The sequence below is a fragment of the Sciurus vulgaris genome (assembly GCF_902686455.1).
Source record: "Sciurus vulgaris genome assembly, chromosome: 9".
NCBI lineage: Eukaryota > Metazoa > Chordata > Mammalia > Rodentia > Sciuridae > Sciurus > Sciurus vulgaris.
Window position 1 is genome coordinate 89,787,588 of NC_136469.1, and position 72,089 is coordinate 89,859,676.

Genomic DNA, 72,089 nt, shown 5'->3' on the forward strand with positions numbered 1-72,089 from the left:
ACACATATAGAAAAGGAATGCGCAATCTTTCCAATGACATAATATGAAAAATGTTCCCAAACCTAAAGAATGGAATAGAATATCAAATACAAGAGGATAACAGGACCCTAAATGTAAAAAATTACAGCAGACTTTAATAAAGACACATTATAATGAAAATGACTAAATTCAGAATAAGGATAAAATCTTAAAGACTTTGAGAGAATAAAATGCAAATTATATATAGGCAAAAACCCATTCAGATCTCAACTGATTTCTCAAACCATACCCTCCAATCTAGGAGGTCATGGAACCACATATTTCAAGTTCTGCAAGAAAGTGGATGCCAACCAAGAATTTATATCCAGCAAAATTGTTTCACATTTGAAGATGAAATAAAAATTGACCATGATAAACAAATGTTAAAAGAATTCACAATTAGAAGGCCTGCATTACAGGACATTCTCAACAAAACAAACCTGTCAAAATAGTTAAACACAAGTAAAGAGAACTAAGGACATTTCTGTTTCCTGTATTATTTGTAGATAACCTTCCAACATAAAAAAGTTGTGAAAACTACTTTATCTCAGAAATGAAAATTCATAATGTCACCAACAGTGATATGATTGTGGTCCTGAATTTCTGTGGATTGGAAAGGAATTGAGTGTGTCCCTTGTAATTTTGGGTGCTAGAAGCTCAGTGTGTCAGTGTAGAGTTGGTGGGATATTTAAGAAGTGGGGACTAGTGATAGGTTCTTGAACACATTATATAATAGAGTTCTGGAGGAACCCAGGTTACTTTATGTGACAGCAAATCATTGTAAGACGAAGTCTGGCCCCTGAGCCTCTCTTGCTCCCTGTCTTCCATGTGATTGATCTTTCCTTTATTCATGGGCCTCTTTCATGATGCCATCCACTATTGGGTGATGTATCCAAAAGGCCCTCATCAGATGATGAATCTGTGGGCCTTAGAACTGATCTTGGGTTCTACCTCCCAAAATGTAAGCTAAAGAAACAGATTTCTTTTTTTTTTTTTTTTTTTTTTTTTTTTTATCTTATTTGGCCCAGTGGGCCCAGGTATTTTTTTGTATCAATAGAAAACAGAATATGACATAACATTTAGAAGACTAGGTTTTACTTTTGTTATGATATCAAATCAACTTTTGTATTTCATTTCTAAAATATCTATCTCGTCCTTTAAGTCACATTGACTTAAACATCCTTAAATCTATTGCATATGCTCTTCATTTTCAGAGACTAAAATTTTGTTTATTCTGTTTGCATCTTGCAAATTAATTACTAGACATATTTATCACCTTTTCTGTCTTTTAGAAAATGAGTTCAAAATGGAAGCTAAATTAGAAAATGGTTCTGAAGCCAGAATTAAGGACAGGTGCGCTCACTTCTTGGGACTTTTAGAACATCAGCCATGGCCCCCTTCTTCCTGCGGGGAGAAGTCTGTATCATTACCTTTAAATAAAACCTGCTTAATATGCTTGCCTTGGCGTGCTTCTCTAGTGTTCAATCTTCAACATTAGAAGGAGCAGAACTCGTCACCAGTAAATGGCGGTATCAGTTCTACAAATGAAAAGAATGAATATGTTCATTGTACATACTTAGGAAATTATGTCCACTGAATCTTTTCTTTATAATAATATTGTTGAATTCTAATTTGTGAGAGCAATATAGCAACTACATTCTTTAGGTCATAATGATACAGAAAATTCATTTTTAAAAAATATATTGAGTAGCATGTATCCCAGGAATATGGCCCCAATTAATCTGAATTTGCACAGAAATGGTTACTTTTGTACTCTTCAACATTCATTAAGTTACACATTGGTACTATTTATGTTTACCAGCAAATACCTGTGGGGGAATTGTCTATTTTGATATTTAATTCACTCAGTCACTTGCTTACAATTTTATGTTTATTCTATTTTATGTTAATGTAGTGCAACTTTAGTGAATGCATTACAATGGACTTTTAAAATATTGTTCTACTCTTAGTTTTCTGGACATCTTGTGTTTGTAATTTAATCTATCATCTGGATGGTGAGAGACATATATGCCCATGAAATGAGGCCACAAAGATAGGAACCAGTCACCAAAAAACTTGCCAGGGAGGGCCTCTAGGACAAGCTCAGCTCCTGCCAACCTCACTCACATGAATACCATCAAGGCCAGCCTAGACGTGGCCCATCTTGCCTAAATCAGAACCTTGAGCTAAATAGAAACTTGTTTAAAGACAATAAAATGGGGTGGTTTGTGGTGCTCAGGTCATAGCTCAGTAGTAGTTTGCCTGCCTAGCACATGTGAGGCCCTGTGTTCAATCCTCAGTGACACATAAAAATAAATAGAATAAAGTTATTGTAGAAAAAGATTCTTAAAATAAAAAAAAAGAGTTGGATAGTTTGTGATGCAAGAACATCCCTGAGTCGCTCCATATGACATTCTTAGAACTCAGCTTTCTTTTCTGCTCTACATAATCACCTTATTTTCTACCCTTCTGTATCCATTGGTTTCCTACAAATGTGTGACAATTGGTCCTATGCACTAAAAGGGGAAATAAAATCCTCCCATGACTCATGGTAATCTGCTGAGATATTTTGATCCACATATTTCAGTTTAATGGCACAGTGCTATATTTTTTTTCTGTCATTTTTTTGTTGATCTTAGAGTCATGTAATTTTTCAGAATAGCATTATTAATCATGTAATATTTTTTGGTCTCTGACCTGTTTCTCAGATTCCATGCCAGTCAGTCAGTCTGTGGATAATAACTCATGATGGAAACTTCAGCTTAATATGAAAATCTGTGATGACTTCAACCTCTATAGAACATCTTCTTCTTAACATATGGACCATTGTTACTACTTTTCACAATATGTTAGCAAACTAGTATTAGTAATTCAATTTTAGTGTGTGATGGAAATTGAGAGAAATAATGTAACACTCTCATTGACAAACATCAGATTGCAGAATATGTGAATGCAAGTCTATTTACATCCAAAGTCCATGTAACTCATGTTAATAAAATAACAAAGTGTCTCAGTGGTTTAAGGATTAATTCAAGCCTGAGCTATCTGCTTTTTAAAAAGAATCAACAAAAAGCAAAAATATAATTTTTTATAAAGGCACGTAAAACTGATTTTCCTTTTTAGAATAAAAAAGTTATCTTTTTGGAAAATGGAATAATAGACAAATTTACATTAATCATTTTTTTAAAGAGGAAATATCTATATAGTGGCAACTCTTGGTAAATCCTCATTAAAACAGAGAAAGACAAATGACTGCATGTTTAGAGTTGTTGTGCCCAGCGGCTCGAGACACCACAAAGACCACCAGAGACCATGATCAATACAAGCAACAAAGAGTCATTTATTAGCAAGCTCAAGCCTGGTCCTCCGCACACTAGGTAACCAGTGATGCTAAGAGGCCCGAGCCCTTGTTCAGCAGGCTTTTATAATGAAAGGCAAACAGTTTTACAGTGTTCTTTTGAATTGGTTAACATATAAAATCGTATACAATGTTATTTTAAGTTCTGGGTCACCCTGACCTCCGAGAGGAGGGTTATCTTTAAGGTTGCTTTTGTGCCAGCAAAGTTTGCTTTTGGGTCAGCCCCCTAGCCTTTACAGATAAGAGACGGAAATTCTTTGCAGCTTTTATGAGGGGTTGAGGGCAATTTGGGAAGAGCCTTGTATTTGTATTTACACAGGTGCGGGCTCTTTCTATCTTTACATTCCCCCCTTTCCAAGAACACTAAGAGAGCCAATCTTGGGTCTCTATAGTTTTAACCCTTGCTGCTTTACGGGCTGATATTGGGTCCTTACCACCATTAGCTGTACCGTATTTATTCTATCTTTAACAAAAGCAATTAACTTATTGAACATACAACGTCCTATAGTTAAAGCTAGTAGCAACAATATTAGGGGTCCCACTATAGCGGACACCAGAGTAGTTAACCAAGGGGAAAAATTGAACCAGGATTCAAACCAGCTCTGACTAGCTTCCTGTTCTTTCTTTCTGTTTGTTAGTCCTTCTCTGACTTTGCCCATACTATCCTTGATTATCCCAGAGTGATCTATATAAAAGCAACATTCTTCTCCCAGGGCTGCACATAGACCTCCTTGCTTATAGTCTTTAAAGGCAGGTAAATTTGGTAATCAATGAGCTTTGGAGATCCTTAACATTTTATTCTCCAAGGGGCAGTCTCCAACTTCCAGAGGCAGATGGGTTTCATGGCCTTCATTTCCTCGATTTGACCCGATCCCCTACTTCTACCCTAACTACCTGTTCTTAATTCTGGCTTCATCCCCCCCTTTTGCTATAGGAACTCCTTGCTGCTGTAGGGAAAGGGGCGTCGATCATTCTGGCTGCTTCGAAGCTGAAAGGGGGAAGTGTGGGGCAAGCAGTTTGGAGTTCCCTTTTAAAAATCAGGTCAATGGAGGGGTCCAAGGTAGAAGTCTGGCTGGGGAAGTGCAGGTTGTAAAGTCATCTGGGGGTGAGTGCTTCTATGAGAGAAGAACAAAAAGACATGAGTACTGAAATGAGATTAGTACAAAGTAAAGATTGCAGCATCTGAAACATGCCACTGAGTATCATGAAAATGACGGAAGTCAATCTCTCACCAGGAGGTGGAAGAACTGAGAAATTGTTCCCATACCTAGGTCTAACAAAGGCTGGAGAGGACATGGCCTTTCTTTGGGAACTTTAACATTGTCCAGGTTATCAGGAATGTAAACACAACATTTAACGCTTAATGTCATAGATGTCCCCAGAAAATACAGTTAAGCTACTTAATGTCATCTGATTCTTGTAAAATATCCCTTTATTGGTATAACCTGTGTTTAGTAGAGATCTCTATAATTCTGTTACTTAGGCCTAGATAATCATAGGAGCAAACATAGATTAAGTCTACCTGTGTAGCTTAGGAAGGTCTTAAACTAACTAAAAACTTCTGACTCTGGAAGTTTCTCTTGATAGTTATCAGGCACATTTGCTGAAGAATCTTTCTTTCATTTGTAGCTTCCAGTCTTCATTCTAGTGGGCTAATACAAGTGTACATCTTAAGTTACATTTAACTATTATTTCTTTTAAATGCCCAAGAATGGCTATAGTTTGGTTTTGACTGTTTTGCTGGGTGTCTAAGATCAATCTGGTCAAATTGACCTGGTCCCTGTCTTGTTAAAAAGTCAGCTGAGTTCCCACAGAGGCCATTCATAGAGAACTTAAGAGCAGCTTCTTAGCTCCACCAGTGCCATTGGTTAGGCAGGGTCTCTTGATGAGGTGGCTTCCTTTGGAAGCATGAAGGGATGTCTCCCATTTTCCATGACCCTCCTCTGCAGGAGATGCACTGAGTGATTTTTCATCCTCTAGTCTCAAAAATCTCCTTGATCAGGAGGTTGTGTGACCCAGAGTTGCAGTGCTCCTTTAGAGAAGTCCTCTTATTCCCTAGGTTCAGGCTGACTTTGAGGGCACGATACTGTTTTTTTTTTTTTTTTTTCTTGGCCTCTGTATTTAATTCCAATTTCTAAGTTTGATCTTAATCATCCAGCAAGCTAGTCTCACCAGTCATAAACTAAGAGTACTGGGCTTTAACTTTAATGTCCATAACTTTACAGTTATTTACCCTTTGATCTAACTGGAGTCTGTATTAGTACTGGAAGTTACCACTATCTGTTCTATAGGTGATGGCTTATTATCACAAGTTACCTAGGTTGTATGTTCTGGAGCAGCTACTTCTGCAAAACAGTAACAGGCAACAGTTTTACAAAGTGAAATTAGCAAGAGTAAAAACATATTCAGCTTGTATAATAGCTATCTTGAATTTTGACTGAGAACCACATTATATCCCCTATTTGAGATCATAGTAATTTTACAACAAAAACCAATCTTTTGACTATAACTTTAAATAAGCTGTAGTCTGACTTATTTTGGAGTCACTCTAACATGCAGTAAGGTGGGAGGCAGAGCCTTATCTCAGGTAAGGCATGGCTCTTTACAGATCTTAAGTGTTCTAATTTTGATGTTGATCTTTGCTTCTTCCTTAAATATCATTAAGTAGTTTACATATACTGTTTCCTGAGTCTGTATAAACTTTATAATTAACACAATTTAACATTGTATCTAAAACATGAATCAAAGAAAGGCTGAGAAAGCTTTTAACTTTCCTTTTGTGTGGCAAAATGCTTTCACCTACGATATGAACCTTTAAACAAATTAGTCTGTCACTAACACTTAGATATACATTTACATTTCAATTTTTATCTCAGTGAAATAAGTAACCAATTTTACATATATCTTATTGATAATAGGTCCCATAATAGAACATTAAATGATAAAATAAATCCCCAATAAAATGTACTCCTTAAGTTTAAGATTACCATTACAGACAAGTTTATTCTGGAGAATGGCAGCACTTGATAAATTCCCTGCTTTAAAAACTTGTATACCTGGAAAATATGAACACATTTATCATACAACTGGTGACCATTTCACAATTATCTTGACACTTTTATCTTACCAAATTTAGTTTTTAAAGAAAAATGTAGACTCTGTAACATAGTACAATACTCTAACAGTTGTTTAACCATAACTGTATACACCCCAATTTTTAAGACTAATTGTTCTAAATAATAAAACTTAGTAGACACAAAGTTAAGAGTAAATTAGTGTTTCTAAGAAATCCTTGTCATTTTACCATGTCATTTTACCATATCGATTAAACTTTGGTTTATATCAGAACATTAGTATTTCACCTTAGGAAAAACTTTAAATAGCTTTAGCTGTCTCACATACATACAACCAACTTAGTTACAGGCAAACTTGTTGAAACCTGCCTTTTACTTACAAACAGACTTTCTTAGCACTTACTTAGACCTTCGTATAGTTCATCACATAAACACTTTCTTACCCAGAAACATTTCCTTTTCCCTTTTACTAAATATATTTCCATACCCAGAACCTTTTATTTTCTCTTTCCTTTCTGTCAACACCTTTTTGTTCACATTTTGAAACAACTCTCATGAAATTTCTCAATTTAGATAAATTACTCCATTTTAACAAGATAAAATACTTTGTTGTTTATAGTACTGTAACTGAAACACAGTGAGAGGGGTGATGGTAACTCTAAATCCAAATCTAAGAGCTTCTTGGAGCTTTGCAGAACTGGAGGGGGAGCAGGGGGAAGTGGTAAGGGAGCAGATGGAATGCTCACCGTCCAGGTTGTACCTGTTAGGACATAACTCTTAATAACCTTGTTTTTAGTAATGACACAAAGCAATTTTAAACACTTTTTAATTTATTAACCTATGAAAACACCAATAATGTTTGAGTATGTTAGTCCATGGAATTTAAGGACTTAAGAGTACTTAATGTTATTTAACAATTAGCATTTTAACTTTACAAATTAATCAGATGTCACTAGCAAACACATTTGAGTAGTCCCATACATGTTAAATTTAATTCACTTATTCTGCAAAAAAAAAAAAAAGATATCAGACAAGTGTCCTGAACAGTATTTGCTGTCTCTTTCCTGTTGAAGAAAAGTCCTAGAAACAATTGATATTAGACATTGTTTAACATCAACATTTCATTAGTTTGACCACCTAGAGACGTGCAAATTATTTCTAAAGACATTTCACTTTTATTAGTTTACCCAATTTAAATTGAACCCTTTTAAATCACATGAATAAAAGTATTTGGATCCATTTTTTAAAATTTTAATTTTAGGAGCGCTCAGTTTTGATACAGACAAAACATGATATCAGACAGCACAACATACAAATAACACAAAAATCAAAGGCCTTGTAACTTTATCTCCATTGCAATGTAACAGATGTTTAAAAATAACTCTAGAGTTGGATAAAAATAGAACTGATCAAAAAAAAAAATCATTAACCTAGGTATGTAGGATCAAAATTATGAGCTCAGAAATACAGCATTAAAGAAAAACAAAACAAAACAAAAATCCTAGAAAATGAGTTAGTTTTGTGTACCATCCCAGGAGTTTAAAATGACACTATTTTTTTCCCCCCTCAGGTTACTCCCACATCTCCTGCTGAGACTGCTACAGTGTACATTCCAATGCAGGCTTCAGCAAGGCCAGGCAGGGGGAGGGAGGGATTGCCCAGGACTTTTTAACCGCCCCCCCTTTTTTTTTTCTGGTTGAGAAATCAGGTTAGGTTTGAATGCAGAAAATCACAAAACATTATTTCCCACTACTTTTGAGGAATGTAGCTGCTGAGCTCTCTGCCTAGGGGGATTGGAGTAAACAAATATCTTAGGAACAAGGAGAAGGACTATAAAGTACCCTGCAATGAGTATCCCTAAGCCTAAGATCGGACTAATACAATAAAGAATTTAATATGAGACAAGAGTAAAGACCGTATGGTACAATACACAAACAGACAGACATATAGCGCGCTAGATCAAAGTTGGCCAGTTGGTATTTTGTCAACAAAAACAAAAATTTCCGATTGTGACACAGAATCGCCCAGATGCAACACAAAGGTTGCCCAGATGCAGCACAAAGGCTGCCCAGTTGGGTCGAGGGGACGTGTCCCGAGATCCTGCTGGGGTCCTATAGTGCGTCCGCCAGCACTTTACCAGCCCAGAACCAGAACCTGCAGGCAATCCAGACAGAAATACGGCAATGCCTTACTCACCGGCCAATGATGTCACTTATGACTCTATGATCAGGTATCTGTGTGGGCTTGGGGTATCCCGGGCGAGCCCCCATATGTTGTGCCCAGTGGCTCGAGACACCACAAAGACCACCAGAGACCATGATCAATGCAAGCAACAAAGAGTCATTTATTAGCAAGCTCAAGCCTGGTCCTCCACGCACTCGGTAACCTGTGATGCTAAGAGGCCCGAGCACTTGTTCAACAGGCTTTTATAATGAAAGGCAAACAGTTTTACAGTGTTCTTTTTAATTGGTTAACATATGAAATTGTATACAATGTTATTTTAAGTTGTGGGTCACCCTGACCTCTGAGAGGAGGGTTATCTTTAAGGTTGCTTTTGTGCCAGCAAAGTTTGCTTTTGGGTCAGCCACCTAGCCTTTACAGATAAGATAAGAGACAGAAATTCTTTGCAGTTTTTATGAGGGGTTGAGGGCAATTTGGGAAGAGCCTTGTATTTGTATTTACACAGGTGCGGGCTCTTTCTCTTTACAGAGTCTCTTAAATGTATCAACTTCTCAGGCTGAATTTGGGCTATAAGTTTTTTTAAGATAATTCAAAGAACCTATTTAAAGTCACATTTAAATCTAAGGACTAAATTTAAGTAAATAATTTCAAGGCTTTTCTTTTCTAATTTTCACTGTGCTTGTATATTAAAGATCAAGAGAGTAGTATTTTATGGAGATAATTCCTTTGTGATCATGAAATAAGTTTTCTTTTGCTGAATTATCCACACTGTTATACTTCTTATTCTCACATAATTTGTTCCTAATATCAATATTATATGCATAAGATGATATTACATATTGTGTTATATACCATATATGTTACATATAGAAGTGCTAGTAGTTCATGTAGTTTCACTGCTATATGATTTCCAGTCTACTAAATACCACATGGTTCATTTATTTCTTCTCCTTTTAATGGCATCTGAATTCTTTCCAAGTTTTACATTAATATTTTGTGTCCTTGTAACCTAATTATTTTCTATGTAATTCATTGCGCATCTGTAATGGTTGTTCTTTAGTTGAATGGGTAAGTTAGAGATGATATGAATGTTCAGGTTTAAGAAACAATGCTTAAGTTAGAGATGATATGAATGTTCAGGTTTAAGAAACAATGCTAACCCAGGTACAGTGATACACGCATATAATCACAGCTACACGGAGCAATGAAATAGGAGTGTCACACCTGTCTCTTGCTTTTGCTGACACTAAGATATTAAGAATTGTTTCATTGTGAATAGTACTTGCTCATTTAATTCACAATTTTATCTGTGAGAAATCTTAGAAGCTAGCATCTATGTTCTGGTGCTGCTGCTTCCTCCTTTTCCTCTTTTTTTTTTTCTTTCTTTATTAAACTCAGTGGTGTGCTACCATTAAGTTATATACCTAGTCTTTTTAATTTATTTTTTTGCTGTTGTTTTTAGAGAAGATCTCATTAAGTTGCTGAGGTTGGTTTCGGACTTGAGATCCTCCTGCCTTAGACTCCTGGGGTTGCATATGTGCATCACCATGCCCAGCCACATAATCTTTTTGTTGTTGTTCTTTTTAGTTATACATGACAGTACAGTATAATTTGACTTATTTATATAAACATGGAGTACATCTTCTTCTAATTAACATCCCAATCTTGTAGTACATGATGTAGAGTTTGACTGAGGTGTATTCATATGTGTACATAGGAAACTTATGTCAGAATCATTCCTTTTCTTTCTTGAATTTGAATTGAATGAAAATCTCCCTGAGGGTTATCTGTGCTAACCAATCACAGGGAGGATATTGTTCCACACAGTGCCAACTCTACACAGGAATTTTCCTTGTTGTAAACCTGGGTGTATTGAAATTCACTTGCAAAGGTGAGGGTGGAATTTTGGAGTCCAGCATCAGTGAATGTATATGTGGAGTAAGTAGCTGGGATAAGACTTTAGACTTTCAAATTTCTGCTCTCCTCAAGCACCCTGTGTATCTTTGCAAGAATAGCTGAATTTCTCATGAAAGCTTGTGCTTCAGAACTCCTGATTTACTTGTTTATGAGAGACTACTGATTTTAATTTTCTCGTGAAATCAAAAATAAATTTTATGAGATCCATGTATATTTTATATAATTTTTAAATGTTTTAGTTTGCCATTAGAGAAAATATTACCATCCTTTTAAATTTCTTTTATATTACCAGAGTTAGATGTTAGTTTTCTTGGATAATAAAATAATCAATAGGCATTTCTCAAATAAAATATATACTTGAATGTAATATTTGTATGTTACATACCATTTCTCTCTTTGTCTTTGTTTAAAGTATTCTATAGCACATCATGAACTTTGTCATAGTGTCTACATAAATTCATTTTTTTCTCCTAATTGCTTCTAGGTTTTCTTGTATGAAAGGACTTTTACCTACTAGGATTACAATATTACTTTTATGGCCCATGTATTTGGTGTTATTTATGATTGTTTTCCTTGCTTTTTATCAGCTAGCACCAGAAAGTCTGCAAATCCTAGTCATGCAATATAATAATTTTTTTTAATTTTCAATGCTAGTTTTACTTTTGTGTCTTCTAAATAAACCTATTGTGGGTCAAGAGATTTGAAATTTCAATGATTTGTCTATTTTACCAAATATTATATCTGAATTTACCCTTGATATATTAGTATCAACCTTATGGAGTGCCCATACATCAGTAATTTTCCTATAAAATAATACTTTTCAGACTCTTAAAGTTTAACTAAAGCATTATTTCATCATTTCCTTCTTTCTGCCAAACTATTTCCCTCAGGTGCTAAGGTCCATCTCTCTTATGTTTGTAGTTAGTGTTGTTTAACTGACTCCATCATGAAATAAAGTGTGAACTCCTTTTTAAGTGGAACTATATTGTGCTCTCTACGTCCTGACAAAGTACAAAAACTGACATATACCAAGTGCTGAACAATGTTAAAGGTATGATATTATAAAGAGGGGAAAAACTGAAATCACTTTGAATATGAATAGATAACTGGAAATGAAACCTGTATTTCTAATCTTTACTTCTCTCCTGAGATTCAAGTATTTATAGGTCAAATATATGTATATCTACAAACATGACTAATAACTTACACCTGACAGGCCAAAAAGTTTTCCCATAGTCATTCCTACCTTTGTGTTTCATGTCTCTATTGAGTCATTGTTCTCTGGTTCCTTGAACTATAAAATAAGCCATTTTTTAGCTTTTCACACAGAGGTTGAACCCCTTTCACTTGTCAATATTTAGTAAACTCATTCTATGCTTCCCATCTGTAAACCAACATCAGAGTTAAAAATTGAAACCAGAGAATAGCATCAAGTGTCTCTGAAGTCACCTAAATTTTCCTTTTCCACACTGTTCCCTTGTTACCCTGTGCTCCACACATAGTGAACTTAGGTGATCACAATTCTACAATTTCTACATTATCATTCTTTATCTTGAGTTCTTCCTCTCCTCCTGAGTAGCTCTCTTTTGCCAACTTTGCTTCTAGGCACACCTGCTAAGACTGCTCCACTTCCAGAAGGTTTTCTGATTTCCTTCTTCTAAAATTGAGGCATCTTTCCCTTGAGTCCTGAAACAGTATAATACTGTTTGATAATTAGTAACTACCTCCTTTCATTATATTATGTGTATTCTGCATACTAGTATGTAACCAATTTTAAGGCAAGACCTATAACCTATATTTATGTTTCCCCATATTATCAATTATCATTTTCCATAAGATACACCATACAATTTACTGAACTTCCTTAAATGCATTCTTTTATTGTACTTTGAATTATTAATCTAAAGATATTCAAATTTTTGCTATTTTAAGATATTTAATGCAGATTTATTTGAATACTAAAACAAATTCTACACAAATATTTAAAAGGATCTTATCATTTAACAAATGTCATATAAGTGCTGCACCCAGATAATAAGATTGACAAAGTTCTGTATACATGGATCCTTTCCTACTTTCAGAAGTTAATATTTGACTTTCTTCTTACCAGGGTTCTTACTTAACCCAGTGAACACTCCACCACTAAAGATCAGTGCAGAGCGACACTGACATGATGTTTGAGAAATGGGTTTTGACAATTCTTCTGCTGCAGTTCTGCTGTGTCAGCTGTGGATTCTGTGGGAAGGACCTTGTGCGGCCCTGTGAAATGAGCCACTGGTTCAACCTGAAGATCATTCTTGAGGAACTCCTGCAGAGGGGACATGAAGTGACAATTTTGATTTCTTCATAGAATTACTTGTTTGACTATCTCAACACTTTTGCATTAGATTTTGAGTGATCTTTGTGTCAGGGAAGCGATAGGATGCAGAGAAAATAATAAATGAGTTTCTCAATGTAGCTGTGAATATTATGCCATCATTGTCACTCTGGCAATCAGCAAATTTATTTCAAAACTTCTTTCCTGATGTAACTGAACATTTTGAAGAAATCTGTCAGAAAGCAGTCTATAATGAGTCCCTCATGGAGAAGCTCCGGGAAACCAAGTATGATGTCATGGTTATAGACCCCATGGTTCCCTGTGGGGAGCTGGTAGCTGAGTTGCTTGGGATCCCTTTTGTGAACACAATAAGGCTGTCCATGGGCAACACTGTGGAGAGAGATACTGTGGGCATCTTCCTGTTCTGCCTTCCTACGTGCCTGTTTCCATGGGAGGACTAACAGACAGAATGACCTTTCTGGAAAGGGTTAAAAATGTGATGTTAACTTTGTTCTTTGACATCGTGCTCCAGCAATATGACTCTCAGTTTTGGAATCAATTTTACGGTGAGGCATTAGGTAAGGGACTCTGCTTCTCATGGCACACTAGTATCCAAAGACCCATAGGAAGTCAAAGAAAAGCCTGCGGAAATGTAAGGAGTACACTTTTCAAATCATTGATTTCCACATAAAACTCTGTAAATGATAACAATGAATGGTGTGTTAAACTCATTATAAGACAAGAATTCTGTTGCCATGATTGACCCTTTTCTTTCTTTCTGGTTGACCCTTTTCTTTCTTTCTGGTTGACCTTTTTCTTTCTTTCTTTCTTTCTTTCTTTCTTTCTTTCTTTCTTTCTTTCTTTCTTTCTTTCTTTCTTTCTTTCTTTCTTTCTTTCTTTCTCTCTTTCTCTCCTTCCTTCCTTCCTTCCTTCCTTCCGTCCTTCCTTCCTTCCTTCCTTCCTTCCTTCCTTCCTTCCTTCCTTCCTTCCTTCCTTCTTTCTTTCTTTCTTTCTTTCTTTCTTTCTTTCTTTCTTTCTTTCTTTCTTTTTTGCGGGGGAAGTGCTATTGGGACTGAACCCAGGGGTGTCTTATCACAGAGGTACAACCCCCTTCCTTCTCATTTTATTTTTAAATGTGTGTTGATCATCTTGCTAAATTGTTGAGGCTGTCCTTGAACTTGTGATCCTCCTGCCTCCCAGGGGATTAAATGTTATGCACTACCACCCTGAATGGTTACTCCTTCCTTATAATTATCAGACTGTTTTTTAAGACACCTTGAAACTTAATAGATTCTTATCAAAATAAGAAGTGAAAACCATATAAAAATCACTGTTAGTCCAAGGGAATAAATCTTTTCTTTTCCAGATATATTTATAGTATAAAAATACTTCCAAGTCATTGAACTTCACTTTGATATTCACCATCTTATTAGTTAAAAGGCAAAAAAAAAAAAAAGAAAAAAAAAAGAAAAATTGCAGTGTAAGACATAATAAGAAAACCTTGCAATATACAAGTAATAAACTGAAATGTGAGCTCATTTAAGAATGGAATTTAATCAGAATTTTGACTTTATCTGAATTTTGCTTCCTCAATTTTTGAGAATAGCTTCTTATTACTCTCAAATTCATACTATTCTCCACTTGGACCATTGTACTTACCATTTCTGTGCATCTCATAAATCAGATAGGAAAATTCAGTATGTCCTCTGAACGGCTTCACCATTGCTGGTCATAATGAAAAATGTTCTAGGGTGTTTTATACTTCAGGGAGTATAAAACAGAGAGTTGAAAACTTAAATAAAATACTCTAAAAGAGTTTATTTCTCAAGACATAACAAATGTAATTGATTTTTCACTTCACTGGTAATATTTATTGAACTTATTTTTAGTTGCTTACCTGTTTTCTAATGATTGATGTTCCTTTCTAATTTTCTTCTGAACCCATCAACTGAAGGCTTGCATTTCAACTGTGTTTGAGAACCATGAGGAAATACAAGCTTCCACACAAAAGATGATAATGGGTATTAAAACATAATAGCTAATTAAACTCCACAATTGTGTTAATTTGCTAGGGCTGCTAAACTAAGGACCAGAGACTGGTGACTTAATAATGTACTTTTATCCAGTTCTGGAGGCTACGAGTCTGATATCAAGGGCTGCAAGGGTGTCTTTTTCTTGGGGCTTCTCCCCTCTTGCAGATTCCTATCTTCCTGTGTCTGCACAAGGCCTTGCCTCTTCCATCTCTGTGCCTTGATGTGTTTTCCTTTTACAGAGGGATACCAGTCATATTGGATTAGGGCCTCACCCTTTAATTCACTTAACCTTCATCACCTCTAAAGACTACTTTTACTAAGAGTCAGGTTTCTCCAAGGGAATTTGAGAAAACACTACTGAGTCCATCACACTGATTTTCTTTTTCATATATACGTTGATTGGTGCTTTTTATTTATACAGAATGGTGGGTTTCATTGTGGCATATTTGTGTATACTTAAAAGTGTAATTTGATCAAGTTTACTCTCCAATACCTCCCCCACCTGCTCCTCTTCCTTCTCCTGGATCCCTTCCTCTATCTGTTGGTCTCTCTTCTACTCTCATGGCATTCCCTCCTCTTTTCCTTTTATTTTTCACTCCACCTTCTACATGTCAGAGAAAACAAATAATGCTTTCCTCTCTGAGTCTGACATAATTCACTCAGAATTATGGTTGGCAGTTCTACCCATTTTCCTTCAAATGACATAGTAAGTGTTTGGTTGATTCCATAATCAATTATGTTACAACTCAGCAATCATTTATACAAACTGTCAGAAATTAATCAAAGTTTAAATTAAAAAATATTTAAATAAATTTTCACTACTTAAGCATACTATTATTTATATTTTGTCAGATATTTCAAATTTTGAACTCTCAAATTCTAATGAATTGTTTGTGTTTTCTTTTGGATTTGCTACATAACAAACATCATTAGATAAATGATCACTTAGATCTTTGTTCACATGATTGTTTTCTTATGTAACTGCAGTAGTGTGGAAAGTTCTTGGATTGATATGTCCTTATATATCATTGAGTTTCTCTCATCCTGATCAGAATGCTTACAATATTTCAACACAAAAAGCTACATTTAATGTAACTTTTTAAAAGTTTTGTGCCTGATACTGTAAGAGATAAATTTACATTCATAATTACTAATAAGTTTCAACTTTCTGAATAATATTACTTTTATTTCTACAAATGGTCATAAGATTTTGCTCTCTACTTATGGGTAAAGTGGATAACAGTTTTAAAAAACATAAACTATCAATTCATTTTTAGAGAAAATTTTACTTTTCCTTATCTTCCATTAAAATATTACTGTATTCAGGTAACTAATCATCATGGGGTTATAGCAACTAAATTTTAGGTAGGGTTGATTTTTAGTATGGTAGTAATATGATTCCTATTTATAATAATGTCCTTTTCTAAATCACTTCAGTGATTTTGTTTTTCTTTGTTTGACTTTACTATTTCTCTTTTTAAGGTAAATGTATTTTTGTTATTAATTATAATAAATGCTATAACTGTTGCACATCCTATGTTTTTTTAAATATTTATTTATTTATTTATCTTATTTTTTATTTTTTTCATTGTGCTGGGGCTTGAACCCAGGGACTTCTGCATGTGAGGCAAGCATTCTATGAATTGAGCTATATTCCAAGCCCCCATTTATTTTAATCTATATAATTTTAATATGTTTTCTGAATAACTTATGATTTCTTTGTTGACAAAGGCTCTTTGAAAAGTGGTTGTAAATTTCTAAGTGTAAAGCAGGCTATGATTCAGTTCATGTGAAAGTAAACTTCTGTAGCAAAATATTTAAACCCCATATTGACATACTTCCATCCAATTATTTTTTAGGAGCGTTATTTTGTCAGAGTTGTTCTTAGTGTAAATGAGCTCACAGATTCAACTGTGTCAGTTTGCTGGCTCTGCTTGTGACTTTCTAGGGCTATTTCAGTTTCTGAACAATCAGTAATATTCTTTCTCAATCATGGTGGACTTTTAAATTTTACCAAAAATTTTATTAATGTTTGTCTTATGGGGTTCATTTCATGGAAAAATGAAAGATTAAAAAATTTAAGGTCACCCAGTTATAAGCATACAAGAAATTGGGAGGAGTAAACAGAAAGAAAATCCATGAAATAATTTTAGAATTAAAATGAATTCACATAGACAAAAGTTTCCTGTTAGAGATAACACTAGGTTAAAAATATCTAGGTATACTTTGGTCAAAAAATCTCTATCTAAAATACTAAAGTTTATAAAAATATAAATAAGTTGACAGAAAAATTTATTGCATATATAACTGTGAATTAATATGAGACTACATTATTAAAATAATTGATTTGTAGTACTTTCTTGGAAATTCATTATTATACTAATATTTTGATGTGTTTCTGATAATTAGAACATAACTGAATGAAAAATCTAATGTAAATTCCATGTCTTTCACATGAAACATTTTATACATTTTATTCTCTGAGTTATTTGTCATATTTTATTTTCACAACAGCTTTAAGTTTTCTATTTTTGATTTTTTCTATTACCAGTTATGTTATAGAGACTTTGGAACTGGTTCAAGTTCTCTCTATTGTTTCAAGGTATCTTTCTATTTGTGGGACTGTCAAACATTTCAGTCCATTACTTTAGAATGTACTGAGCACATAGCTCATTACGAATATATGTGCCTATTAAGTTAAAATGAACCACTTTTTCATTTCATGTTCTCAGTGTATACCCAGTTCTTTGATTACCTCATAAAACTATTTAGTTAGCTATCATTTGTATGCCAATGACCCCAAAATTTGCATTTTGGAGTAGACTGTCTCCCTTGTAATGCTCACCTCTAACTTCAACTGTCTATCACCATTTGGATGTTTAGTTGTATTTCAAAAATTAGCTGACACCAAACATGTTTTGGAAGTCTTCCCCATTTTATTCAATTAAACTCAGTTCCTCTAGTGACTCAGGTGAAAAATAACTGGGATCATTGTACATGCAACTCTTTTTGTCACAGTACATAAATATTCTGATTGGAGATACTATCATTTCTGTTCTCAAAATGTTTGTAGGATGACAGCATCATATCATCCATTGTTAATATTCTGGTTTATGCTACTCTGATATGTCACCTACCAGGAAACAATTGACTCTACAGTGTGAGGTGCAGTAAAAAAAATATACTACAAAACACCATAAATGCACGGAAATTATTTCTCCCTCATGTAACCTTCTGTATGAAGAAAGTAAATTCTAGTCACTAATTCATCCAGGAATCCAGAACTAATTATGTAATTGTTCTTACATGCATTGTGTTATTGTTCTTGCTCAAATAATTGGATTAGGTCATTTGTAGACTGGCCTGAAGGAAAATGAACTGAAATGGAGAATATACTTTTTACTCTTTAAAAAAATGCTCCAGACATTGTGCATATGAATTTTCTCACATGCCATTGGAAATAAGCTAATATCTAGATAGCCTAGAAGTCATCTGTACATGTCAGTCTAACTAACAGGTCACCTCAGAAACTGATAGCTGTCACTCTGGAAAGTTTTCTCTTGTCTACATCAATTACAGTAAGGTATGTAGCAATAAATTCAAGTTACCTCTAGGAGTTCTTTGAATTAAAAAGCATCTGTTTAGACTCACATATGATTTTAAAAAAATAGATGCAATCGATAACAATAATCACTTGGCAGCTCATTGTATAATTTATTAATTTTATATTACATAATTATCCAAAGTTTATCACTATTTATGTAAATAATATAATTATCAGAAAAGTAATGATGGTAAATTTTAATTCAATACTTTTATTCATAGTACTTAAGTATAACTTTTATAATGTCTTATGAAATTATTGGCCCAATTTGTGTACCTTTGTTTTCATTTTTCTTTGACTTTATGTGTGTAATTATGAATCACTGCTTTAAAAATTCAATTTTATCGAAACAATTAAGTCTTCCTAAAAATTTTGTCTGGAATTTGTGAACACAGACTTCACTTAGGGAATTAGTGATCAAGCCAGAATGAAGAACACAAGAAATAAACCACCCAGCGTTTGAAGTGCTAGGGATCAAACCCAGTCCCTTGTACAGCTAGGCTCTATCATTGAGGTACATCCCCAGCACAAAATAAGATACCTGTAAGGGATAAATACTTTGATGTGAAAGAAGTGGGAAAAAGTTCTGTTCCAATCTCTGGAAATTTCAATCTGAGAATATTTGGGACATCTTTCTTCATGATCAAATTAAAACGTTGGCTATGTGCCTTCACACATATCTTCAAACACTACTAAGTAATGCCTATTCAAAGAGACTTTTATCCCAGGCTCAATAGTTATTAATTACATGATAATTCTTACTAAGAAAATATTCTCATTTGAGTTTTTCTTTTCTCTCTGGCCAAACACATTTTTTTATGTGTAGAAAAGATTGACTTTATTTACAAATACTCATCCTTTTTCACAAAACTCCTAAACTTAATACTAGAATCTGCCTATTTCTAAAACCACCATATAAGTAAACACTAGTATAAGTATGTGATACTAATGTTATATGTCTATGTATCCCACATTTAAGGGGTGTGTATTGGGTGTGAATTAATCAGGAACTGTTTACTGAAAATATAATAACAAATCAATTTAAGTAATAGGATTTGATTCATAACAGAAGAAAGATTGAATTAGGTGTCGGTCCTTCAATGATATGTTTGAATGAGAATGCAGAAGCTGTAAGACAGAGATGTATTCCTGGATAAAAACTGAGACATTGTTGAGAGGTGACTTGAGTGAGGCTAATGTGCTGGAGTTAATCTATGTTCTATACTTAATTAGAGAGAAAAAAATAGTAATAACTTTCACAATCGTTGTAGTTAAATTTTTGTTTCCTTTAAAGTTATGAATCTATACTTGCATATCATCTCTTGTTCAGGGCCTCCAATCACTTTCTTGATTTTTTTTTTCTTCTCTCCCTTCCTTCTCTTCTCTCTCCTGTACCCCTTCTTTCCTTTCTTCCTACTTTCCTTTGTTCTTTCTTCCCTTTAACATAAACTTTGTAATTATTCTAGAGGTCTTAATTCTATTCCTTAATAGTTTATAAGTTATTCTGTGGTGCATTATTTGTTTTTTCTCAGCAAATATGTGTATTAACTTTCTCCACCATAATCTTTATTTTCTCCAGGAAGACCTACTACATTATGTGAGACTATGGGCAAAACTGAAATTTGGCTAATTCGGACATATTGGGATTTTGAATTTCCTCGTCCATACTTACCCAATTTTGAGTTTGTTGGAGGATTGCACTGCAAACCTGCCAAACCTTTACCTGAGGTAGGTCTATGATAATGAACATTGTCCCATTTTTCTTTAAAGTTAACAGCCCCAATAAACACATATGTTGATGAATCTCTTCAGTCTGTCATCTCCAATTATTTTCTTTATGGTAGGGGTCTTTTTTGACTTATATTAGGTCTTATGAAATTATTTGAGGATTTAGCCAAAAATAAAATAATTCCAGTGGTATACTAAAAATACCTGTACCTTTAGTGTGGATACTGAGCTCACACACAGGATGTAGAACTATGGTAATCACCAAGAAGACCACTTTGGTATTCCCAATGAATGAGGAAAGTCATTGCCAGGGACATTTTCAAAATGGTTGATAGAGAAGGATACCTTCATGAGAATTTCTTCTGAATTGCACAGGATTTTTGAATAAGAAGATCTATTAAGGGAAGATATGGAATAATGCAGCATTTCTAGATTTTAATCCTGGGTGTTACTGCATGATGGTAACCTTTAGTTTCAGAGGAAACAATTGGTGAAAAAAGTTCATGAAGTTTATGATGAGTTCAGTTTTTGGCCACCAGGGATTTTCATGTGATTTCTGAGAATTCTTTGTGTAGTACAAGGTCTCAGTGTAGGTAGAAAACATTAAAAATAGATTGACTGTCATCAACGTACAGAAACAGTAATAAAACTGAATGATTGCAGGGCAATGTCTGTAATCCCAGCAGCTCAGGAGGCTGAGTCAGGAGAATGACAAATTGAAGACAGTCTCAGCCTAAGGCCCTCACTTCTGCCCTACTGCCAACACAATACTGGACCTTCTCAGGCCTGAGCCTTCACTCCATGAGTTACTGGGAACAGCTAGCTGAACCCCCATCTCTCCCTCCTTCTTGGTCATGCAAAACAGTCCTTGGGCTGTGGCAGCACTTGGTCACTCAGACACCTCAGCAACCAGGCAAGAGGGAGCACAGAATCTCAGTTCCTGAGCAGTGGCTGCCCCAAGTGTTTCCTCCCAGCTACACCAAGGAGCCTCAGCCCTGACCCTGGAAGATGTGGGAGGCAGCCTGGGGCCATATGGAATTCCCTTAAAGAAAAGTATTGTGAAGAAGCATTGAGAGAAGACAAGTTTTCTCAAACACTGTGCCTGAGAAGATGGATACAAGAGAAAATTTCATGTCAAAATTACTTAACAATAATTAAAATACAAAATATGTCCCTGCCAGTGTATGTGAAATCATACCAGAGATGAGATCCAATTTCGAGGAGGGGGCCAACCCTGCTCATGTCCCTTAGAGATGTTCTCTGGGAGGAAAGAGGGATACATGGTCATTTTTCCTCCCATTTACATGGTGAAGCTCGCATGTACCTTCTGACTGCCAGCATTCCTCGTGTGGTCAAAATAAAGCCAATCATTATTTAGAGAGAGAGAGAGAGAGACTCAATGATATCATTATTTTCTATAAGCATGATCAGTATTTGTTTTTTGAGTGAAAAATAAAACTGTATACCAAATTCCAAAGTTTTCAGTGAATAAATTTGCAATGCCAGAAATATTGGACAGAAATAAGTTTTAAGAAAGGAAAGAATCTATTAAATCACTTTGGTAAGACAATTGTTAATTATTAATAGTGGTGAATGAGGAGACAAAAATTTTTTTTATCTGGTTTATACCCCATGACTATAATCTCCTCAGTATGCTGAAGGTCAAATGGAGAACCCAGGGGAGTTCCTGATTTCTGTTTAACATAAATAAAGCATACTTAAGTTTAAAATTTTATTTCAATATTATAATGTGCTTCACTTAGCAGACAAGTTTATGGATGCAGAGAAGCTTTGCTGATTACTGCCAGTACAGGAGTTAACAAAATAATAACTAAATAAGCATACTAAGAGAGAGATAACCCACCCATGATCACTAGATAATACCCTACCATACTATTCATCTTTTTTTCCCTCCCCTTTCACAAGTATAATTACACACAAAAAAAACTTAGACATAGTTAGCAATAGTTTGCAAGAAGAAGTGATAGGAACTCAATTCCAAACTCAGATTACCTATTGATACAGACTTTAAGGTGTATCACTACCAATCACAGCTTTTATACATGATGAATAAATTATGCTAGTCACTAGATAAATAGAATAAAGAAGTAGTGGACATGTAAAGATAGAAAGAGCCTGCACCTATGTAAAGACAAATACGAGGCTCTTCCCAAATTGCCCTCAACTCCTCATAAAAGCTGCAAAGAATTTTCGTCTCTTATCTTACCTGTAAAGGCCAGGTGGCTGACCCAAAAGCAAACTTTGCTGGCACAAAAGCAAACTTAAAGATAATAATAACCCTCCTGTCGGAGGTCAGGGTGACCCACAACTTAAAATGACATGCTTTGTATACAATTTTATATGTTAGCCAATCAAAAAGAACACTGTAAAACTGTTTGCCTTTCATTATAAAAAGCCTGCTGAACCAGGGCTCGGGGCCTCTTAGCCTCACCGGTTACTGAGCGTGCGGAGAACCAGGCTAGAGCTTGCTAATAAATGACTCTTTGTTGCTTGCATTGATCGTGGTCTCTGGTGGTCTTTGTGGGGTCTCGAGCCGCTGGGCACAACAGACATACTTAAATTAAAAATACAAATCAGCATGGTGGTGTGTGTGTGTATGTGTGTTTGTGCACTTTGGTTTGCTGGATAAAGACTTATTTATGAGAAAACATTTATTAGGACCTCAGAAACTCTCCTGACATTAAGCAAGCTGGAAATTACAGTGCACTTCCACTCAACACATTGTCCCTCCCCTCAATATTTACTAGCCATGAACTGAGAAATAGAGTGATACCAGAATGACCACAAATAGTTGCAAATATAGAACTTACCTTTAGAAGGTGGCATTCACATAGATTATTATGTAAAAGTTTCCAGTCCTGGACTTTGCAGTTCACAATTTGCAAATCTGTAACTAGGGACTCAGGGAATTTCATTTGTGTTGGAATTTGTACTTTACTACCACTCTAAGTCTCAAATTAAATGTACCATCTTATAAACGTTATTAGTATTATAGCAGGCAATGAACTGTGGTATCTATTTCTAAAATATTTCACTATATACCACATTTTTGAGAAATTTCTTCTTAGCCCTATTAATCAGGAAAGTGGATTCTTCTGAAAAATTATCTTGAAAGCTAGTCTCACAGGAAGGTACATTTATGGATGTAACAGGCATATTGATAAATTTAAAAGTCTAGGTATGGATCCTTTCTTGAGCTTCCTGCCGTGAAATATATTTATAAGTTTGTAGACAACTCTGTTGGTTGGGAAAATGATACCTTGAGAGTAACAGTTCCACCAACCATGAGAAGAGCAGCCATCATTGCCTGTTTGTTTCTGTGGTGATTTGATTCATATTATACTTGCAATCACTTATGATATATTTTAGCCTTAAGTTTCAGGGACATACTTCCTTTCAAATAGATAGGTAGTTATGGGTAGAAGAAAAGTCTAATAATTTCTCTGACATTACTTTTTACTTTTTCTACTTAAAAGTATAGACGAACATGTTTTTCCTTATGATGCTGCACTTGTTAATAGAAAGAATGTTTGTCTACAGGAAATGGAAGACTTCAACCAGAGCTCAGGTGAAGATGGTGTTCTTGTGTTTTCTCTGGGGTTTTTGATCAAAAACCTCACAGAAGAAAAGGCCAATTTCATTGCCTCAGCCCTTGCACAGCTTCCATAGAAGGTTGGTACAATCTGAAACCCTGGTCCTCAGCATCTTACTAATGGGGCAGAGAGTATACCTAATCCCATTCTTTCCAGATGGACATTGGTACTCATAAACATTAAGCATAACTGACACCAGTATTAAGTAAACATTTATATAACAATGAAATCTTCTACTTAGGTACATTTGATCACTTGCCTACAAGCTTTTCTTTGGGAATTCACTTGGTAATCATTGATTTTTAATAGAATAGAAGTGCAAATATTTGTCCATTTGTAACATTTTGGCTTGCATGGACTACTCTCAGTTCTGAAATATGTTAGCTCCATGGTCCAGGAAAAGAGAACAATTATACACAGAGTAGAGAAAAATCATGCTAAAAATGTACCTCAAATTTCTGAGTTTTTGAAAACTCTTATCAAAGTGTAATTGCTTTACAAGTAGAAGATTAGATTAACTTATTCTTTCCAAACTCAGTATTCTACAGTTAAAAACAAAAACATAATATATTGTCAAGCAATATGCATTTGTAATTTGTTAATCAATTAACCTTGATTTTTATAATTAGAAGTCTGTATTCTATTCTCTAATATTCCTGTTCTTTAACCACCTGGTACTCCTTACATTTATAGTTAAATTACATAGGATGGTACAAAGGTACCTATGCTAATTAGGCATGATAGAACTTCTGCTTTTTATTTCTAAACTCATCTCTTAAAATTTGCCTTAACCCCCAGGATTAAAGTATATATAAAAATGATTAAAATCCTAATTTAAACACTTTATTGAAAAGGGGAATGTAAGAAAATTCTCATCTAATCCCCATTCAAAATATTAAAGAAATAAGACATTGCTGGGGGGTGGGGGAGAGAGAGGAAAAGAAAAGAAAGAAGAAAGTAGAGAAGAAGAACGGAAGGAGGAAGGGAGGAAGGAAAGCTGGTAAGAAAATACCATCATTAAAAATAAAGACTAAAAACCTAACGGTAACTACATTTTGGAAAAAAAAATTACATTGGCAACATGAGAGAAGAATGAAATAAACAGGTTTGCACAGAATTTGCGTTTCTCTTATTGTTTTTAACCTCCATGTTCTGATTTTTTAGACTAGTCCTATTTATTTTGTTTCTTTATTTAAAGAATCACTTCCAATAATTTTAAAGTGATAAACCTCAAAATACGTATACTATTCTTAATAGACTTTGAGTAGAAGCCTTTACAGATAGACATGAGCAGTCCTTATGTATACCTTAATGTTTACAAGCTTCAAACTCTTTCTCTATGCTCGCTCTCAGCTGGCACCTACAATATGCAGGAACCTGATTCCTTAATAAGCCTACAGACTTAACACAGCCTCACTTGTGTACTTGCAATATTATAGCATTGTCTTTCACAGGTCTTATGGAGATACAAAGGAAAGAAGCCAGCCACACTAGGAGCCAATACTCGGATTTTTGATTGGCTACCTCAGAATGACCTTCTTGGTAAGACTGTGGAAAAAGAAAGGCTATACAATTGGGTAACAGAAAAGTTAACTAATTGTTTGTGACAGTTTGTTGTCACAAAACACTTTTTTAAATAACTGAAAATGCATTTAATATTTGTAATAATCCAATATTTCCACATTTAACTTCTAGTTTTAAAGCAGATGTAATTAAACAATTGGCCATTAATTTCATAGACTCTTGCTGCCCCTAGTTCTGTTAAGACTCTCCTCACATTTCAAGATTCAGTCCCAGCTCTGATAACATCTCCTAAGTATTGCCTTCCCAGAAGATTAAGGAGTTTATTCTCTTTCTAGGATCACAGTTTTCTAGGGTAGCATTGTGTAACCTGGTTAGCTTTTCAAAAAAAAAAAAAAAAATGTTGCCTTCTTCAGTGACATATGTACCGTAACTTGTGGTCCCTCCATCTTGCAAATTTTGACAATATATTAGCTTGAAATTCACTCATGCTTCTCACTCTATCCCCAAACTAGGTCATCCTAAAACCAAAGCTTTTATCACTCATGGTGGAACTAATGGAATCTATGAAGCTATTTATCATGGGATCCCTATGGTGGGAATCCCCATGTTTGCTGATCAACCTGATAACATCGCTCACATGAAGGCCAAGGGAGCAGCTGAGGAGGTGAACTTCAACACAATGACAAGTGCGGATTTGCTCAGTGCGTTGAGAACAGTCATTTATCAGCCTTCGTGAGTACTGCTACTTTTAAAGTCTTCTCTGCCAGTGATTGTGTTAACGGTAATCCTAGGAAAGTTCCACTACCTCATCACTTTGTAAAAGGTTTAATTTCAAATAATATAGTTTTACTAATGTAAAACCATTTATTTCATTCCCAACTGGTAAAATGATTTCCTGAAATGAAAATAAAACAAGAACAACAGCAACAAAACCTGACTTCAAAAAATCTACCAATGTTTTCCAAAATAAGCACCATAAAATAGAAGTACTTACATTGTTTTTCTGGGTTATCTGTGTAATTTCATGAATAAATATTTAAATATCATAAACCATTTATTAATTACATAATAGAAGCAATAATGTTCCCAATATTAAACATTCAAAATAACTACCAATAGTCAGTTTTAAAGTGTTTTTAAACACTGCTCTTACGTAATAGTTATTTCTGAATTATTTATAATCTTCAGGACGTTAAGGACATCATAATATATGGAATAGCTAGGGGTTATGAATTTCAATAATTCTTAGTATGATTATTTTTTCCCTGTAAATGTTGATCTTGATATCTAATCGATTACATTCTTACTAGGATGTTATTGACTGATAATTTGGTTCATTTTATTACACATGAAAGTAGATAGTTTTATGATTCTTTTTACCTGTAATGTATACCATGTCCATTGAGTTTTATTCTTGACTTTCAAATTATTGATGCAAGAAAACAGAATTATTAATACTCATAGAAATTTCCAGGTAAATACTAACAGTTGCCTATTTTAAATATATTTACACAAACCTTCAACCTAATGCTACCTCTGAGATTATCTGAAAATACATGGGTGGTATGGTGTAGGGAATAAGTATGGATTTTTGGTATTCCACTGTCTTATTCCAGAAAACAATTTAGAAGCATAAAAAGTTACATTGTAATATATAAATTATAGTAATTTTAATTATTCAAAATATTTTATCATAGTTATAAAACAGCACATTTAAATATGAAATAATACATTTATGAACACAGTCCTTGATTATTCTCTTATTTATTTAAAAATACCATTTAACTGCATTCATATGTATACATTTATGTATAAAATCTATGTATAATCCAAATTTATACTCACTGTGTAAAAAGTGAAATTCTTAAAAAAAATTTTGATTTGCAGGAAAAGATTTTGATAGCAACTACACTTTGCCTAAAATGCAATAGAATTACCATGTGAAACTATTATCTTGACCTTACCCATAGTTCAATGCAGGTGAATGGCAGCATGACTCTTCTTCATTGTACACAAAGAGTGTTTATTGGTAATCTCACACTGCTGGATCTAGTGTATGGTAGTCACTTGTGAATGATGAGTACACTCCCTTTCCCTGATCCTGAAAATGTCTTGTCAGCACCAAAATATACCATCACAAACCACATACTTTCTCTCATCCCCATGAAGTCAGTCTGGAGCTTTTACTCATGACTTAAACCAATGTGAAATCAATTAATTCTGGCCAGGCTACTAGGAAACTTCAAATGAAGACATACCTTACCTTTCAAATACATAGACTTCTAACCAGTTGTGTTTGAGAAATGATTAGAGCTTTTTTTAACAATGACACTTGCTATTACAGTGCCCTGTTGATTAGGGAATCTGTTTCTAGGGAGTCATATTTATTACTTTCAAGAACTCAATGCACTTATATATGCTGCTTTATAAATTTCCCTAGTGTTTTCCTTTGGTCCTGACATGGCCAATAAAACATTGTCATTTTCATCACAAATATGCAAATGTGTGCAAAGGAGTAATCACCACACTGCAAAGATCTCAACACTGTAAAATGAGTTCTAAATGTTTATGAGCAGTTCCCTGTATTTATCATTTGAACTAGTTAGATGTTAGTGGCCATGAGTTTTAAATGATATTATCTAATAATATTGGGTCAATCACATCTTGATCTTAAAATCCTCACATAAAATCAATATTTTCATTGAAAATTTAGACTGTAGATTCAACAATATTTCATTTCTTTCTAGGTCTACATTTCTATTTCTAGCAACCACACTGTGTTAAGAGTCTATCACATCTACTCTTTTATGACTCTTAAAACCCTGGGCGACTGACTAAGTTCATGCAAGACAAACTTTTTCTCAACATGTCTATGGGTTTTGACTTGTATAACACATTGTAAAATATTTGGCTCGTGTAACATTGAATTTATCTTCAGTAAAAAACGAAAATGAAAACATATTTTCATGCATTTGATTTTTAGTTATAAAGAGAATGCCATGAGGTTATCAAGAATTCACCATGATCAGCCTATAAAGCCCCTGGACAGAGCAGTCTTCTGGATCGAGTTTGTCATGCGCCACAAAGGAGCCAAGCACCTCAGGCCAGCCTCCCATGACCTCACCTGGTTCCAGTACCACTCTTTAGATGTGATTGGGTTCTTGCTGGCCTGTGTGGCAACTGTTATATTCACGGTCACAAAATGTTGTTTGTTTTCTTGTCAAAAGATTGGTAAGACAGGAAAGAAGAAAAAGAGGGAATAGATGAAGAAAAAGAGGGAACAGACTTTTCTAAGCTTGGCAAAGTCCTGAATGGGGAAATCCTATTAACTCCATCCTTCAAGAGATGACTGACAACCCATCTGCATGCTGTGTTCAGATATCCCAATCTGGCTTGGAGGAGTAGTTCAGTAGTTCAGTTGATTGCGTGCTTGCCTCGGATGCAGTGGGTTCAATCCACAGTTCCACAAAAAAAAAAAAAAAAAAAAAAAAAAACGAAACAAAACAAACCAAAATCCCAGTCCTTTGACTTGGTCTAGGGAAAAGCCCAGAGTTCAATGGGATCATAAACTAGTGAGTGTGTTCCATTCTTTCTTTCCCAGGTGGCTTTAACATTTTCCTCTCACTTTACTGACACACGAGCACTACTAAGCCTGCATATGTCCTTCTCATAAGATAATTTAAAAATGTTACATCAAATTATTTGCTGACTAATAATATACTGAATCCTGGGACAGGAACAAAGTGTAAATGGAATTTGATGGAAATAGTGAAATCAGTAGTCAAATTCACCAGTTCCCATAGACCCACAAACCAAGAACTACCATAGAAAATTAGTTAACAAATTTATTTTTAAATTAAATAAAATAACAATTCTTCTGCTTTTTTATTGTTATAGTGATTACAGCATGGGAATTTATACCTGATGGTCCATCACAGTAGGTCTACAAAATTTTCATTGAACACATTTAGATAACCATTTTCTTTCTCCTGCTTTTCTTCAGCAAATATTTTAGTGTGTTTTCTACCGGAAGGATTTAGGTACTGTTTCCAGAAAAGGAAGATATCAATTTTTTTTTTTCAGAATCAGCAGTAATGTGAAGAGATTACTTTTAGAGAAAATAATCAGGACCACAGAACAAAATTAATTATGTTATGAAAATTGAAGTGATAGAACTATTGATAAGAATTAATTAGTTTTAAATCATTAATATTCATAAATTATGATGTCTTTTTATAATCATTTGATTTTCTGTCAGAAAATACTTGCTTTCAATTTGAGATAATTGCCTCCAGTCTCTATCTTCTATAAGTTTAAATTCATCTATTAATGGTTGTGCTAAAGATATATGAGCCTATCTGCTTGAAGAAGAATATGGTATAATAAATATTTGTCAAGAAAAAACAGTGACTAAGGGCAAATAATCTTATTTGGTTCTCGTGGATGCTCCGCGAGTGTTCTCCAAGAGGAGCCATCTCTTCAGCTCCAAATAATGTTATTTGAATCATCGTTGCATTAAATTAACAAATATATAAGATTGTACTTTCTTTAACTTTTAGAAAATTAATGGCATATGTAGTTTCTTTTCATTTCAGTATGGGACATATAAATTGACATGAATGACATTCATCTGCTTAGTGAAAATTTTTAAATTCTTATTCATTTTTATGTGATATGTTGAAAATGACTTCATTTTTAAAAGTAACTATACGACTTATATATATTCATGAATATATACAAATTAATATTTTTTGAAGGCTGTAAATGCATTTGTTAAATTTGAACAACTTTTAAAAATGGTAGTTCATATTGATTTGTTTTGAGCTTTACCTATTTATTTTAATTAAGAGTTTTTATGTTGACTCTATGATCAGGTTGTCTTCTGCAGCTGGAATTCCTCCAGGCAGCAGGAGACTAATTATTTTGCAGGTTGACCCCTACTGAGACTCAGGCCCCCTTTGTTCCCTGAGACTGACCACATGGGATACAAGACTCACTGATATTCAAGAGTTCCAGCTCACTGGATTTTTCTCCCCCTGTTTTTTGATATCCTGCTGGTCTCTTCCTTTGCCTAAGTATCATCAGAAAGAAGTTTTTAGCTGGCAGAACTTCCTGGGTAACTACATGTATGTATGTCAGTGTAACTACAGTATGCTTTTAGATTTAAAAAAAAAAAAAAAAAACAGTTTGGGACAGGACTTCCTTTAATGTCATTCCTAAAACTATTCAGATGGGGAAAACTCTGGATATCATTAAACAGATGCCTTGGCACATCAATACAGTGCTTCTGCATAGCTCTTTAAAGGATATCATCTGGCTCCTTCTCTAGTGTTTAAGGTTGACTGACAGGATGAACCAAACTTAATTCCAAATCAATATCATAACATATTACTTGACATTTCTCTAAACTTTCCATTGTACTTTACTATTTTGATTTCCTAAATTTTTTTCTAAATATTTATACATTCAGAATGCATTTCAACTCATTGTACACAAATGGAGAATAACTTCTCACTTCTCAGACTCTACATGACACAATATCACACAATTCATGCAATGATACCTGAATATAGGTTAATAATATCCAACTTATTCCACAATCCTTCCCATTCAAACAGCCCCTCCCCTCGTCTCACTCCCCTCTGCCCAATGCAAAATTCCTCCATTCTTCCCTACCCTCCCCCATTATGGTTCAGCATTCATACATCACAGAAAATATTTCCCCCTTGATTGTTTGGGAATTGAATTTATTCACATAGCATGATATTCTCCAAATCCATTCATTTACCTGCAAATGCCATAATTTCATTCTTCTTTAAGGCTGAGTAATATTCCACAGTGTATACACACCACAGTTTCTTTATCCATTCATCTGTTGAAGTGTGTCTACATTTGTTCCATAGTTTAAGTATTATGAATTGAGCTGCTCTAAACATTGAAGTGACTGCATCACTGTAGTACACTGATTTTAAGTCCTTTGGGTATAAACTGAGGAGTGGAATAGTTGTGTCAAATGGTGGTTCCATTCCCAGTTTACTGAGAAATCCCCATACTGCTTTCCAGACTGGTTGCACCAATTTGCCGTCCCACCAGCAATGTATGAGTGTACATTTTCCCCACATCCTCACCAATACGTACTGTTGCTTGTATTCTTGATAATCACCATTCTGACAGAAATGAGATGAAATCTTGTAGTAGTTTTGATATGCATTTCTCTAAGCTAGAGATGTTGAACATTTTTTCCTATATTTGCTGATCAGTCACCAAAGACATACATTGTAGAAAAGATGGCCTCTTCAACAAATGATGCTGAGTAACAAGAAATTCATATGTAGCAAAACGAAATTCAACTCCTGTTTCTCACCCTGAACTTAACTTAAAGTGGAGCAAGGACCTAGGAATTAGACCAGAGACCCTGAACCTAATAGAAGAAAAAGTAGGTCCAAACTTTCATCATGTCAGCTAAGGAGCTGTCTTCCTTAACAAGAGTGCTAAAGCCTAAGAAACAAAATCAAGAATCAAGAAACAAGAATGGGAAGAATTCAAACAAAATATCTAAGTTATCAGCAAAGGAAATTAGAGTATGAAATGAGAACCTGTGAAATGGGATAAAATCTTCACCACACACATACCAGGTAGTTCACAAATCTCCAGGAGATATACATCTTTCTATCTATCTATCTATCTATCTATCTATCTATCTATCTATCTATCTATCTTCCTCTTAATGTAACTTAAGATGTACACTTGTGACAGCCCCAGCAGGAGTAACAAATACTTGAGGCTATAAAAGTGGGATTATTAGACAGGTGAATCTGGTCACTATCAAAAGAGAGTATGAGTTAAAAGGATTTTTTGTAGCCAATTCAATCCCATTAAACTCCAAATATGTAATCTTGATCAGTGTTTGCTAGTATGATTATATAGCCCTAAGGGACAGAAATAAAGGTATCTGTACTAAACACAGAGATTACGCCAATAGAAAAGCATTTTACAAAAATCAGATGATATTAGATATTTAAGATCTAATATGGGGGCATTTGTGACATAAATCTAAGTGCCGTATTTACACTCGTGATAACTCTGGCAATGTAACTAAGATCTTTAAATAGAGATCATGTAGAGATCGTGTCCAAATAGAGATCATGTTGTCACTGGCCTTTTCATAGGAATAAAATCTTAGCTTTTGCACCTCCTGGTGAAGAAACTGCTGGTCTCTGTCATCATTATCATATTCCCTAACATGTTTCAGACACTATGGCATTTATTTTGTATTAAACACAACCCAGTACTCATGACTTCTTATTTCTTTCCTGGAGCACCTGCCTGTCAGATGACTTTACAACCTGTTCGTTCTGAACCAGACTTTTGCCACAGATCCCCTCCACCTACCGAAACACTCATAAAGGAAAACTATAACTGCTTGCCCTCATCATCCCTTCCCAAGCAGGAGCAGCTAGAGCCGTTCATGTCTTTCCCCTTACAGCAGTAAGTGTTCCCTTAAGCCAAGGAGGGAATAAGTCAGAGATCGAGGACAATAGTCAGCATAGATAATAAATGATTGTGTGGAATAATGGTGACTAATTATCAAAGGAAAGGAAATGGTATGCTAACATATCTCACTGCTCAGCTGGCTGCAAATACCTTTGGTGGGCGAAAGGATCTCACTTTCTCAAACAAATAATTTAGCCCTTGGAGCTATTCCTTCCTGCCTTTGGGCATATAGGCAAGTAAGGAAGAGGAGGTTTAAAGGTTAACTGGAGTCCAGCTATAAGGGCTAAATGGAGAGCAAATAAAGAGGCCAGCACACAGGGCAGTAAAGAGGAAGAAGTAGTGGATTCTGTGGGAAAGCCAGATAATAGTTTATTATCTATTCCAGAGTCATATCGAGTTACACTAGGTTACATAGTGCACTTATCTTTGCACATGTGCATATCACATAACTTGCTTCCTTCTGGGAGTCCACTAGTGACAAGGTTATTATAATAAGATAATGTCCCTGGCCTTAAGGACAAAGGAGATGCAGAGCATTTATAAACCATTGAAACAACAGCACCTCTTGTGTCCTGAGGAGTTTGCTGGACTTGAAGGACTTTCGCTCCTCTGTACATTGACTGCCCTGAAATTCCTACAATGAGGTGGCTTACTTTGTCATATCTCAGGTGTTTAATCTTCAGTACTGGAGAGCCAAGACCCAATACTGATTTTCAAGACTGGTATGAGTAGCAGTTGTTGGGTGACTAGATGAGGTTTACCTGGGAAAGGGATCATGCTGACACAATAATAAATAAGACAGGAAAGCATTTTTTTTTTCAAACAATTACCATAAAAACAATCAGTATTATGAACTTGCCTCTGAAATCCATGAAAATGACAACATGTGATTCACATGCTACTTATTTATAAGAGGAGGACAATTAAGGCTTTAGAAACATTATCAGAGTTGTTAGAAACACATCCATAATTTTAGTTTTTATAATGTGTCCTACAGGAGATGACCTGTTATCTCTAATTAGCTCAGGTTTTTATATAAGAAATTGCACTTCTATAATGCACCAACAGGCAACAATTATAAAGTTTAAAAGGAAAATAAAAAAGTGTAATTAAGCAGACCAATAACATTTATTTTGTATAATAGCAATGAACCAAGAAACATAATCTCTAAAATCCCAAACTTTACTTCATTATATATTATATTCCCTATTTATTTTAACGTCATAGTAAAGTTTATAAAAACATTTTTTGAACTTCACTCTGAATGAATTTAAGTAGTTATTCTAAGATGAAATAAGATGAGAATTAGTGTTCATAGGTAAGATGGCTTCTTGAAAATCTTAAGTAACTTGTTTTATTTCTGAAGTTGAACTTTACCTCTTTTTAAAATATTATTTTACAAAGTTGTCATATATTGTTTCCTAATGTTAGTTAACACAATTCAACATCACATCTGAATCATGAATGAAACAAGATAAGAGAGATTTTAATCCCTTTTTGTGGGAAAGAGGAAAAATGTCTTCCTATTTCACAATGTTAACCATTAAATAAATCAGTCTTTTCTTATTACCTTCAAAAAATACATTTAAGTTCCATTCCATTGTACAGAAAAATACAAAATGTTATATAGAACTTACTGATGACAGGTTGTTTTTATTCAATTATGAAACATTAATTGATATAAGTAAATTCCCAACTAAATGTGTTAATGTTGTATAAGTCTGAAAGAGACTCTTGTCCTGAAAACATTAGTTTGTAGTATGCCGCTTGGTAAAGTGTTCTTCTAAATCATGTATTTTAGAGATTTATATTTATATTTGGAGGACATCAATGCACCCAGTATACAAAGAATCTAGTAACAGCACCACAATTTCACTGATGTTCTTATATTAGTCAAGTTTAGTTTAAAAAAAAAAATTAGAATCCATAGTGTATTGTGATGCACTACAATAATAGTAGTTGTTCAATCAGAGTTGCACAAACTCTAATTCCTTCATAATTAGTTTCCCTTAATAAAAAAATTAATAGTCAAAGATTTATCTAGATATATAATTGTAGATCAATGTTTAAGAAACCCTTGTTGCTCAACACATAGAGGATTAAATTTTGGTTTATATCAGTACATTAATATTTGACCTTAGAAAACAAAGTATTTCCTGATTGTGCTAATTATAACCAACTTAATTACACACAAATTTTTGAGTTTCTTTTTGAGTTGTGAAACATTGTGCTACTTACTTACACATTCTATACCTTTTTTATGAATTTTCTCACATGCCATTGGAAATAAGCTAATATCTAGATAGCCTAGAAGTCATCTGTACATGTCAGTCTAACTAACAGGTCACCTCAGAAACTGATAGCTGTCACTCTGGAAAGTTTTCTCTTGTCTACATCAATTACAGTAAGGTATGTAGCAATAAATTCAAGTTACCTCTAGGAGTTCTTTGAATTAAAAGGCATCTCTTTAGACTCACATATGATATAAGTTTACCATACCTACTCTTTTATGACTCTTAAAACCCTGGGCAACTGGCTAAGTTCATGCAAGATAAAATTTCCCTCAACATGTCTATGAATTTTGGCTTCTATACACATTGTAAACCATTTGGCTTGTATAACTTTGAACTTATCTTCAGTAAAAAACAAAAATAACACTAATTTTCATGTATTTGTCTTTTAGTTATAAAGAGAATGCCATGAGGTTATCAAGAATTCACCACGATCAGCCTATAAAGCCCCTCGACAGAACAGTCTTCCAGATACTTGATCTTTTGTCATGCGCCACAAAGGAGCCAAGCACCTAAGGCCAGCCACCCATGACCTCACCTGGTTCCAGTTCCACTCTTTAGATGTGATTGGGTTCTTGCTGGCCTGTGTGGCAACTGTTATATTCATGGTCACATAATGTTCTTTTTTTTCTTCTCAAAAAATTGGTAAGACAGGAAAGAAGAAAAAGAGGGAATAGACCAAGAAAAAGAGGGAAAAGACCTTTCTAAATTTGGCAAAGTCCTGAATGGGGAAATTCTAATAACTCTGGGAACCAAGATCTTATTGAAAACCCATCTGCATGCTGTGTTCAGATATCCCAATCTGGGCTGGGGCAGTAGCTCAGTTGATCAAGTGCTTGTCTAGCATGCACTGGGTCAATCCCCAAAGCCAATAACAAACAAACAAACAAACAAAACAAAAAAAAAAAAACAAAAAAACTCTTCCATTGACTTGGTCTAGAGAAAAGCCTACACAGAGTTCAACGTGTTCATTAACACGAGTGTGCCCCATTCTTCCTTCTCCAGGTGGCTTTACCATTTTCCTTTCACTTTCCTGACACAGAGGCACTGCTAAGTCTATATATGTTCTTTTCATAAGGAAATTTAAAGGCTTTAAATTCAAATTACATGCTGATTAACAACATGATCCTGGGACAGGCACAAAGTGTAAATGGAATTTATGGATGTAGGGAAATCAGGAGTAAAATTCACAAGTCCCCATAGACCACACAAATCTAAGAACCACCATAGAAAATTGGTTAACAATTTTAATTTAAGTTAAAAAAAAGTAAACAACTCTTGCTTCTCCATTGTTACAGTGATTATAGCATGAATTTATAACTGTTGGTATATCACAGTAAGTCTACAAAATTTTCATTGAACACACTTAGATAAACATTGTCTTTTTCTTGCTTTTCTTCAACAAATATTCTTGTGTGTTCTCTACTGGAAGGATTTAGGTACTGTCTCTGGAAAGGAAGACATCATTTTTTTTTCAGAATCACCAATATGTTAAAGGTGAAGAGATCATTTTTAGAGAAAATAATCAGGAACACAGAACAAAATTAGTAATTTTTTGAAATTTTTAAGTGACAGTAACTATTGGTAAGTATGAATGTGTTATGTTTTAAATTATTAATATTCATAACTTATGATAACTTTATAATCATTTAATTTTCTGTCAGAATATACTGGCTTAAAATATGAGATAATTGATTCTAGTCTTCATCCTCTATGAGTTTAAATTCATTTGTTACTTGTTGTGCTAAAGATATATGAGCCTATCAGCTTGAACAAGAATATGGTATAACAAATATTTATGAAGGAAAAATAGTAATTATAGGCAAATTACACTATTTGAATCACCTTTGCATTATTCTATCAAATATATTAAAATCATTCTTTGTTTAACTTTTATATACTTAATGGCAGGTCCAGTTTGTTTTCATTTCAGTATCTGATATATAAATTGACATAAATGACATTCATTGGCTTAGTAAAATTTTTTAAATTCTTATTCATTTTTATGTGATAAGTTGAAAATGACTCAATTTTTAAAAGTAACTCTGTGCCTTGTACATCTTCATAAATATATATATTACAGAAAATGCAAATTAAACTTTTTGTGAAGGCTCAAAATGCATTTGATAAATTTGAACAACCTTTTAAAAAGGTAGTTCATATTGATGTGCTTTGAGTTTCACCACTTTACTGTATTTTATGTAAGAGATTTTATATTAAGTCCATGATCAGGTTGTCTTCTGCAGTTGGAATTCCTCCAAGGGGCAGTAGACTACTCTGTGGGTTGAGCCCTGTTGAGGCTCAGGCCTCATTTTGTTCCCCGAGACTGATCACCATGTCATACAAGACTCACTGCTACTCAAGAGTTCCAACTCATTGGATTTTTCTCCCCCTGCTTTCTGATATCCTGCTGGTCTGTTCCTTTGCCTAAATATCATCAGAAAGAAGTTTTAGCTGGCAGATTCCAGGGTAACTGCAGTATATCCGTGTAACTACAGTATTTATCTAGAGTAAAAAAAAAAAGTTTGGGAATGGGCTTCTTTTAATGTCATTCCTAAAACTATTCAGATATGGAAATTCTAGACACCATTAAACAGAGGCCTTGGCACATCAATACAATGCTTCTGCATAGCTCTTTTGTACCCCTTGGAGCTGCAGTAGAGGCCAAAATTGATAATTTAACTTATTTTGTTCAGATACATTCCATGTACATGAATAGGGTATCCTTTGGCCACTTCTCCAGTGCTTAAGGTTAACTGGCAGGATGAGCCAAACTTCATCAATTCCAAATCAATATGATAACATGTTTCTTGACATTTCTCACAACTTTCCATTGTACTTTACTATTGAACATCAGAGAATTGAGTTTTATCCAAATAATGTGCTGAATACTAGACAGAATTTTGCCTGCACTCAACGTGTTTCTGCAACTTAGTTGGACCAGTCACCACATATACAAGATAGCATTGCTTTCTATAACTAAATTTGGAAAAAAGAAACTCAGAATAATAACAGAACACTCATATCTTCCAATGTAAGTAATCACAACCCTAATCCTGGGTTGAATTATTTCTTCCCTGAAAATTGCAACCCCCAAACTTTCTGACTCCAGATTATAATAATAAATGACAAAATTTTCTGAGAAAAAGAGGAAAGCCTACTTCTTAGAAGCCCTACTCTCCTTTATAACTTCTTGACTTCTAGACTTAGGCACTCAAACTAAAATTAAAAGATATCATATATAAGGTATGATTTAAAACATAATATATCCTTCAATATATCTCTTCAAATACCTAAGATATGGTTTCCTAATTAAAATCTTAAACAGCTGTCCATTAAGTAATGAGAACATGATTAAAATCTGAAATTTTGTGGGACATTAGACCTTGTTGTATTTCCTTTCCTATTAATATATTACCCGATTATGTTGAACATGAAGACTGTTGCCATGATTTTCACTGGGACTTCTTTATGCCCACCAAATTTCATTGCTGAAATGCTACAGTGATTAAAAGTTCTTCTGATGCATCCTGTAGGGTAGAAGGCAAGCAGGCAATCTGTTACCTGTAGCTATCAAGAACTTTAGAGAGTAATGCATTTTTGGAAAGCAGTTGGGCAGATAATTGCTATGAACAGATAAAGCACATGGCAGCATCAGGGGCCAGACTGATTTTAGTGAGAAAACTTATGCTGAATATTAATGCATTGTCTCCATTCCAGTCACCACTGCTCTTTTGCACATGAGTTTTAATCCAAATTCTGGAGTGTCAGGAGAAAAAGATTGCCATGTGACAGGTCATTAGCTCACCTTATTATTGATACAGTTCTCTGAATTTCATGCCTTCTGGCGGGAAGTGCCATGGAATGTGAACATCCTATATACCTATGCCAAATCCAAGAGATATTGACGTAATCCTAGCTTAGACTTTCTTACCTTTAATCTTCCATTTTAAATCAAGTTTTGACTAGTCAACCCATTAGTCACTGCCCTGACTGCAGATTTGTAATACAAGCCATTATTGCCTCCTCTCCTGAACCCAAATATTATCTAGATGTGGTGCTTCATATTCTGTAATTGGAAAGATTTTGTTTCACAATTAACTCTCAGTGACATTGCTGAATGGGATATTATCAAAGACCACTTCCTGCTGCTCTGTGAATATAATGCAAGCCTACATAAACTTTTCCTGGATATTTTCTCTGCTTTTAATAAAAACTTACTCCATGGGTCTAAGATGGTAGATAACTGCAATTTATCTTAAAATATTAATAGGTTCCATGAAAGTCTAAATCAGCTCAGAAAATTTACTTATTTCTCTAAAACTGCTCAGGCCAATTCATATATATATTAACCTTTTAATAAGAGAATGCTGTTAATGTTCATTTATATTTCTATTTTTATTAGAACTTAATGAACACGAGAAGTAGCACAGTTATGGTCAAGTTTCCAGTCTCATTCAAAACTTAATAACAAGCCAATGACTACTTTTGCTATGTAGCGTAGGGATCAGGAGAGAGTGTAAAGGACCCCTTGGGCAAAAGATTTTATGTGAGTCCAGGGCATCAGCATTTCAGATATCTCACCTAAGTGAAATTCTGTGGTGTTTGTTTTCCTCTAATTGGCTTATCTCACCAAGCAGAACACCCTGCAACTCATCCATACTGTTTCATAGAACAAGTTGTCATTCATTTTTAAAGTCGAATAGTATTTTATTTTAGATATATACCCTAGTTTCCTTTGTCTTTCATTCATCAGTGGACATTTGGCTTACTGTCTTGTCTTGACTATTGTGAATATACTTGAATGAATATGGGAGTGCAAATAATACCTATGATATCCTGATTTCAGTTTTTCAGATAAATAATCAGAATATGATTGCTAGATAACACATGGTAATTCTATTTTTAAACATTTGAAGAACTTCCATAATGTTTACATGGTGGCTCTATCATTTTATATTTCCACCAGCAATGAAAAGTTTGCCAGTTTATCTATATCGTCATTAATAATTTTATTATTTTTGAAAGCTTGGTAATTATAAGCAGCAAAAATAGGTTTATATTTCAATTGTTGGAGAGTTTATTGAATAAACAAAACAAGAAAATTATTTCTAGATTTTCACCTGTACAGTATACACATCATTGACATTTCTACTTTTTAAAATTTTCACACCCAATGACAGTACTTTCTTAGCAGCTAATATCAATAATGCAAAATGCACATCATTTCCATTCATTCCTTCAACTTTTCATCTGCATGCCCAGAAGTATCAACTCCTTCGTGTTCTCTTCCGAACTGTTTTTTGCATCCATTGCCAATTTTCAAGTGGATATTCACCTTATTGCTATTTTCCAATAATCTTCTCTACAGTCCTCAACATGTATGATATTTTAAATCTTAAATCATTTGTATCTCTGTTCAGTTTCAAACCCTTCAGTCACATTGTCTACCTCAGTATCTTGAGTCTAAAAGCACCTTTTTCATGATAAAATTCTGGTTAACCTAGCCATTCTGACCCTCACTCTCTCTCTCTGGCATGCTATGCTCATGATATGTGGACCCCTGTTCTAGAAGGCAGAAAAAAACAGCTAACTCTCAGAGTCTTTTTATATTATGTATATTTTCTCTGACATGCCTTTTCCAGCTAATCCTTCATATTTCATCTTGAATTTCATTTTACTTAAAATAGTCCTTTCTTACCCCATATAATTCCCTCCCCAAATTTATCTACTCCATATGTCTTGCTTATTTTTTTCTCAGAAATGCATAAATCAATAAAATTTTAAACATGGAAAACAAAGACTAATTTATTTTGATAGTCAGTGCATCCTCTTTTCCAGGCTGGGAGTCCTTGAGGGTGGATATGTCTTGAATTTTCAGACCACAGATCACCCCACTCTCTCTTCTCTCATGTATGTGAGGAAGGGTAGGAATGAGCAGCACAGGGGCTAATTGTTAGCAACTTCTCCTGCTGGTAAGTGTGATCCTTGCAGTTAGTTGTTATCAACCCATTGCCTTTTCTTTGATAACCAGTCCTGATCTTCTCAATCCCCATCTTTCATTACCTACACTGACCGACCGCCAGTCCTTCTGCCCCCACCTCAGTTTGTTTGTAGACGAATGTGACATATCCAGACTCTCAGTCCAGGTGGGGCTGGAGGCAGATAGCTTTTTGGCAAAGAAAGCATGTGGAGAGTCAGTAAAGTGAATCATTTCCTAGAATTATTCTGTTAACCTTGTGTTCCCATGGTTCTCATCTAGTTGTCCTCTTACATTGCCCCCTCAAGGACTTTGGGTCGCTAAATTCTTTTAGAGAATTGGGGCATCAACTTATTCTGGCTGCTTCTGGTGATGTCTAGGGAAAGAAACCCCAAAGTCTTTGAGAGTTAATTATATTTAGCATGAAAAAATGGATTCAAGTAACTTTTAGCTCATGTGACTTAAAAAAAAATTCATTTTTAATTAGGTAAACAGATGAGAATATAGATGTCTTTAAAATTAGTAATTCACAAGTTTTTTTAGATGATCATACAATACAATGTTGGTTTCTATAAATTATCTAGAATGTAGTATTCCTTGCCTCTAAGATTTTCATTCAACAGGGAGGAGATGGCTAATACTGTTAATGACACTTGTCTGATAGCTGGGTTTTTACAGTAAAAATGAGTTAATTAGATTTAACATAAATGGGTGAACTTCATAAATGTGTTTGAGAAGACATCTGATTAATTTACAAAGTTAAAATGCTGAAACATCAACTGTTAATTATAAAATCAAGCACTCTTGACTTCTTAAATTCCATGAGTTTTAAATAGGAGTTTTTAAAATGGTAAATGGAAAAAGCTTTGAGATTGCTTTGTTTCTGTTAAGGTTACTAAGAGAGTAGATTCTATCGAGTTGTAATTTTATATACAAAGGGTACAAAATGTTTCACTTGGGTTTCAATTAAAGGACTATAAAACAAAGTATTTCATCTTATTAATGTATCAGAAATTTTTAAGGGCTGTTTGAGAATGCAGATTTTAAAAGAGGCATCAGCAACTAGGATTGAGATAGAAAAATGTTCTAGGTATGTAATATATTTTAATATGGAAAGTAGAAAGAGAAAGAAATGTTTCTGGATGAAAAACCTTTTATATAGTAATGTAAAGATTTGTAGAATTTCTAAGAATGTTACACTAGATTTGTGTGTGGATATAAACCAAAGTTGAATCCTCTGTGTTACGTTAACAAGAATTCCTTAAAATAATAATCTTCTCTTAACCAAAAAGACAATTTCTCACATCTGTTATATTTTATTATTTAGAGAAAGCAATCTTAAAGAAATTAATGTTTGTACAACTCTGGCTATACAAGTGTTATTTTATACTATTATTCTATACCACAGATTCTGAATTTTCCTTAAAATTGAAACTTATTTAGCAGAAGAACAGTACAATTGTGGTACTGTTACTGGCTTCTTTGCATACTAGAATTATTCATACCATCTAAGTATACGAGTCTTTAGAATATAAGGTTTAGAAGAACATATTACCAAGCTAATGTTCTTTAAACTACAGTCAGAATTAAAGACTTCATATAAGAATTAAGTTTCTTAATTCAAATTTATTATATATACTGAATATGTTTTTACTCACATTAATTTCATTTTGTATTTTCCTTGTAAATCTTACAACGATAGTCTGTTAGTGCTTTACTTCAAATGTAACAGTTAATTTCATATTACTTCTAATATAAAAAACTAAGATAATTTCAGATAACAGGCCATCACATATAGACCACACAGGATATAAGGCTAACTTTCAGCACTAATACTGAGCCCAATACAACGGAAAGGATAAGTAAGTGTAAGGTTATAGATGATAAAGTTAAAACCCAGTACTCCTACTTCAAGACTGGTAAGACTGACCTGACAGATATTTAAACCCAGAACTTGGAGACTAAGGTTGAGGAAGTAAAAGGGGCAAGAAAGAAAATAGCCAATATTTGACTCATGCTGTCTGAGGGAGCTCAAAACAAGGAAAACCAAAATTTCTATAAGGGCTTTACAAGTCTGGGCCACATAACTTCCTGAATAGGGGGATCAATGAGAGCCTGGATTTCAAAAGGCCAAAGAGTGCACATATTACAATGTGGAGGGACACTGGAGAGGGAAATATACCTAATCATTTCAAGGGAAGTCACATATGGTCAACAAGACCCTGACATCCTATAAGAGGGCACTAGAGAAACTAAGAGACTTTTCCCAAATTCCCAAGTGTTAACCCCTGAGGAATCTCAGCTGACCCTTAACTATAGATGAGAACAAGATCAATTTGACCACCTTGATCTTAAACACCTGGCAAGAAATTTATAACCAAAGCACAACCATACCTGGGCTTTTAAAAGAAAACATAATGGTGCTTTCTTTCTAGGTTTTAATTATTTTGATTTTCTAAAATTTTTCTATTTAGTTATACATGCCGAATGTGTTTCAACTCATTGCACACAAATGGAGCATAACTTCTCACTTCTCTGGCTGTACATGACACAGAGTCACACCATTCATGCAATGATACATGTATATAGGTTAATAATGTCCATCTTATTCCACGATCCTTCCCATTCACACACCCCTCCCCTTCTCTCACTCCCCTCTGTGCAATCCATAGTTCCTCCATTCCTCTCACCCTCCCCCATTATGGATCAGCATTCATAGATCAGAGAAAATATTTCCCCTTTGGTTATTTGGGGATTGACTTGTTTCACTTAGCATGATATTCTCCAGATCCATTCATTTGCCTGCAAATGCCATAATTTCATTCTTCTTTAAGGCTGAGTAATATTCCACTGTGTATATACACCACAGTTTCTTTATCCATTCATCTGTTGAAGGGTCTCTATGTTTGTTCCATAGTTTAGCTATTATGAATTGAGCTGCTATAAACATTGATGTGACTGCATCACTGTAGTACACTGATTTCAAGTTCTTTGGGTATAAACTGAGGAGTGGAATAGTTGTGTCAAATGGTGGTTCTATTCCCAGTTTTCTGAGAAATCTCCATACTGCTTTCCAGAGTGGTCGCACCAATTTGCAGTCCCACCAGCAATGTATGAGTGTACCTTTGTCCCCACATCCTCACCAACACTTACTGTTGCTTGTATTCTTGATAATCACCATTCTGACTGAAGTAAGATAAAATATTAGAGTAGTTCTGATATGCATTCCTCTAAATCTAGAGATGTTGAACTTTTTTTTATATATTTGTTCATCAGGAACCAAAGACATATATTATAGAAAAGATGACCTCTTCAACTAATGGTGCTGTGAAAACAGAAATCCTTATGAAGCAAAATGAAATCAAAATCCTATCTCTCACCCTGAATTAAACTTAACTGAAAGTGGATCACGGTCCTAGGAATTAGACCAGAGACCCTGAGCCTAATAGAAGAAAAAGGAGGCCCAAACCTTCATCATGTCAGCTTGGGACCTGACTTTTTTAACAAGGGTCCTAAAGTTCAGGAAACAAAATCAAGAACCACAAAATGGGATAAATTCAAACAAAATAGCTAACTTCACAGCAAAGGAAAGAATATGAAGAGAGAGCCTGTGGAATGGGATAAGATATTTATCATATATCAGGTACAGCACTAATGTTCAGGAGATAGATATAGATATGATTATACAGATATATATTCCTTTTAATGTAAATTAAGATGTACACTTCTGACAGCCCCACCAAGAGTAAGTAATACTGGAGGTAAAAGTGGGATTATGAAACAGGAGAGCCTGGTCAGTATCACAAGAGAGTAGGAGTTAAAAGCTTTTTTATAGTTAATTCAATCCTCCTAACCTCCAAATAGGTGATCTTGATCTATGTTTGCTAGTATGATTATCTATCCCTAAATGACAGAAATAAAGGTATCTGTAGTAAACACAGATATTATGCCAATGGAAAGGTACTTTAAAGAAACAGATGATATTAGGTATTTTAGATATCTCATGGCATCTGTGACATAAAACTCAGTGTTGTGTTTACATTTGTGATAACTCTGGCAATGTAACTAACATCTTTAAAGGCTTACATGTCCAAATAGATGTCATGTCAACACTGGCCTTGTCATAGGAACAACTTCTTAGCTTTTGCTCCTTCTGGCGAAGAAATTGCAGGGCTCTGTCATCATTATCATGTTTACTGACATGTTTCAGACAGTGTGGCATTTATTTTGTATTAAGCACAATGGAGTACTCATGTCTTCTTGTTTCTTTCCTGGAGCACCTGCCTCAAGATAACTTTACAACCTGTTCTTTCAGAGCCAGACTTTTGCCACAGACCTCCTCAACTCATCCACACATTCCTAAAAGAGAAACCAAAACTGTTTGTCCGCATCCTCCCTCTTCAACTTGAAGCAGCTAGAGTAGTTCATGTATTTCTCCTTACAGCAGTAAGGGTTTCCTTAAGCAGAGGGGGTAATAAGTCAGAGGCCAAGGACAAGTAGTCAGCATAGATAATAAATGATTGTGTTGGAAAGATGGTGACTGATTATCAAAGAATAGGAAATGGTATGCTAACACATCTCACTGCTCAACTGACTTCAAATGCCTCTGGTGGGGGAAATGATCTCACTTTCTAATACAAAGGATTTACCCCTGGGAGCTATTCCTTCCTGCCTTTGGGTATATAGGCAAGAAAGGAAGAGGAGGTTTAAAGGTTAATTAGGGTCAAGCTATAAGTGTTAAAGGGAGAACAAATAAAGAGGCCAGCACACAGAATGGTGAAGAGCAAGAAGTAGTGGCTTTTGTGGGAAAGCCAGTCCAGTTTATTATCTATTCCAGGGTCATATCATGTCACACTAGGTTACATAGTGCAGTTAGCTTTGTGCATGTGCATGGCACATAACTTGCTCGCTTCTCAGAGTCCACTAGTTCCAAAGGTTATTATAATAAGATAATGTCTCCCAGCCTCAAGGACAGAGGAGATGCAGAGCATATCTAAACCATTCAAACTGAGCACCTATTGTGTCGAGAGGAGTTTGCTCAACTCTAAGGACTTTTGCTCCTCTGTACAATGACTGATCTGAAATTCCTACAATGAGGTTGTTTGTTCTTTAGGCTTACTTTGTCATTTCTCAATTGTTTAATCTTCAATACTGGAGAACCAAGACCAATACTGATTTCCAAGGCTGGTATCAGTAGCAGTTGTTGGGTGACTAGATGAGGTATATCTGAGGCAGAGATCATGCTGACACAACACTAAATAACCCAGGAAAGAATTATATATATATATATATATATATATATATATATATATATATATATATATATTGCAAACAATTACCATAAAAGCAATCAGTATCATGAACTGGTCTCTGAAAACCATGAAGATGATAACATGTGATTCACATGCTACTTATTTGTAAGTGGAGGCCAATTAAAGCTTTAGAAATATTATGAGTCATTAGAAACATATCCATAACATTTGTTTTTTATAAAGTATCCTAGGAGATGGCCTGTTATCTCAAATTAGCTCATTTGTTATATTAGAAATTGTAATTCTATAATGCACCAACAGGAAACAAATATAAAGTTTACAAGGAATATAGAAAAAATGTAATTATCAAGACCAATAACATTTATTTTGTATGAGCCAAGAAAAATAATCTTTAAAATCTCAAACCTTTACTTCATTATATATTATATTCCCTGTTTATTTTAACATCACTGTAATCTCTATAAGAAAATCTCTTGAACTTAAGTCTGAATGATTTAAGTAGTTATTCTAATGTGGAATAAGGTGAGAATCAGTGTCCTTACTTAGGTAAGAAGGCTCCTTGAAAATCTTAGAAAATTCTTTTATATCTGAAGCTGAACTTTGCCTCTTTTTAATATATTATTTTACAAAGTTGTCATATAGTGCTTCCTAATGTTAATTAACACAATTCAACATCACATCTGAACCATGAATGAAAGAAGATAAGAGAGATTTTTAATCCCTTTTTGTTGGAAAGTGGGAAAATGTCTCTTTATTTCACAATATTAACCATTAAATTAACCAGTCTTTTCTTATTACATTCAAAAAATACATTTAAGTTCCCATTCAAGTGTAAATAGTAACACAAAATGTTAAACACAACTTATTGAGGACAGGTTATGTTAATCCAATTACAACACATTAATTGATATAAATTCCCAACTAAATGTTCTATTACAGTATAATCTGAAAGAGACTCTTGCTCCAGAAAATGTTAGTTTGTAGTATGCACATTTGGTGAAATGCTCTTCTAAATCTTGTATTTTAAAGACTTTTATATTTGGATGACACGAATGCATGTAGTATACAAAGATGCCAGTAACGGCACCGCAACTATATTGATGTTCTTTATTAGTCAGCTTTAGTTAAAATAAAAAATAGAATCCATAGTGCATTGTAATATGCTAAAATAACAGTAGTTGTTTAACCAGAGTTGTACAAGCTCTAATTCCTTCATAACTAGTTTCCCTTAATGAAAAAAATTAATATTCAAAAGAAATTATCTAGATACGTAAGAGTAGATTAATGTTTTAAGAAACCCTTGTTGCTCAACGCAGAGAGGATTAAATTTTGGTTTAAATCAGTACATTAATGTTTGACCTCAGGAGAAAAACCTTAAATAGTTTTACCTGATTGTGCCTATTATAGCCAACTTAATAACACACAAATTTTTTAAGTTTCCCTTTGAGTTGCAAACATTGTGCTACTTGCTTAGACATTCTACAACTACTTTACTACACAAAAGAATTTCTTATCCAGAATGTTCCTTTTTCCCTTCTACTTTTCACATTAAAATCTTCCATACCTAAAATTTTCATATATATATATCTTTCCTAAATATAAAATATCATATATATCATATATATACGTATCTCCTAGTTATCGACCCTTTTCAAAATTTACATTCTTAAACAATCCTTAAAAAAACTTCTGAATATAGATAAATTATTCCTTTTCAGTATAATAAAATATTTTTTATAATACTTTAATTGAAACCCAATGTCTCGTCCAGTGAGTACAATGAAGACTCGGCTCTCAAATGAAGTTTTAAGGTCTTTATTTTTATGGGAGAGCTTCTGAGCCAAGTGCCAGGTTCTTCCTCCTCCACCACCACTGCCACTGTCTTCTTCTTCCTCTTCCTCTCGCCACGCAGCTCTCTCTCTCCTTCTTTTCTCTCGCGCAGCTGCTGCCTCTCTTCTTCTTCTCTCATCGCGCCGCTGCTGTCCGCCTTCTTCTTCTCTCATCACGCAGCTGCTGCCTGCCCCCTCCTCCACGCAAAGTATGCAGCTTTATGGGATGTAACAGCCAATCACCTTAACGGCTCAGGTGTTTGGCTCGTGGAGACTTAATGGTGGGCAATGAGGACATGTACTGATCACGAGCTAAGCACGGATGCGGAGGAGATCAGTCAGCCAATAGAAAGCACTTCCTTAAAGTTGTTTTTCTTTGCAGTTGGGCTTCTCGGCGCCATCTTAGGGTGAGGCCAGTCACCACTGCGGGCTCTACAGGGCAGCGGTCTCAAACATCTTCCCCTTTCTGTTTTATTAATGGGCTTAGGATCAGGTCATCATGATAGCTCATGTGGCAAGCACCATCCTTAGCCGTCATCGGAATTCTGACCTCCAGGCGTCAGAACCCTATCTTAGGCTGGTATGGGCCCCCATGAGCCTATCTGTGACTCTGGATCCCCGGGATCGTGCCTATCTTAGGTTGCATAATAGCAGAACATATTCTTACCCGTCATTGGTATCTCACCCATCTTGGGATGAGGATCTGTCTTAGGTTGATATATGTCTCTGTTTGCTTACCTGTAATTGGCTACTGATCCAGCATATTTAGCCACACCTGGGGAGATGTGCCAGTTTTAAGTGCCGTAAGTGCCATTTTGATGGTCTGACGTTCTCCCTGTTGTTGGCGTCTTATGTGCATAAGGCATCAGATCATTATTCCAAATTCCAGGACCATAAGTATTCCAAGAGCCATGATGTCTGCCCATGTTTTAGTCTCTAATCCTAATTGAGTGGTAAGGTTATCAGGAGTATAAGACCAGTTATGCCAGCCTGTAAGTGGGCATCAATAACCTTTTGTGTTTGTAAAGCTGAGGCAGATCATTCAGCTATATTATTGACAGCTTGTGTTATTGATATTGTAGTAGCTAATGCTGTCACTGCTGCTGCAGCTGCAGCGGCAGACACAGCCACCACTGTAACCACTGCTGCTGTAATGCCAAAGTCTCTTTTGTTTCTAGAAAAAATCATAGGCAGCTCTTAGATGCAGGTCTTGTTAATCTCTCTGGGATCCAAACTGGTGTTTTTCACCCTGCGGGAAAACACATATGGAGCCTCAACTCCAGAATAACACTGGATCCGGGCCTCTCCATTGTCCATTGAGCACATCCTTCCATTGTACAAGGACCTTTGGAGCCGCTGTAGGATTTTCATGTCTATCTGCGGCTGTTTTCCCATCTTTGTCCAAATTTAGAAAATTTAAAGTAAATAATGCTATGTTTAGTTTATCTTTAGGAGACCTGTATGTGTCTCCTATTCCCCCTTTTTGTTTATTTAAAACAGCCTTTAGTGTTTAGCCTTTCAATGATTCCTTGTCCCATAGGATTGTACGGAATTCCAGTGGAATGGGAAGTATCAAAGGTACTTAAAAAATTTTTAAATGATGCAGAAATATATGCAGGCCCATTGTCTGCCTTATATTGTTTAGGCTTTCCCCAAGTCGCAAAGGCCTGTAAGCAAAGTGATATTACGTCTTTTATTTTTTCTCCATTATGTAATGAAGCAAATATAACCCCTGAGTAGGTATCAATAGTTACATGAACAAATTTGAGATTTCCAAACTCTGGAACATGTGTTACATCCATTTGCCATAGATTGTTGGGCAATAGGCCTTTTGGATTAATGCTATTATTAGGTGAATTTATGTATGTTACACAATTATTACAGTTTTTTACAATGGTTCTGGCTTGTTCTTTGGTTATATTGAATTTTATTTGTAAGGTTTTAGAATTTACATGAAATTTATTATGGAAGTTTTGTGCTTCTTCTATTATAGAAAAAACATGAGGATTCCTTGTGGCTAGATCAGCTATATTATTGTCCTGTGCTAATGGACCTGGCAAGTCTGTGTGAGCTTTTAAATGTCCTATGTAGAATGGCTCTGTTCTACTCCAAATGAGTTTTTGTAATGCTAAGAGTATGTTGGATATGGTGGAATTTTTGTTGATTAGACAGGCGTCTTCCAGTTGTTGAACTGCATTAACAGCGTAATGGCTATCCGACAGAATATTTACAGGAACTTTATGAAAATCTTTTAATGTTTGTTCTACTGTTAATAATTCTATTTGCTGTGTGGAAGCCTTTGGAAAAAGAAATGTTTGTACCTTGTCTTTATGAAAATATGCTCCAGTACCATTATTGGAACCATCAGTAAATACTACCACTGCTTGTCTTATAGGTTCCCTTTTAGTCATTTTTATTTGAATCACAGGATTTCTTAGATAAAATTGTATATATGGATGTTTTGGATAATGATTGTCAAATTGGGCAGAAGTTGTGAACATAAGAATTGCCCAATCATTGTTATTATTACTTAAGTAAGAAATTTGTTCTGAATTATATGGGGTTATTATCTTGTCTGGAGTTTTTCCAAATACTATGATGGCTGATTTTAATGCCTTGAATATTATTTGTGCCATTGCTTCAGGATAAGAAACTATTGTTTTTCTTGGAGAGTAGGATAAATGTATCCACATTAAAGGTCCTTGTGGCCAGAGGACTCCTGTAGGAACTAAATTATTTGGAAGTACTATGAGTGATAGACATGCTGACAGGTCTATACGATCAACCTGTGCCTCGTCTAGTCTTTTTTGTACTACATCTAGGGTTTTTCTAGCTTCCTCTGTAAGTTTTCTGGGTGAAGAAAGATGAGCATCTCCCTTTAAGATATTAAATAGTGGTCCTAAATCTTGAGTAGTTAATCTAAGGTAAGGCTTTATCCAATTAATATCACCTAATAACCTTTGAAAATCGTTTAAGGTATTAAGATGGTGGAGTCTAAGAGAAGTTTTTAGGGGTGTAATGATTGTGCTGTTTATTTTAGCGCCTAAAAATTCTTGAACTTGTTGTCTTTGTATCTTTTCAGGTGCTATAATAAGTCCTCTTGTCTTTAAGTGACTAATTAGATCAGTAAATACCTTATCTAGTATTGTTTGTTCTGGGTATAATGGTATATAATTATATCTGGGTACTTATTTCTGATTGGTATTAAAGCACTATTTATGTAAATTTGACATATAGTTGGACTATTGGCCATCCCTTGGGGTAGGACTTTCCATTCATATCTGGCATCAGGCTGTCCATGATTAATGGAGGGGACCGTAAAACCAAATTTTCTATGTCATCAGGGTGGAGAGGAATGGAGAAAAAACAATCCTTTATGTCTAATATTATTGATTTCCAGTCCTTTGGTAATGCTAATAAGACTGGTAGGCCCAATTGAATTGGCGCCATGGATTGCATTACGGCATTGATGGCTCTTAGTGTAATAATCTCCATTTACCTGATTTCGTTTTTATAACAAATATGGGGGTATTCCAGGGGTGATGTGGAGAGCCTTATATACCCTGCCTCTAATTGTTCTTGTACTAATTCCTGGGCCACTTTAAGTTTTTCTGTATTTAGGGGCCACTGAGGGACCCAGATTAGTTTTTCTATATTCCATTTTATTTTAATTATTTCATCAGTGGCCCCGAGGAAAAACCCAATCCCTGTCTATCACCTTTTTTAAAATTGATATTGGTTCCGTTACGCCCTGTTCATTGATTCCTAAGCCCTTTCCCCACTTGTGCCCTTGTTTTTTCATTATGTTTTGTGCTTGTTCACTGTATATTCCTTCTGTGGTTATTTTCAACCCCATTTGATTTAAAATATCTCTATCCCATAGTGTCACTGGGATTTGTTCTAAGACATATGGTGGAAAAGTCCTTCTTGACCTTCTGGGCTTTTCCATTTTAGCCACATGGAGCTCTTTTTTGGTTCTGTGGCAATACCTAATCCTCTCAATGTTTGATTTGCCTTTTGTGTGGGCCAATCCTTTGGCCAGTCTTTTTCTGCTATGATACTTGTGTCTGCTCCTGTGTCTAACAATCCATTTATAATTTTTCCTTTTACAATTAATTCTAACATAGGTCTGTTTTTTAGTTCCATAGTAAGGCAGGCCAAATCAACACCTGTAGATCCCATACCCTTGTCTCCCCTAAAATGTTGTTGTGACGGGAATGAGCCATAAAGACTAGGTAGTATACAAAGCTGAGCTATTTGGTCTCCTGGAGAAATGGAAATAATGCCCTGAGGTGATGAAGCAAGCACTTTAATTTCTCCTGTATAATCTTGATCTACGACTCCTGGAACTATCATTAATCCTTTGAGTGCACTGGAGCTTCTGCCTAATAATAGACCCATGGTGTTCTCAGGTAGGGGACCCTTAAAGTCAACAGGTATGACTTGTACTCCCATTTCTGGCGTTAGTATTGCTCTGGTGGTAGAACAGAGGTCCATTCCTGCACTTCCTGGTGTTGCTCTCCTTGGTCTGTCACTGGATAATGTGTCCTGGCCACTTTTTGAATCACCCCATACATTTGTGCCGGGCCCTGGGGTTGTGGGCCCCGTCTCTCGTTTTTTGAGCTTCTACGAGGAGGGATAGGGTTACCATCTACATCTATCATAGATCTACATTCACTAGCCCAAAGATATTCCTTTCTACATCTTGGGCAGATTCCAGGTTTAGGCCTTCTCTGGGGTCTGTCTTACTGTTTTAACTGGGGACATTGTTTTCTAAAGTGTCCTTGTTGTTTACAGTGGAAACATGATCCTGGGGGTCCTCCTCTCTCAATGTTTAGCCCTTGCATTCCTTGTGTTCTTTTTTTCTGTTCCTCTTTTTTCTCCTCTAAAATGTCTTCTCCTTTTTCTAGCGTATCTTTAAATGTTGGCCTCGGGTCAGTTAAGCACTCGCGAATCAATGTCCAAATTGCGCTTGTGCCCACCGGCAATGGTTCTTCTTTCTCCCTCTTTTTTAAATCTTCTCCTAAGTGATCCCACTATGGTATATTTAAGAGTCCCTCATCTAAAAACCATGGCGCAGGTTCCTCTATTGTTCTGAGGAAAAGCCTCGCAGTCTTTGTTTTTAGAGGTGTTCCATTTGCTTTTAATAAGTCTCTAAGCGAACCCTCCATTCTGATCTGTGATGTTTTGCTGCCCATTTTCTAAAGCTTTAAATGCTGCCCACACTACAATGCTAAGCCACACTAAAATAACTAAAAACAGTAGTGCTCTGCAACAATACAATACAACCAATGACATGGACTCTTGACAAACAACAAACACACAAAATCTTAATACCTCGCCAGTCCACTGGGGGTTACTTTACCCAGCTCCCTGTACTTGGGCCCCTCCACTGGGGGTTACTTTACCCAGCTCCCTGTACCTGGGCCCTCTTTGACCCAACTCCGCTGGGGGTTACTTTATCCAGCTCCCTGTACCTGGGGGTAACTTCATCCAGCTTCCTGTATACTGCTTTAACCTTTCTTAACATATTATACTTGACTTGCTTAGTTTTAACAGCTGTTTTACCTGAATATTACTTAGCTCTTTTGTGGCAGTGCGAGGGGACCCGGGTTTCAGCACCACTTGTCTCGTCCAGTGAGTACAATGAAGACTCGGCTCTCAAATGAAGTTTTAAGGTCTGTATTTTTATGGGAGAGCTTCTGAGCCGAGTGCCCGGTTCTTCCTCCTCCTCCACCGCCGTCGTCTTCTTCTTCCTCTCGCTGCGCAGCTCTCTCTCTCCTTCTTTTCTCTCGCGCAGCTGCTGCCTCTCTCTTCTTCCTCTCTCGTCGCACTGCCGCTGCCTCTCTTCTTCTTCTCTCATCACGCAGCTGCTGCCCGCCCCCTCCCCGTGCAAAGTATGCAGCTTTATGCGATTTAACAGTCAATTACCTTAATGGGTCAGGCGTTTGGCTCGTGGAGACTTAATGGTGGGTAATGAGGACATGTACTGATCACAAGCTAAGCACGGACGCGGAGGAGATCAGTCAGCCAATAGAAAGCACTTGCAGCTGGGCTTCTCGGCGCCATCTTAGGGCGAGGCCAGCCACCACTGCGGGCCCTACAGGGCAGCGGTCTCCAACAACCCAACTGAAATCTTTTGTAATCCCTGTATATAGAATTCTACCTGTTAGAATTTTAACTCTTAGCAACCTTTCTTTTACTGAAGACAGAAAAACAAAGCAATTAAACTCTTTTTCTTGTTTTATTTATGAAAACACATTCAGTGTTTAAATATATATAACAAGTCTTGGAACTCAAGAAGTCTAGAGTACTTGATTTTTTTGGCAATTTATGTTTTAGCATTTTAACATTGTAAAGTAATCAGACATTTTATCTAATAAACACATTTAGGAAGATTAATCCCATTTATGTTAAATATAACTTGCTCATTTTTGACTGTAAAAACCCAGATATCAGACAAGTGTAGTTAGCAGTATCAGCCATCACTTCTGTGTTAAAGTCCTAGCAGCAATGGATTCTAAATTCTAGACATTTGATGGAAACATTCTATTAATTGTCCGATAACCTAATAGTTGTGGGTTAGTAATTTTTAAGACATCTTACTCTCATCTGTTTACCCAATTTAAATTGAACTTTTCTCTTAAGTCATGTGAAATAAAAGGCATTTGGGTTTATTGCTTTTCTTAAATTTCAATTCATTAGTGCTTCTTTATTTATACAGAAATTTTGGTACCATGTCAAAGATATATGGACAGAGACACACATATAGACACATATACAATACACAGGTGTAAAACCCAAGAGGAAAAAAGGATTTATGCTTTCCCTGGGTAATTGACCATCAAATGAAGACAGAATGATAGAAAACAAAAACCAAAGCAACCCAAACTTTACAGTCACATACAACAAGACTGATCAGATAATTATATTTATTTAGGCACACTGGAATAAATATGAATTCACCATAAAACCAAGATCTCAAAAACACAGAACTTTAAAAAAAAAATACAGGAGTCCTGAATAAATGAAATGGTTGTAATTATTCTAGTAAAGGAGTATGTGGAACATCTTCATCAGATCAGAGTCCACATTTGGGTCAGAGTAAAGCCAGTCCCCATATATAAAGAATGTGAGCATCCTGAAATCCTTAGACAAAGATTCTCAAGGTAAAGAAAACTTGTACCTAAGAGATCATTCATTGTTCCTCTCAGTGCTGTTGCATTTAGGGAGGGACTTTTTAAGAGAGTAAAGTCACAAAGTGCAAGAGCTTATAAGGTAGCCATTCAGATCCTTGAACAGCTTGAATTTAATAGTGAAGCCATTTCCCCCCCTCCCTTTGATTCTAAACAGGTTTTGAACAATTGTCTCTGTAACTTGCATTTCAGATGCAAACCTTGGAGAGACAGAGATCCGGAAGAAAACTAGGGAGTAAGGAAAGTTACTGTTTGACATTTGAGAAGCAAAACCTCATACATAAGCCATTTGTAACCATTTTTCTTTTGCCCGTTTGTAAAATCAGTCTCTAAAGGTGAGATGTTCCAATTTATTACTTTTAGATCATTTTCCATTCTCTTAATTGGTAATCAAGCCAGGTTTGGATAGAGAAAATTATAAGGTATCTTCTTTTTCTCAACTGTAATTAGATTATATCCCATTATTACTTTTTAGGACAAAGCTCTCTTCTGAACAAAAAAATGAAATGAATGAAAGAGATCAGAACATGGGTACCTGCTCTGAGGAAACTATCTAGCTAGGGGACATATTCCTGATCCTGGAGTCTATAGCCTCCTGTAATCTTTGGGGGGTCAGCAGTTTCCACCTCTCCTCCCATGTCCTCTGGATTAACTCCTAGCTTACCACATAACTCAGCACTGTGGTCATAATATCTCTCTTCTTTCATGGATGCCATGAAAAAGGTGTAAGCCTCCAGATTATCCACACCTACAAGAAACACATGTGTCTTGATACCCTGGGAGACCATGAGATCCTTAGATGTATTTCTTATAATAATTTCTGACCTGTCTTTGCTTAGCCTAGGATTAGTTAATAAACATTTTGGTTTTTTGTGGGGGAGATTGGGCCTCACTCACTCCAAATGGAGGATCATACCTGAGTCTAATTTACACTTTTGGCAGAATTTGGGTTTTATAAATAAAGTCTGAGAAGTCCTTAGGCCTTCACAAAGCAACCTCAGACTATTTCCCTCACATTTTACTGAATAGGCTAAGCTGTAAAATGCTATTAAAATGTATATTTTCTTCTGATGCTCATGATTCTCTATTAGAGAATTTGTATTGAGCTTATGCTTGGTAGCAGAAAACAATGGGGCAAATGCTGGAATAAAGACTTTAAACTCACTGTGGGCCAAAAGAATCTCTAGTGGGCAAAGAGGAAACTAGTAATTTTTGAACTTTTAATGCCCTTCTCCTGGTGAGATCTAAGGAATGGACCAATTGAAGGACTGAAGATTTTTCTATAAATCATGTTATGTAAAAAGTCCCTCTCTCATGGCTGGAGTTTAATGGTCAAGGGAAGGGGATGCTCAGGAGGAATGAGCAGAGGAAAGAAAAGATGGTCAGCTCATACACATGTATTATAGGTTACCGGGACATTGGTTCAGCACCACTTGATCAACCAGTTACCACAGGATACCCAGAGAGCTCTCAGGAAAGGGAGTCAGGGGAGATGCCTTTCAGATTCTCCAGGGAGTGGCCCCAGGAAGAAACTCCCAGCTGCTTCCATCCTTTACTCAACTCCTCACATTCAGAGGCAAACTGGTATTAGGAGTTTCTGTCTAGGGGCACTAGACATGCCAAAGCCAGGATAGAAGGGTGGGAAGACTTTTGTAGACCTCATGTACTCTAGAAAGAAAGAGAGACAGAAAGATGTAAAAACACACCTGTGAAAGATATGAGGCATGTAGCAGTATAACTCCATGTTTATCCTGGATAAGCCCCCAGCTGACACCAGTCTTGGAGTTCAGGTTCAGATCCTTTTCCCCCTGTGTTGAATATGAAGCACCTGAGAAACACTAAGACAAGCATAGAAAGCAAGTTTTATTTAAGCCAGGGACAGAGGTAGCAGACTTCTCAGGTGAGGGGGTGGAGCAGAGTTGGGTATCCATGGGAATGAATGTGTCTTGCACATTCATTTTTGCAGAACAAAAAGACATGAGTACTGAAATGAGATTGGTACAATATAAATGTTGCAGAATCTGGAACATGCCAATGCATATCATAAGGATGACAGAAGGCAATAATTCCTCACCAGGGGGTGGAAGAACTGAGAAGTTTTTCCCATAACAAGGACTAGCAAAGGCTGGAGAGGACAAGGCCTTTATTTGGGAACTTTAACATTGTCTAAGTAATAAAGAATGTAAACACAACATTTAGTAGAGATACTAGCAAACATAGAATAAGCCTACCTGTGTCTGTAGGCCTTAAACTGACTAAAAACTTCTGACTCTGGCAGTTTCTCTTGATAGTTATCAGGCACATTTGCCTAAGAATCTCTCTTTTGTCTTTATCTCTCATTTTAATCTTTATTCTAGTGGGCTAACACAACTGTACATCTTAAGTTATGTTTAAGTATTATTTCTTTTAAATGCCCAAGAATGGCTATATTTTGGTTTTAACTGTTTTGCTAGGTGTTGAAGATCAAGCTGGTCGAAGTGTCCTGTTCCTGTCTATTAAACAGTCAACTGAGTTCACACAGGGGTCACTCATGGAGAACTTAAGAGCAGCTTCTTAGCTCCACCAGTGCCATTGGTTAGGCAGGGTCTCCTCAATGAGGTGGCTTTCCTTGAAAGCACCAGGAATGTCTCCCTTTTTCCATGACCCTCCTCTGCAGCAGATGCACTGAGTGATTTTTCATCCTCTAGTGGTCTTATCAATCTCCTTGGTCAGGAGGTTGTGTGACCCAGAGTTGCAAAGCTTCTTGGAGAAGTCCTCTTGTTCCCTGGGTTCAGGCTGACTTTGAGGGCAAGACCCAATATGGACTTTTCTTGACCTCTGTATTTAATCTCAATCTCTAAATTTGATCTTAACCATCAAGCAAGTCAGTCTCACCAGTCATAAAGTGAGAGTACTGAGCTTTAGCTTCAATGTCTATAACTTTACAGTTATTTACCCCCTTTTATCTAATTGGGGTTTATATTATCTGTCCCACAGGTGATGGCTTACTATTCCAAGTTAATTTATGATGTTTGCTCTTGAAGCAATACTTCTGCAAACTATTGATCAGGCATCAATTAGAGTTTACAAGGAAAACACAAAATGGAATCACCAACAGTAAAATATTCAGTTTGTGCAATAGCTATCTTGAATTTTGGCTGAGTTCCTGTTTGAGATCACAGTAATCTTTACAACAAACATCAAACTTTTGAACACAACTTTAAATGAGTTAAAGTCAGTCTTACTTTGGAGCCATTGTAATGTGTAGCAGAGTTGTGAGGCAGAGCCTTATCTCAGTTAACATGGGGCTTTTCAGTGAGTGGCAAAGGAGTATTAGAAAACAAAGGGTTATAAACACAGATTTTGAAGATTAAGCTGAGATCAGATGGAGCTCTGTTCTCTGATGGAAACACGGATCTAAAGAGTCATGTCAGCAATCTTTATATATGTGCAATGTTAGGTTCCAAAGTTACTGTAAGGTGGGCAGGAACCAGAGAAGGGAGCTGATGAAACACTGGTTATCTAGCAAAAGATTCCTTCCTGCCCAGGAGCTGTGTGCCTGAGATCAATGTACTGCCACAGCAGTGAGGCACCTTGTGCCCCTGCACAGGAGCACTCCCAGGCACAGGAATGCCACAGCCATGAGGTCAGAGACCCCAATTTCAGTACTGTCGTTCCATTTTTGCTACTGCACATTACACTCTTTCGTAAGTGTCATTTTACATATACCCTATTGATGACAGGTCCTATAACAGAACATCAAATGCTAGATTTACCATTACAGACAAGTTTAATTTGGAGAATAGCAGCTTGATAAATTTTCTGCTTTAAAGGCTTGTATACCTGGAAAATATGAATGCATTTAATACATAAAGAATAATGTTTTTAAGTTATGTTACTTCATGGAATAGCCTTGTAAATTAATTAGATATCTCTAACAAACACATCTGAGTAATCCCATACATGTTGACCTTAATTCACTCATCTTATTGTAGAAAAGCCACGATATCAGACAAGTGTACCAACAGTATTTGCCGTCTCTTTCCTGTTGAAGAAAAGTCCTAGAAAAATTTATGTTAGACCTTTTATAAACATCAACATTTATTAGTTTGATCACTTAGAGACTTGTGAGTTAATTTTAAGGACATTTTACTTCTATTAGTTTACCTAATTTAAATTGAACCTCTTTAAATCATGTGAATTAAAAATATATGGATCCATTTTTAAAATTTTAATTTTAACACAAAAGCAAAGGCCTTGTAATATTTATTTCCAATACAATGCAATGGATGTTCAAAAATAACTCTAGAGTTGGATAAAAAGAACTGATAAAAAATCATTAACCTAGGTATGTAGGATCAAAATTGTGAGCTCAAAAATACACCATTTAAGAAAAACAAAAGTCCTAGAAGAAAAATGATGATGGTTATTAATTAAAGCATGAGAAAATGAGAAGGAAAGAAAAGGTGAAAGGGAGAAAAGTATTCTGAATGGTAGCCCAGGAGAAATTTAAAAAGGACACTTTTTTTCCTTGGGCTTCAGACTGGCTTCCCATAGTGCCTTCCTCCATTTACATTTTCAGTGTAAGCCTTGACTGAGATCTGATTCTGAAAGGGGCTAAAATGTTCTAGCAGAAGCGTGATGCTTAGGTCCTTTTAACTCTTTTACTGGTTAGTAATTAATTTAGGTTTGGACGCAGAAAATTGTTAAACAATTATCTCCCACTACTTGGCGAATGGGGCTGCTTATATTACATGGGGAAGTAGGGGAAGACAGAGAAGCAGGGTCTGGAGGCGCTTGAGCCTGCAGGAAGAGCCAAGAAGCAAGAAAGAAGAGACTTGAAGATGAGGAATCCCTTTCCATCTATCTGCCCGCTTGCTCAGGGAAGCTGTGCCATTACACAAACTAATTTTGATGGCTTTAAGTACCGGGGGTCGCGCGAAGAGTTCCCAGGGTGGAATCTGCCAGATTGGAGGACCCAGATTCCATGGTAGGGAATGATACAGCTGAGTCTGTGCCCCAGCGTCCTGAGGCCACAGAGTAGTCGACTGGAGACGAGAAGGCGGCACATAGATGGTGTCGTCACACAAACATCCATGGGGGCCAGGCAAAAGCCAGAAGAGTTGAGGACCTGATATCAGGGTTTTCGAGGGTGAGTGCAGGACCATGAGATGAGCCTCAAACCTGAGAGAATCTCCACCATAAAATCAGGAATCAACCCAGCAGATAAGACCCACTATACCCCCACCCCTCAGTCGCCTTGAGGGTATAAATCGGCCTAGGGGAACCGGTGTACTCACCAACCTGAAGTCTGGTGATAAATGCAGAGCAGAGCAACCAGGCAGAATGGAAGGTGGTGCCGTGTCCGGGGGCACTGGGGCGTCAGATGAGGTTCCACTTGCAACAGTGGAAGGATCCATCCCAAGTCAGGGACCAGATGTAAGGAAATCCCATGAAACCACGCCGGAAACAGGAAATCACAAAAGGGAATTTATTAAGCAAACAGAGTGTCTCCCTGCAGGGTAAGAGAGAAAATGAGAGGAAAAGAGAAAGGGAAAGAAAGACATATACTAGAGAGAATGGAAAGCCAGGAGGATAGAGAAAAGTGAGTAGGACAGACAGAAGGAAGGGGAAAAAAGATGGCGGGGAAGCTACAGTAAAACAGTTGAATTCCACTGGGCTAACAGGGGACCAATATCAGAGAACGATACTTGCAAGCTGACTGATGACCCAATAGCTAGCTAGGATGTTCACAGATTGACAAGTGGTTGGGAGGCGGGTAAAATGGCTGTACCTGATGGGCAGAGGAGCAGCTTTATACATTACATTAGTCATGTCTGAGGATATACGTACATTTGACCTATAAATACTTCAATATCAGGAAAGAGGTTAAGATTAGAAATACAGGTTGTGTGTCTAATTATCCATGCATATTTCAATGTCATTTTGGTTTCTCCTTAATAATTTCATGCATTTAACAGTGTTTAGCACTTGGTGTATGTTAGTTTATGTACTATGATAGGACATAGAGAGCATAATATATTTCCATTTAAAAGGAGTTCACACTTTATTTCAGTATGGAGTCAGTTAAACAACACTAACTACAAACATAAAAGAGATGGGTCTTAGCAGATAGGAGGGAAAAACCCTGGAGAGAATTGTTTGGCTGAAAAAGGAAATGGTGAAATAATGCTTTATTTAAGATGTTAAGAGTGAACTGAAAATTATAATTTTGAAGGAAAACTACTGATGTAAGGGGATTCTATGAAGTATGATACTAACTCTATTAAGGGATAATTTCAATAATAATATTTGGAGCAATAAACAAATTATTGAAATTTTAAATCTGTTGACCGAAAATAGGTTTACTTAAAGGACACAAAAATAAGCTAGCATTGAAGATTATTAACTTTTATCATATTGTATGACTAGGATTTGGAAAATTTCTGGTGCTAGCTGATAAAAAGCAATGAAAAATCAGAAATAACACCAAATACATGGGCCATAAAAGTAATATCATAATCTGAGTAGGTAAAAGTCCTTTCATACAAGAAAATCTAGAAGCAATTAGGAGGAAAAAACAATGAATTTGTGTACACACTATGACAAAATTCATGATGTGCTGTAGAATACTTTAATCAAAGACAAAGAGAAATGGTATATAAAATACAGATATTACATTCAAGTATATATATGAGAAATATCTATAAATTATTTTATTATCCAAGAAAATTAAGATCTATCTCTGATAATATTAAAGAAATTTAAAAGGATGTTAATATTTTCTCTAATGGCAAACCACAACATTTAAAGATTCTACAAAATATAAATGGATCTCATAAAATTTATTTTTGATTTTGCAAGAAAATTAAAATCATCAGTCTTCATAAACCAGTAAAAACAGGAATTCTGAAGCACAAGCTTTCACCCGAAATTCTGCTATTCTTGCAAAGGATACGCAGGGTGCTTGAGGAGACAGGAAGTATGAAAATGTAAAGTCTTACTCCATCTCCCTATTTGACACACGCATTCACTAATGGTGGACTCCAACATTCCACCCTCACTTTTGCAAGTGAATTTCAATACACCCAGGTTTACAACAAGGAAAATTGCCTGTTTAGAGATGGCATTGTGTGGAACAACAATGTCCTCCCTGTGATTTGTTAGCACAGATAACCCTCAGATGAATTTATTCATATAAAATTCAAGAAAGAAAAGGAATGATTCTGATATGTTTCTTATGTACACATATGAATACACCTCAGTGAATCTCTACATCATGTACTACAAGACAGGCTGCTAATTAGAATATGATGTACCCCATGCTTATGTAAATAAGTGAAATTATACTCTATTGTCATGTATCACTAAAAAGAACAGCAACAATAAAGATTAAATGGGTGGGCATGGTGATGCACATATGCAATCCCAGAAGGCTGAGGCAGGAAGATCTCAATTCTAAAACCAACCGCAGCAAATTAGTGAGATCTTGTCTAAAAATGACAACAACAAAGAATAAATTTAAAAGACTAGGGATATAACTTAGTGGTAAAACACCCCTGGGATCAATAAAGAAAAAAAGAGGAAGAAGCAGAGGCATCAGCAAGAATCAGATACTAACTTCCACATTTATGACAGATAAAATTGTAAATAAAATGAGCAAGTAGTATTCACTATGAAACAATTCTTAATATCTTAGGTTCAGCAAAAGCAAAACACAGGTGTGACACTCCTACTTCAGCCTCCTGTGTAGCTAGGATTATAGGTGTGTATCACTGTACCTGGGTTAGCATTGTTTCTTAAAGCTAAACATCCATATCATCTCTAAATTACCCATTCAACTAAAGAACAACCATTTCAGATTAGCAATGAATTACATAAAAAATAATTAGATTATTAGGACACAAAGTATTAACGTAAACCTTGGAAAGAATTCAGATGCCATTAAAAGAGGAAGAAATAAATAAACCATGTGCTACTTAATAGAGTGGACATCATATACCAGTGAAACTACATGAACTACTAGTACATCTATGTGCAATATATATGGTATATAACACAATATATACCATCATGTTATATATATAATAATGATTTTGGAAACAGAACTATGTGAGAATGATAAGTGTAACACTGTGAGTAATTCAGTAAAACAACTTATTTCATTAGCACAGAGGAATTATCTCTGTAAAATACTACTCTCTTGATCTTCAATATACAAGCACAGTGAAAATTCCAAAAGAATGGCATTCAAATTATTTACTTAAATTTAGTTCTTAAATTTATGTAATACTAAATAGATACTTTGAATTATCTTTAAAAACACTATAGCCCAAATTCAGCAAGAGAAGCTAGTACTTTTAAGAGAATCTAAACATGTAGACATTTGTCTTTCTCTTTTCTAATGAGAATTTACCAACAGTTGCCACTATAGCTATCTATCTATCTATCTATCTCTCTCTCTCTCTCTCTCTCTATATATATATATATATATATATATATATATCTATATATACATATTTCCTCCTTTAAAAATGGATAAGGTAAATTTCTCCACCAAATTTCTTTGCAAAAAGATAACATTATTTTATTCTAAAAAGGAAAATCAGTTTTATGTGCCTTAATATCAAATTATATTTTTGCTTTTTATTGATTATTTTTAAAAAAAGCAGATAGCTGAGGCTTGAGTTAATCTTAAAAACACTGAGACATTATGTGATTTTATTGACACTAGTTACATGAACTTTGGATTTAAATAGACTTCTATTCACATATTCTACAAACTGATGTTTGTCAATGAAAGAGTTACATAATTTCTTTCAAATTTCAACACCCACTAAAATTGAATCACTGGTATTATTTTGTTAACATATTTTGAAAAGTAGTAATGATGGTCCATATGTTAAGAAAAAGATACTTCTATAGAGGTTGAAGTCATCACAGATTTTCATATTAAACTGAAGATTGCATCATAAGAGAGTTATTATCCACAGACTGACTGGCATTGATTCTGAGAAACAGGTCAGAGACAAAAAAATATAACATGATTAATAATGCTATTTTGAAAAATTACATGACTCTAAGATCAACAAAAACTGACAGAGAAGAAAAATATAGTGTTGTGCCATTAAACTGAAATATGTGGATCAAAATATCTCAGAAGCTTACAAAGAGTCATGAGAGAATTTATAATGCTGTTTGAAAAATGTTGCTTTTTTTCCCCCTTTTAGTGCAGAGGACCAATTGTTATACATTCATAAAACAAAGATGGATACAGAAGGGTAGAAAATAGAGCGATTATATAGAGGGGAGAAGAAAGCCAAATTCTAAGATTGCCAGAAGGAGCAACTCAGGGCTGTATGCAAAAATGTTCTTCCATCACAAACTATCCAAATTCTTTTTTTTTTTTTTTTAAGAATTTTTTACCACAATACCTTCATTTCATTTATTTTTTTGTGGTACTGAGGGTTGAACTCAGTGCCTCACATATGCTAAGCAGTCACACTACCACTGACCTATGCCTCAGACCCACAAACTACCCAAATTTTATTGTTTTTAAATAAATTTCTATTTAGTCATGGTTCTCATTTAGGCAAAATGGAGAACTTCTAGGCTGGCCTTGATGGTATTCATGTGAGTGAGGTTGGCAGGAGCTGAGCTTGTCCTAGAGGCCCTCCCTGGCAAGTTTTGTTGGTGACTGGTTCCTATCTTTGTGGCCTCATATCATGGCCATTTATGTCTCTCACCATCCACAAGATAGATTTAATTACAAACACAAGATTTCCAGAAAACTAAGAGTAGAACAATAGTTTTAAAAGTCCTTTTGTAATGCATTCACTAATGTTGCACTACATTAATATAAAATACATTTAAGATTCAATTGTAAGCAAATGACTGAGTGAATTATATATCAAAATAGACAATTCCCGCACAGGTAATTGCTGGTGAACATAAATAGTGCCAATGTTCAACTTAATGAATGATGAAGAGGACAAAAATAACCATTTCTGTGCAAATTCAGATTAATTGGGGCCATATTTCCTGGGATACATGCTACTCAATATATTTTTTAAAACTGAATTTTCTGTATCTTTATGACTTCCAGAATGTAGTTGCTACATTGCTCTCATTAATTAGAATTCAACAATATTATTATAAAGAAAAGATTCATTGGTGATAAATTCCTAAGTATATACAAAGTATATATCCATTCTTTTCATTTGTAGAATTATTTTCTAAATTACCTTCCATTTTTGACCTCATTTTCTAAAAGACAGAAAAGGTGATAAATGTCTAGTAGTTGATTTCCAAAATGCATACAGAATAAATAAAATTTTAGTCTCTAAAAATTCAAAGGAAATATGCAGTAGATTTAAAGACATTTAAGTCATATGACTTAAGGACAAGATAGATATTTTAATAATGAAATACAAAAGATGATTTGATATCATAAAAAATAAAAAAATAGTCTTTATTAAAACTATGTTTTTTTCTGTTTTCTATTGATAGAACAATATACCTGGGGCCAATTAATGTATAAAGAAAATCTGTTTTTTAGCTTACATTTTAGGAGGCTGAAACGCAAAATCAGGTCTGAGGCTCACAGATTTGTCATCTGATGTTGGCTTGTTGGATACATCACCCAATAGTAGATGGCATCATGGAAGAGGCCCATGAAAAAAAGTAAAGGTCAATCACATGGCAAGATATGGAACAAGAGAGGCTCAGGGACCAGACTTCTTAGTATAATGACTTGCTATAACAAAAAATAACCTGGGTTCCTCCAGAACTCTATTATATAATGTGTAGAAGAACCTATTACTAGTCACCACTTCTTAAGTCTTCCAACGACTCTACACTGCCACAATGAGATTCCAGCACATGAAATTTGGGGGGACACACTCAAGTCCTTTCAGGACCACAATTATAGCACTGTTGGTGTCACTATGAATTCTTAGTTCTGAGATAAAGTCGTTTTTCATAATTTTTTTTATGTTGGAAGGCTATCTACAAATAATACAGGAAACAGAAATGTCCTTAGTTCTCTTGTGTTCAACTATTTTGACAGGTTTATTTTGTTGAGAATGTCCTGTAATTCAGGCTTTCTAATGTGATTTCTTTTAACTTTGTTTGTCATGGAAGATTTTCATTTCATCTTCAAATATGAACCAATTTTGGTGGATATAAATTCTTTGTTGACATCTGCTTTCTTGCAGAGATTGAAATATGTGGTTTCATGCCCTCCTAGATTTGAGGATCTGGTTTGAGAAATCAGTTGAGATGCGAAATGGTTTTCCCCTATATATAATCTGCATTTTTTCTCTTAGTCTTTACTATTTTATCCTTTCTGTATTTTAGTCATTCTCATTATAATGTGCTATGATTAGAGTCTGCTGTAATTTTGTATATTGAGGTTTTTATTATCCTCTTTTATTTTATTTTCTATTTCATTCTTTAGGTTTGAGGAAAATTTTTGATATTATGTCATTGAAAAGATTGTGCATCCTTTGGTTTGTGTCTCTGCTCCTTAATCTATTGTGATAATTCTTAAATTAGGACTTTTCTTGTTATCCCATAATTCTTAGAATTTTGGTTCATAGGTACTTACTCTCTTCTTGGAGTAGTCAACTTTATTTTCAATATTATATATTATATATTTTGTTTACATTGCCTAAGCTTCTGTCTTCCTCATGATTTAGTGCATTGCTGATTCTCTCCATTGATTTTATAATTTGGTATATGGATGTCTTCATTTCAAGGATTTTTGCATGATTTTTTCTGAAACTCTAATACTTTATTGAGGTGATCTTTCACTTCCTATATTTTCTCTTTGATTTAAGTCTTTATACCATCGTTTACTACAAAGATGTTTAAATATACACATTCTAAACTCCTTTGTGGATATTTGTTCTACTCTGTTGTCAGTGGATTCCTTTATTGGAGCACATTGGTTTGTTTGGGGCACTTTGTTCCCCTGTTTTCTTGTGTTGCTTGTGTGTTTTCCAATCTAGTTGTGAGGATCTAAGGGAGTAGAAATTTTACTCTGAAGAACTATAATGCCCTTGGAGATTTCCAGTATCCCAACTTTAAGAAGGAGTCTAATATCAACAGCACCCTGAGTAAACCATATATAACTTTAAATATAATAGCATCCACCAAGGTGTCTACTGCTCTACCACCATAACAGAAATGATGAAATCACTCACTGTCTATAATATGAACAGATAATTTGCCCAAACAGTTGCAATTTCAAATGGTGGACAAAGAACACAAATAGTTTAGGAAATGATGTTCATGATGGAGTAAGAAAGAAGCCAGAAGTACAAATCCACAGGATAACTGGAAATTAAATCAAAAGAGATTGGTCCATAGGTGAGGTGCATAAAAAGAGAAAAACAAATATAGGAAAATGGACAGGTGACAAGAAAAATACATATAAAGAGAGAACAATTAAAAATATATTAATATACAACAGAACTACAAAACACCATGCATATATCACTGTCCTCCACAAACTGATGCATGAAAAATACCTTGCTCCAAATATGGTGGAGAGAGATGTTAGAGAGAAAAATATAAAAATAAAATAAATCTTGATGAAAATTTGAAGAACTGTCTCTGTTGGTGTTTGAATGTTTTTCAGCCCTGTCTCTGATTTCTCATGGGATAACCTGTCCCAGACCGGCCCTGGAGGACCCAGTCACTATTCCACTCTACCAGGCTTCAGGTGTCCCAGGCTCAGTCACATTTCATTTCTAAGATCTCAATGCTGCTGGTGCTTTGAGAGAGATCACCAGGGATGAGCAATTCTGAAAACATCAACTATATGGCAGCCACAAGTACTCCCAGGAGGAAGACCCCAGGTGTAGCCAAACAGCAGGCACCCTGATACTAAATCTTCTGGTTCTGGCGTTAGTTCCCAGAAAGGGGTGGTTGTCCCCAGTTGTTGGTGACATTAAACCCGGACCTAGTCAGCATCTCAAGATGGATGCAGCTATGTACAACTAAATCTGGATGTTCCCTGGCAGTCGACCTCTGGGTGGTGGTGGAAGCAGAAGTGATGGGGATTGGTGGCAGCAGGCAGCTTGTCAGTAGCAGCTGCAGTGGGTCATTGACTTTCACAGTACATGGGGGGATTAGCAGCAGCAGCAGTGATGGCCACTGTCACTGTAGTTGCAGAATCACCCAGAGAGAAGATGTCCAGGTGACCTCCAGGGGTCAGCAGTGGCATTGGTGGCAACACCAGTTTTGGTGCAGCAGTGTAGACAGCAAACAAACCCAGAGAAAATTCCTCCCAACCTTGCCTGCAGGGGCTTTGTTGTCAGGGGAGCCTAGAGGAAAGACCACCAGGCATATGGGGTAATGGAGTCAGGTGCAGCTGTGCCCTGAGGGAAGACCTCTGGGTGGGGGCAGATCTGTTGCTATGGTATGTTTTATTTTGTAGAACTGGAGGTTTTGGGTTCCTATCTACATCCTTTTTTCCCCCACTTTCTTTACTCAGGAACCAATTATACAAGAGTTAATCCTCAACTCACTTGACACTGAAAAGAAAAAGAGAAGAGATCGTCTCCTTTGGAGAGTCCTAGCAAAGGGTATAACCATGATGATAATTAATGTGACTCTCCCTCATGAATAACAAGTGGTGCCTGAAATGTTTGATTGTCAACCATGACTGACAGATTCTGCCATTGTCATTTTCAACTGTAAGGACTTTTCCCATGTCTGTACTATGCAATGAAAATCTATGACTGTCTCTAAAGCTGACATGTTCTCTATCTAGTGAGCATTTCTTTCTAGTTGCATACCAGGGGAGACCAGTTACCTGGTAAATGAAAAAGATAAAATTTTCATTTTTAGATATTTTCATGTACATTATTGTATTCAACACATAGTACTTTGTGTCTTCAAATGTGCTCATGTATACATATTTTTTTACATTTTTACATGGTGCCAGATTACCTCATAGGTAGGTGTGGGCGTATAAATTAAAAACAAACAAACAACAAACAAAAAAACAAAACAAAACAAAAAATACAGCCTGTTAGTTCACATGACTTTGGTTAGACTTAAAATCTTCTTTTGGTATAATAATGTAAAGATGTCTATAGAAATTATTAAAACAATTGATCTTAATTTGCCTAGGTTACTAGCCATTTGGAACTCTCTTTGTCTCTTTTTCTATGTTTAAAGTACAATATCCATTGCTTTTAGGGTTTTTCTTTGACAAAAAACAACAGCAAGAATATTTAAAATTGTTAATGATGTCAATCTGATACTTTGTCCTTTATGGGCAATATAAAACTTTACTTATTAGTTAGGTAAAAATAAATATTTGAATTCTTACAAGAATGCTCTTTTTATAATTCAAAATCTAAATGTTATATGGAATGAAGGTAGTAGAGAAGAGAGGTGGCTCAACACTAACACAGGATTATTTGGGACAAATCTGTGCAGCGGGACCTGTGTAGACTGAAACATATCTTCCATTTACAGAATGGGGTACAAAATGGGGATGTAAGGGAGGGCGAGGGTACAGTTAAGTCATTTAGATATTTTCAGGATTTCAGTCCCAGATAACAATTTCCTTTCTTATAATGAATGAATGTTTGGAGTTCTTTGCATGATAATGGAGCATTGATGAGTTTAGGTCAAGCTGAGTCACAGTGACTTTAGGTGATTCTTGCTCTAAGACGAAGGCTATGTTTGAAAATGGCATTGCTGTGTCAAGTTCTTTCTAACAATATGATAGAGATGAAATATCTGAGTCATTTATAAGTAAATTAAAATAAAAAATATTGACTGCTAAGTGTAAATTTGTATCTATTAATGTATAGGATTCTTAAGGTCTGTAAGATGATATTTGGGTCTTAACTGTTATTTTAAACTATTGGTAATGATAAAGCAAATTGATTTGCCTTTTGGGGCCTTTACTAAAAGGCAAGGTGACTAAAAGATAAAATCCTAATTAACATATGTAATTTTATATACAAAGTATATAGAGAATGTATACAGTGCTTTGATGAAAACACTATAATAAAAGCATAAGCATATTATTTCATTAACAATAAAATAAGTTTTCTAAATTAAAAATTTCAGAAGAGTTGATTTAAATAGTAAACTTAAGAAAGTGAGAAAAAGCAGAAAAGAATCAATCATTAGGAGTAATATTTAAGTAAAATTAGAAGTAATATATACAAGAACCTAATTTTGTAGACTTTTTTCCGTGAGAAGAATTTTGTATGGAAAAATAATATTTTCATCCAAAAATCCAAGAGAGAAAGGAGAGAGATAGGACAAAACTAGGGATGTAAACAAGTTATAGACTGTGGAAGAAAGTCACCGAGGCTTGTGGAAGATGAATCTTGGGAAATTTGTATATGTGATTAATTTGGTTCTATTGAAAAGATTATTTAAGGATCATTTCTGAGGTCAAAATTCAATATTCTAATTTAAGAGCAGAATTTAATTTTCTTATCTCTTTCTGTAAACATGCTTTATGTTAGACAGCATGCAAAGGCCTTCAGCCTGATAATGATTTTTTTGAGAAAAGAGAACAAAAAACCCAAGGCTTTTAGATCCATAGGATGGATCTAAAATGACACAAAATTATGTATAAATTTAGTAAGGAACAGTGGATTGGGGTTCCAAATCTGGAGTTTTAGTTTCCCATGGGACTGCCAGCATAAAACAAACTTTGGAGATCTCCTCTGCTCTGAGTGCTGCTTGGTGCTTCTCCACTTGTTGGATTCCTGCCACACTGAATCATCAAACAAATAATAGTTTTCTGGAGGGAGTTAGCATATATTTCAAGTAGGAAAATGTATCACTGAATTTCTGATAAACTATCAAGGGAAATATAAGCTTACTTTCCCTAGAATAATTTAGATTCTGGATGTAAAACACAAAGGGACATTAAGGAAATATCAAGTAAAAATAGGAGAAAAGGAAAGAAGGAAGAAGAAAATGAAGAAAGAGAGAGAAGGGGAGAGGAAACAAGGATGAACCAAACCAACATTTTATGCATGCTTTTATACCATAGAAAAGTAACTACAGAGCTGGGTATGTTCCCATACAACTGAAGCTCACAGTGGGAAGTTGAGGCAAAGATCCAAAGTTTGAGCCCAGCTTGGGCAACTTATGAGACACCATTTCCAAATTTAAAAAATAATGATAATAAGGATGTATCTCAGTGTGGTAAAACACCCCTGAAATCAATCCCCAGCATAAAAAAGTTGTAACTCTAAATGACAAATGAATAGGTAACTCATTTTTTCATTTCAATGAATTGAATGTGATAGACTATTTCTAAAATACATATACTAAATTACCTCTCAATTATTTCCAGAAGAAAGGAATACCACTCTAAAGAATAAAATAACAGGAACTCACTGGAATCTGTTTGTATTCCATCCCATCATTTCAATGTATAGAATATTATTTTTTTAGTAATAATTTTCACAGTGATTCTTATAGATGCAGACCCATTTTGGGGGTTATAAGGTAAACCTGTACATAATATAGAATGGGGACAAAGAGATGAGGACCATGAGAACACATGGTTAAAAGAATAATTCTAAAAAGTGATCCTCTTTACTAACTCTCCACAAGTTTTGTTTGCCAAAAATCTATCTGCCTGCAGCCCTATCAGGGCTGAATGTCAGGATATGTCACATTTCTCA

The 72,089-nt window shown here is 35.3% G+C and overlaps 1 long non-coding RNA gene and 1 pseudogene across 3 annotated transcripts; one reads left to right on the forward strand and one right to left on the reverse strand.

Moving 5' to 3' along the window:
* Window positions 1-12,099: 12,099 nt before the first annotated feature.
* Window positions 12,100-23,122, reverse strand: LOC306669160. Of its 2 annotated transcripts, none has more exons than XR_013766044.1 (3): window positions 23,062-23,120; window positions 21,429-21,490; window positions 12,100-12,234 (listed from the first exon to the last, which is right to left on the reverse strand). It is a non-coding gene; the product is annotated as an uncharacterized lncRNA (long non-coding RNA). The 2 variants fall into 2 exon arrangements; XR_013766045.1 differs by lacking the exon at window positions 12,100-12,234 and adding an exon at window positions 14,567-14,832 and having other exon boundaries at window positions 23,062-23,122.
* On the forward strand, window positions 12,712-28,648 carry LOC306669154 (UDP-glucuronosyltransferase 2A3-like; annotated as a pseudogene). Its single transcript, XR_013766756.1, has 6 exons — window positions 12,712-13,443; window positions 20,082-20,230; window positions 23,792-23,923; window positions 25,299-25,386; window positions 25,881-26,100; window positions 28,352-28,648. The product of XR_013766756.1 is annotated as a UDP-glucuronosyltransferase 2A3-like (transcript).
* Window positions 28,649-72,089: the final 43,441 nt, after the last annotated feature.